This window comes from Anguilla rostrata, chromosome 15 (genome assembly GCF_018555375.3).
Source record: "Anguilla rostrata isolate EN2019 chromosome 15, ASM1855537v3, whole genome shotgun sequence".
Lineage (NCBI taxonomy): Eukaryota > Metazoa > Chordata > Actinopteri > Anguilliformes > Anguillidae > Anguilla > Anguilla rostrata.
The window spans coordinates 18,120,955-18,182,528 of record NC_057947.1 but is presented as its reverse complement, the minus strand read 5'-3'; the positions used below and the strand labels follow the sequence as shown (position 1 = coordinate 18,182,528).

Below are 61,574 nucleotides of genomic sequence, written 5' to 3'. Positions count from 1 at the left end.
GCAGTGGTTTCCACACTGGGTCAGGACCCACTGGTAGATTGTGTGGAGGGCGGTTGAGTGGCTTGCGAGATAACACACACACACCAGTCAAATGAGGTACTGCACCTGTTACATGTAGTTCAGTAGTTTGATACTCATAACTTTTTTTTTGCATTATTAACAGGTTGAACCATAAAAAAAGTTTTTTGCTCATTGGTTGGTGGTCTCAGAGCATGTGAGCTGTTTTTGTAGAGCAGATTGGGTGCTTGACTTTTAGGGGAAGACGGCTGTTTATAATTGAAGAATTATCTGGATTGTTCCAACTAAATGTTTTTTTTAATTTGTGGTGTGTGTGTTTAAAATCTTAGTACTGTCTGTAAAGCAAGTACTTTAGTGCTCAGCCTGTCTCTCTAACATATGTGGACATGGCTCATTCACATGACACAGCTATGAGAACAACTAGGGCAGAACACCCTGGATTTCCAAGAAAACAGAGGATAGAGAAGGGAGGTGGGAAGAAGGTGAAGTTTAGGATTGGCCACTAGGAGTTTCCTTCTCTGTTTACCCTCTATTTCTATCTGTAAATCCTGTCAGTTTTCATGGGCTATTTCCCTGAAATGGTGTTAGCATGAATCCTGCAGTCATGTCTGCCATGATGGAACCCTCGGGTGTGGTGTGGATCCTTAGAGACGGTATGCGAAACCTCTTTCACAGCTGTGCCTGAACGGCCCCTTGTAACTGGCTGTCAGGTCTGCCCATGCCTGACACTGATCGCAGTTGACATCAGACCCGATAGGTGGAGATCACAGCCATCTTAAAAGCCTCAAGTGGAGAGGCACCAAGTTATATTCTGAGAACTCCTACAAGCGGCTGTCACACTATGACCTCTCACCATGTCCGAAAAAAAACATTCTCTAACAATAGAGGAGATTATATTGGAAGATCAAAGTGAAGGAGGATAGACACAGATGACCATGTAATGAATGAATTCCTTAAGGTTTTTCCCGTCATTTCATTGCAATGTTACTAAAGAAGAATTTTATGAATCTACCATGTACTTCTGCATAATTTGCCATGGTAAATACAAATTGAAGTGTCTGGCATTAAATTAAGTTTAACTATGTATTGCAAAGTATGCATATTTACATTTATATTAAATGTCGCATTTGTTTTCACAGTGCAGATTTTAATTAGTTCCAGCCGGTGTACAAATTCCGTTTCACAACATACTAGTCCAAGCAAAAATACTGTTTACCATCGTCGATGCCACATTGCAAATGGCTAATGCATATTTTTCCATTAATCATTTTCTTGTTGAGAATAAGGCACAGTGCAATAGAGGACATTGAAGGCACTCCTTGAAATGAAATTTAATGTCCTCATTGCTGTGTTTCCAGTGCCCACAGTCAACACTACTAAAAAGTAGCCAAAAGGTATCTGCCAGTATTGTTGTTGCCAATGCACTTAATGATTGGTTGAGCTTTTGTCGGTTTTATAAAAAAACAAGGTGACACTGCTGCCATCTTATCCCTATAATTTTATTTCTGGTAATATTATGTTCAAGAAATAGACTAGACTCTGCCAAATTCATGAGGAAATAATCACTACCCTTGTTGCAAAACCACACAGATAACATGTGGCCAGAGAATCTAACACAGGGGCAAAGTGCAGATAGGAGTGAGTGATTTGGGAAGGTTTGTTTCCCATATCCAGAAATAAGCCCTTTTCACCTCCTCCAAAATATCCCCTGCCTGGCGCACTATTAACACATTAATTACACAATATTTAAAGAAAATCAACTCCCTGAAATAAGTTTGGGCCCATCAAAGGGAAATGTATGTCTGCCTTTTAAAATTAGTCCTGGCCACCTTGATCAGCTTGTCCCCTAAGTTATTTATCTGTGACATGGAAATTTAGGATATGTTCAAGCTGAATTCCCTCTTACACCCCCCAACGAGCAGTGTCTGGGACTCTGGGGTCTGATTTCCTTTTAATTCTCAGACACGTGTTCTGTTTTGAGCATTGTAGTGGGTCACAGATCACAAACTTGCTTATTAAGCAGATTGCCATCCAAGCAGATTCAAGTTCAATTTAACCTTTAAACCTCTTTCATGTTAACATGAATTCATGTCCACAGAGTATTTAGGATCATAAAAAAATGTGAATGTATGATCCTTGAATATTTACGTACTCCATCTGCTACCTGTGCTTACACATTCATACACTATGTCAATTATTTATTTATTTTTAAATAAAGGCGTACATACACATATTTAGTATATGCAAGACAAATATACGTTTTTAGAAGCTGTTGAATTTGAAAAAGAAAATGCTGGGAAAATTAAATTCCGGTAAGAGCAGCATGGCTGCCCTTACTGTTGAGGTAAGAGGACAGGGTGATGTAGTGGGACAGTTGGTGTGTAAACAGAGTGCACGGTTGGGGTGGTGGTGGGTCGAGAGGGCAGTTTCTGTGGGCCTGTGCCTACAACAGTTTCGATCCAGAGCCACTCTGTCCAACGAAGCATCAACCCTGCACAGCCCTTTAATTCCAGCCCGTGACCCCTCTGAAACAGACTCATTATCAGAGACAGAGAGCACCGCTTGCAGAGGAGCACGACCGCACTTCAAGCCCAGCTTACCTGAGACGCGGCTCCACCGGTTCACCCGGAGGCGGGGGAGGGGGGGGGCAGGCAGTTGTTATCTGGAACACTTAACTCCCCATCGATCTCTTCGCCCAAATGCGTGACCTGCAGTGGAACATTGTTGCTTCACACAGAGGTGGCCAGTCAGTCACATTGTGCTTTTTCACCTCGACTTCTTTCTCCAGTTGCTGGTGTTTGATGCTGAATCAGCGCTGTGGATTACTTCCTGATCTCAGAATTAAGGACCGAATTCAAGATCGACTTCACTGTACTAACAATAAAAAAGATGAACTTCTGGGCAACGTGCCCAGGTAAAGCACTGGTTCTTGGTGCACCAATGTGCCCCATGGTCAGAAAATGTGTCCCTGGTCAGAAACGCAATCCTGACCATGCCAGTGCATTTCGGCCATTTCCCACACAGGGAGGGTATCAGCAGGCAGGGCTTCCTCTGCCTCAGCATGTACAGATGTTAGCCTGAACTCTCCACAACTGACCGGGAAAGGCCTATGAATATGACTGGACATTATATGGTGTTACATAAACCAACAACCCCCAACAAAAACTGTGATGTATATAACTGGCCAGTACAATGGATTTATGAAAACCAGCAGTGATCACTACAGTACTTTCTGTGGTGGGTTAAATCAAAAGTTTGTATAATCGCAACACCCATTAGTAAAATCTTGAAGACAGGCTGTAGCACTACGCACAAAGCAAGAAGTCAAAACTGAGAAATAGCTTGGGATCTGAGCAAGCGCGTTGTTTTCTTGAGCGTCACCTGGCTCGATTGCTCTGCAGTTGGATCTCGTTAGCGATTTGTAGCCTTCCTGCTGTGTCTCTTTAGCGGTCTCGCCTCCTCTGCCACAGCAGTAATTGCCTTGATATTTTTGGTTGCATGCGCTCGGGTAATTAAAACAAATCGACTGAGCAATTGGAGATGCCAATCTCCCGCAGATTTCCCCGGAGTGAGCAAGGAAAGAAGTTTTCCGAAGTCGTATCCATCGCCTTGTTTTACATTCCCAGTCTCTCTTCCATTATGGAGCATGGAACTGGGGTCCCAAAGTCATGGCCCCCAGACCACAGAGAGAATGCCAGGCTGAACCCCACAGCAGATGTGTCCTGACTGCACATTGGATGTTTACTCAGACCCAATCCTCTGTGACAGGTCAGACTGCCAGTTTCGGTAGAAATCACTTTAAGGTTTTGTTAAATGCAAATGGCAGTCGCATCAGGACAACAGGCAAGCTGTTTCCCCCAATTACAGAGAGGGGAAGACAGAGTTTATACCGTTTCTGTAGTGTAGGCCCTTTCTATTCTCTGCTAGGGAAGAAGACCCACTAGTCCATTGGCTGTATTAAAATATATACATTTAAAACACTAAGGGTAAGACTCCAAGTTTTATTTTCTAACAAAGGTATTACAGAAAGGTATAACTGAAACCGTATTTCAGTTCAGACAGGTGTAAACAGTGGTTACAGCACTGCACAAGCTGTTGCAGTGTTGCCAAATATATATCTCATCTGTATCGCCACTAGCTTGTGACATTAGAAGTCCAACAAGTTTTTTTTTTTTTTTTTCCTTTTTTCAAGAATTCTGTTTGCTGGCAGCTTGAGTTAAAAAGTCAGTTAGATTAGCCCCTGGGCAGAAACGGGCAGGTTTGTGTTTCTGTAATGAGTTGTTTCACAGAAGTCGTCAGTTTGGATTAATCCATTAGTTTTTTCCTCAAAAATAAGCAGTGTTACAGGTATTCTCTTTTATTATTGTCTGCCAGTGCAGCATCATGGTTTTGGCTTATTCATGTGTACACCATGGTTACTCAGAGATCTACTGTTCATACTCATTTTCTGCCAGTCAGGAGTTCATAATCATCCACCCATGCAACAGTTTGAGCCAGTGCACAGCAACATTTATGCTGCATTAAATGATGCTTAGCAGTAAATAATTAAATGATGTTTAGCAGACCTCCTTAACCAAAGAAATTTGCACAGCTTTAAAAAAAATAGTGATACTAGCATCTATATCCCTTTATGCACCTGGCTATTCCACCTGAAGCATCATGGATTAGACACACTGCTTAAGGGCAAAACAGCAGTGACCCGCTCACAGTTTTGGTTTCATATATTGGCAATAAAATACATTATTATTAAAAATGATTGGCTACATTAGCAAGGCTGAATCGGAAACACTGTAATGTAGCAAGGAACTTCAGCTGTGTTACAATATTTACAGTACACAAATATAGATGAAAATATTCCGCTTGTTTAAAAAAAATTAAACCAATATATTACCATTTGTTTTACCCTTTTAACAAGACATCTAATAAAGAAGTAAGATATACAGCCACCTAATAAGCAAGTAGCACAAAAACGTTCCCTTGGAGATCAATGAAGTACAACTCACAAGGCTTATATAATGCTGTGATATAGAATTATCATGGGATGAGGGAGGTAAGGTTCTGTAATAAAAACCTCCTCCTAATCTGTTCCACTCGAGACACCAGGTCTTTAAAATGTTCTGAGGAAATGGAGTCCTCATCATTGCATAATGAGAACGCGTGCCATACGAACTGCAGGCGGTAAACACTCATATTAAATTCAGCATTTATTTATGCAGAGGGATGCGATTAGCGTGATGAGCGATTGTCATTCTTCAGGCTGCCGCCTGCTTTGAGAGGTAACACCTCCACTCTGTGGGGGGGGGGGGAGCATGGCCTTCTGACTCAGACCCGTCAGACCTTTCTATGAAATGGGATTATTAACTTCCCCTTTTCACATGCATTTGGGCTGCCAGAGTGTATGAACTGACAAGCAGCATAATGACTTTATGCTAGATGATCGCTACACTGCCAAATGCTTGTTCATTTTTGGACCCGTAATTATTACAGCAAAGTTATTTTGAAGGAAACAGTGATTGAGGGAGTATAAGAAAATTGGCAAATACATTTTCTTTTTCTTTAAAACGAAAGCTGTTGATTTATGGTATCCACTTACACTCAAAACTAAGCTTGTGACACAGATACACAATTCAGGCTCTCTTCCTCATAATGAAGCAAACTGCTGACAGAGCAATTACTCTGTGACTGTATTAATGCATAATTACCTAAATAAAATTATTGAAACAACACGTACATTGCTGTAGTTTCTGTACAACTCTACATGTAAAAATATTTTCCATTATAGGATATATTATGTATAGATTTGCTTAGAGTGCAATGCAGAATCATAAAATTAACATGAAGTACCTCGTCCCACTGTTATGATCAGGACTGGCCCAAGCACCAATTTCCACTAAACACATTTGTTTTACTTGAGAAAGCAAGTCCAGACATGATGTTAAAATTGGTGCTGTAAAAAAACAAAATTAAACCAAATGTGCATTTTTATTGTTTACACTTAAAAGAAATATGGTACATAATTACAATTCTCTAAATTACAATTAAGCACTAATTACCTTTACAATAAATAAGGGCATCATTAATTTCTTGATGACCACTATAAAATAAGATGTGTTATTGAGTTCTTGGAAAGTCCTGAGTGTCAGAAAACTCACGCTTGACCCTTCACATCAGGAAGGAGAGCCAATCTCGCTGTGGGACATCGGCCTCCTGCTGAATGATCATTGGCTACTCTCCAATGAGACGGTGTGCTTTGTCACAAGCTCTGCTCCAAGCAGAAACCAGAGGGGACCGGCTGCCCTCGTTTGGTCTCCGTGTCACGCACTGGGGTATCCTTGCTCGCTGGGGCTCCAACTGTTTAATGTTTAGGAAGCAGGTGGGGCTGGGCCAGGGGCGGAGTCAGGTGCGGGGCCCGGACCCGAAGGGCTGCCTCCAGTGTACACGAGGTAAAGGGTGCAGAAGCTGAACGCCATCAGGAAGGACACCAGGAGAGTCAGAACCTTCTGGATCCACAAGCACCGGTCCAGCCGCTGCTCCAGCCGGGAAGTGCTGGCCATCACCCGCAGGAGCTGAAGAGGAGAAAGACTCTGAGGCTGCCGCTCTTCCCAAGACCAGCGTCTCTAACGCAGCAACACTCACAGTGTTTACGTCACTGACTTTCAAAACAGTCTGGGTTTACTTTGTGAAGCACACGCATAGCTACAGAAAAAGGAGGGTTTCATAAAATGCATAATGCATAAGAAAACTGATGACCTTCAAGCACTCTGTAAAATCCAAGCACTTTCAAACATAAAGGAACCCGAGGGAAATGGAAAGGCAAATTATTTCCTCAAGTTGCAAAAACTTGTGGCATTGTGAACTCTCTAGGTCACTTTAAGCAAGCAGCTGAGGAACAGGAAACGTACCCCCTGTTGGGTGTGTGGGCAGTACTCACCATAGTCTGCAGGTCCTGGTGTTTGCTGGTCCCAGAAGCAAGGGGGCTGTCCGTCATAGGGCTAGGGATGGGACTGCTCTCCAGAACGTGACACCGTAGCCTAAGGGCAGAAGATACACACAGATGTCATCAAAGTGGGAGGAGCAAACAGAAGGAGGGGAAAACTGCTTTTTTCTGTAGGATGTTATATTTTACCTGTGCTCCATCACTTTTGATTTTGGGACATCCTTCCAGAACTGTGCAAGTTCTGGAGAACTCGTCCCAGCGTTGTTCTCCATCTCTGCAGCCATGACCAGGAACCGATCCTGAGGAGAGGACTGGAAACCTGAGGAATCCAGTGAAACAGGCCGGGTCAGAACCAACCAGAGCAGAAGCAGAGCAAGAGCTCTATTACTGGAGAACAAATCAAAATGCAGTCCTACAGAGACATGCCTAATAGATACCAAACAGTACCAGTACCAGAATAGTAGAATTATGATTACAATCCAGAATCAGTTTATGTGGTTATGTGAGCATGAGGTTTATATGATCAAAAGAATCTCTCAACAAAAAAAAAAATTCAGGTCCCAAGGCTTTAGTGAATTTAGAAAAAGGGAAGTAGAAAAAACTCTCAAACAAAGTCCTCCAAATCACATTTGGCATTTCTGAAGAAACAACTGACATTTCAGATTTCTTATCACCTTATCATATAAAGAGTCAGCAACATCCAAGGCACATTCTCAAATGATTAGAGCTAAGACTAGATAATGCTGAGTGTTTTGGAGATTGAGACGAATAGATGATGGGCTACTGAAATACCCGCAAGGGACTTGTCTACTCCTGTTCTATCAGCCCTGAATGGCCGGGATTTAAGTGATGGTGTGATTTAGGCACTGCAAGCACTTTCATAAGTTGACAGACTAGGCAGAATCGCAGTGCAAGTGGAGAAGAGTGCTGCTCGGCTGTTCAACATACCTCCGTGCAGGGATACTATGATGTCCACGAAGGCTCCTGGCTCACAGCTGGTGTTACTGGGCTTGACCCGGTACTTCTCTGGCGCTGTTGTACGGACCTGCCGAGACAAAGGCACTTTATATGCTGGACACCGTGTACAGTACCGCACTGACAGGAGGGAGAGCACCTAAGTGTGCACATCACAGCAGGCCAGCTGTAGCGTTTATAGAAGTGACCTGTGTTCATGTTACAGGGGTAGGTCTGCTCTGGGTTATAAATCACGGCCCATGCAGCCCGCTCTGCTCAACACAGGATAAGATCAGACGGTTCCTACACGTCCCAGAAAACCTGAAACTTTTTAATGCAGTTTTCCAGTCAAAGTAAAGTCATGGAAGATGAGAGAATTGCCTAAATGTCATGCAAAACAATTAACTGACCTGGAAAATATTTTTTGTGTAATGTTATAGGCCAAAACCAAAGGTGCCTTTTGCAATAGCAATCCCTCCCACCCATCCAACCCCCGTCTGTGATCACAATCAAAAGAGTGGGAACCCTGTTAGACCACCGAGCTGAAGTCCCAAACCTGTGTAAGTAAATCAGATTATTTACTGAAAACAATGTTTAAGTAATGGAATGTACTGCCACAGGCTCAAACGCACCTTGAAGGCCACTTGGTTTTTGGTCACGTTGTTGAGGATGATCAGACATTTCTTCTCAGTCTCTTTAGACCCAAAGCAAAGCTCCTCTGCTGGACTGTGGAGAGATCAATCAGATGTTGTTACCTTTCACTGCCGTATGACAGACGTGCATTCAACAACGTGGTGGTTAACTAATGTTAGCCCATGTTTTAGAACAACCTTTTTTCACTACATCACAAACATTGTTAAGCATTCACCAAGTCTGAAAAGCTAGCACGCACAAATGGCTGGTAGAATGAACAAGTAATTTGGTCTTTGGCCTTGAATGCTAAGATATATTTCAATAAATTTAACATTTGTTCTTCACTTTTAACAATCCACAGTGAAGATAGCAGTCCTACTCATAGTCACGTCCAGCCGAATTAAATCAACATCACCAGCGACCAAAACGGAACCTTATGTTCAACAGTAGCGGGATGGCCACACACAGAAGAAGCTCATTTTCTACGGGGCTCATAAATTGATGGATGATGGATCATCTGTAATTTTTCCACAGATTTGTACATAATATTAAACACACTTAATGTACGTATCAACGGATGAAAATCTGAAACATTGTTTATTATCACTGATCATGTATAACGTTCGTAGCATACTTAGCTAAATGGATTATTTTTCTGTAACATTACAGAACCAATGGGAAAGAATAAATCAAGGGATAAATCAGTTTATTTACCTAAATGTGTGTACGTCGCTGTCAAGATGCTAGCCTATAAACATCCTTAAGATAAATTATGAATATTCTTGACAGGGAACCAGTACTGCTATCCATCGCTGAACACAATGAGAACCGAGTCACGTTTCTGTAATCAGAATGGCTAAGTCGTAGGGCTGTCCATGAGGTTACTGGTGCCACAAAAATATTTAAATTCATTCGTTTCACATACAGAAAATATGACACATCCAGGGTTTTAGTGAAAGCTGCTACTGTTTTACATAAAATAAAATCTGTCAAAGCTGGAGACCCGGTCAAGCCTCTGAAGATTTGGTGGAGACTCTCAGACATCCCCCACCCCCCCACCCCCCAATTCCCTCCTGAAACAGTATGTACGACCCTGGTTTAGGGTATTACTTTAATGCGCTAATTTGGAATCAGTAAACGCTTCACATGATGTAACTTGTAGCTCTTTGAAATTCTCAGAACAGCCCTGGGATTAAGATTCTTCTCTGCTGGGTTTAATCCGTGAACCAGGCGCTCGAGCGCCCACTCATAAACCTTCCACAGATTAGGACTGTGAATTTACAGATTGATATAACAGTGCAGCTTTCAGAAATTAATCACTGTCTGGATAGCTGTTTCTTTCCACTGGAACATGTATTGGCTTATGTTTTAAGGTATTTATTCATAATGAGAAAACAAGGGACATGCATTGTACTGCACAGGACACCCATACCATGGTAATTCTGCTGGTATTCCCATCAGAAGGAAAGATTTGAATTACAGCTATTGACTCCATCCTGCTTTCTCGGGTGCACCCACACTCTTATGATTTTTATTGGACAAAGGGATTTAAGAAATGCCATAATCCACTCAAAATAAAATATTGTGAAATAACAGTGGCATATTTTCATAAGTACATTACAAGCAAAGTGACACGGCTGACACTGATTTGGCTGAATGCAGTATTTTCAGGTCATCTGCAGCAAAATCATCAGCTGACCTTAAAGTTTACAAAATAAGACGCAGAAAGAACTATGAACCCAACCACTAAGGCTCTGAGTAAGCAGATCGATTGGGTACACAATGCATAAAAACCTTCATCTACTCAGGAAATCAGCCGAGCTATGTGCCTCCAGCTTTTAAGTGTACGCCAGCAAACATAAGATAATGTAACAATGATTTATTTGGTAAAAACCGATCTGGTTGCTGAGGCAAACATGTTTGTTTATGCCTTCAGGAGATAACTCCACCCCCTGCATCTGCTCCATGTTCAATAAGAGCAATAAAAACCTTACAGGTACAGTCATAGCAGGTGAACTTTAGAGCTGGCCCCATCTCACCCCCAATTAGTGAAAACCATGCCAGCAGAAACTGATTGCCAAAGCTTGGGGTATTCAAAAAAGAGAGCAATAAATGCTACATCAATACATCAAGGAATCATACATCAATACTGAGCCCCAGGTAAAATTGTACCTTAATCCATATAGACTGGAATACTTTGAAATGAGCTGTTCAAATTCAAACTAAATCATAGTTATTTCAAGTCCCAAAATTAATCCATTGAACCGATGAAAACCACTCACTTGGTATTCAACTCAAGGGGTCTTAGGAATAACTCAGTGATTTAGTTACTCACATAAACAAGCTCAAACTAAAAGTCCTGGATAAAGCTGAATATTTATGCCTCTCTCTACCTTAGGTGACAACCACCTTTTGTTAATTCATGTGGGCTGAACCAAGAAACACCATGGGTACTGTTTCTTAACCCAATTACAAAAGCCCTCTTGAGAACACCTTCCTTATAATTGACTCTACCTGCAACATTTAGTCTGTAATTTTAAATAATATTCCACATGACTAGCACTGTTGCTTCTACAATGCATCAAATTATTTAAAGAAGGTGGGAGAGAGTGGTTTGAGTGTTTTTTCGTCTAATGGATTAGAATGAATAATTTTCTCATATTATTGATTTCTGAGGAGGAAAAATCATTAAACCATTAACCGAAAGAATAATGCATCAAAGTATACAGAGGATTCTCTTCAGAATCACTTTTCTAAGCCATCTGAACTTGCCATTGTGAAAATATAACTTTTTCTCAAAAGGTGTATATCTGCTACAAGATTCCCCTCTAAAAACTGTTCTGTACATTTTCTACTTGAGAAAAATAAATGAGAAGATTCTCACTTGCGCAAGTACTCAGCCCCTTAGCAATGGCAAGGTTACATGAAGTTCAAGTATTGTCTGGAAGATGACAAAATAAGTGTTCTGACCTCGCCTATGTGTCATAAACATGATTTATTGTAGATTCATTACTCGGTTTACTTAGTCATCTTGTGGCACTGTGCGACAATATTATTCAAATGATCAATTTTTTCCATGCCCTGCTCACTTTTGGACATTCCAGGAGAAAATTCCCCGATTATGGATTAAAGATTCACTCGTATTAATGTACGAGTTTCTGAGTATGTGTGCGAGTACCTGATGTTCAGTAAGGACCCCTTAAAGGTTGTCAGCGGTTTCCGGGCGGCCTTGGTCCTGCTGGCAGTGTCCATCCTGTCACCCTCCTCTGGCCTCAAACCGTCCTCTGTGAAGTTCACCTGCCAACACCAACACAGCGGTGAGGAGACCAGCACAGCATGCAACTCCCAACGAGGGAAAGCATAGATAACAACTATGGCACTAAGGGTTAAACCATGACTTAAGAGTTGGTTGGGTTAACCACCCCAAAGTATCACTAATACTGAAAAACACACTGAAGCTACCTCACTCCATACAGTAAAGAACACACACTGGAGCAAAGCACACTGGGATCAACACACACAAGTCTACCCCAAAACAGGGCCTTCATAGTCTGTACTGTGACAATGACTCAACACCAGAACATAAGAATACCATACAGTGCTCCAAAAGAAGCAAGTAGTAACCTCCCCCCCCCCTGGACGCACGCCACTTCCTCCGCCTTTCCCCTTTGCCCCTGGCGCTACGGTCACGTGACTCTGGGATTCCGGAAAAAAAGCACACCCTGATGCCAAAATCTGATTGGTTAATATCGCAGACCTGTACAGGCGGGGTAACCACGTGACTGGGGGGTTGGGGGTCGGGTTGACTCATCGGCCACCAAGTTCCACACTGGTGTTATTCTCATGTGGCTCATACAGAATTGTTGCAGCAAACAATGGAATTAAAAACAGGATGCAAGATGTGGGGGAAAGGGGACTGTAAGTTGCTTATGAACTTTGTAAGACTGAAACTGAGTCATGGTGGGAGGTGGTGTTCTGCTAAAATAAGCAGAATTGACCCAGCACTTCCCCCTTCAGGCTGATAGCCCAATAAAGGTCCAATACAAGCAATAAAGATAATCACAACCAGCTGCATTTCCAAGCATGCTTTTAATTCAGTGTTCAAATCAAGTAAATACAGTTTTTAAAAATATTGCATTGATTGTGCATTAGGAAGGCACATTAGTACACATCAGTAGCAAAGCTTTCAGCGAAATTTTTAATACAGTACATATGGCACTCATAACAATTACTTAATGATACCAACTTTTTCATATTAACTCTGATAAAAAATTAGTCATCAATCAGTCAAACTCCACTTCTGCCAATTATGATACAAGCTAGGGTTAACATAAATTTTTAAAAATTGCATTGAAGCCACTTGAGATGGCTGCATCCTTCTAACCTTAGAGCAACAGGTTCTCTACATCAGAACACTTACATTGGACCACAAGCTACAAAACTGGAAGTGCTTTGATCAGACAGGAAGTGTGAAATTGTCATATGAAATAAAGGACCACTAAGACTGGAAAATGTGTACCATTTTTTGTTTAAAATGGGCACTCTCCTAACTTAGATTTAGTTCACATATTTTAACCATAACATTCAAAACAAACTTCTTTAAAATGGAGGGGACCTCAAAAAGTACAAACACCACCATGCCAACATGCTATGCTCAGCGACCCATCTGCTTAAAGTGGTGTTTAGATGGTTTTAGCTGGTTTCTCAGATTGGCACATGTCAGAGCCACATTACTTGGCAGCCAGTAAATGAAAAGAAAAATACTATAAATTTAATATGACCTTGAAAGTAGGACCCATCTTAACCATGACAATGTCTTAAACTGACTAAAGCCCTGGTCAAATTGGGCTACATTCAGCATAGATTACTGAGCAGGCATGCTGGTTCAAGTTATCAAGAAATTACACAAGTTAAATGGAGCAGTCGAATGAAGGACAACTCTTTCTGAACGTCTTTTGTTCAAGAAAAGTGCTCCTTTCAATCACAACTATACACTTAGCCCTACCATCTCATCTTTGAAATTAGGAGACCCTCGCACTGATTGAATTATATCAATGTTGCGTAATTCTGGAATATGGCAAACAATAGAAGGCTAAAACTTAACTTTAGCTAAAAAAGTTCGGGAACCACTGGAATAATGTATGGTAGGCCTACATGATGCCAAGAAAGGAACCATTTTCTTTCTGTGATGCCAGCATGTTGAATTCCATGTTGAATTGTGTAAAAAAAAAAAAAAAAAGATATGGACATATTTCCATGGTAATGATGTACACAGGCTGACAGTGTTCAGTGCTTACAATAATATTTCTGTCACTACAACATAAATTATGCAATAGGGCTAAATGTTACTGTGCTTAAACAGCACCCCTATTCAATTCAAGGGTTCAGAGGTCATTCTAATGACACAATAGTAAGCTGTTAAACAGTACTACTATGTTAAGGTGAGGCATTTTATGGCGAGGGGGAGGATCTACTATCATAATCTGGCAACTCCCAACAACACCACAATAAATGTACGTCATTGTACTGCATGATTGTAAAAGTGAAATGAAATCACTTGACTAGCAGGATGAAATAAGCTACAAATAAGGTTTAGATTTTTTGAAAACGATTAGTGTTTTAACTTCAGCTACCAACAGCGGAGTAAATATTATGATCAATCAACACAAATGTCAGACACCGAAAGACATAAAAATAAAAACAGAAGTAATTACTTTGCTGTGGTTCAAGTCTGGGTCATCGCCCATTGAAATCTTTGGGAAAAAAAAAAGGATTTTTTTCTGTGTAAAAACACAGAATCTTGCATTAACATGACCACTGCTCACGCAAAAGTCAAATTGGGCAATTTGATCCCTGTCCTACTGCAAGGATTGCGGTATTGATCATGTGACCTGACCACCCACAGCCCCTCAGCTCAGTCCTAATCACAGGTATATTTTACAGGCTCCAAGTAGCATGTTTTCTCACAGAGGCTAGCAGCACATCCTGCTGTTATTACAGTCAGAGAAAACACCAGCTGCTACTGGAAGATGATGATACATCACGCGTGTAATTGAGGAGTGGAACATGAAAGCTTTTTAAATGTTTCTGTGAGACGCAATAAATCTGATGGGATTAGGAACAGGCTGTTATTGCATCATGAAAACTTAGATTCACTGTTCATATATGTTGCCCAGATTAGCACCTGGTACAAATCTGAATGGCAAACTGGGACTATGGAGTGTTGCATTTATTGGACAATTATAACTGTGTTGTGATTTCCGAATGGTTCATTTATGGTGATTTCAGACAAGGAGTGTAAAAAAGGAGGGGGAGAGGCTTCAGGACCTGTGGTGCCTTACTAGTCTTTGTTTCAAACAGAGAGGCACAATTAGTATGGCTGCACAAGCACAGAAACATTCAAAGTCTTGCTCAGCTCAACCACACTGCAAACCTCCTCTGCAGAATAAAGGGGGGAAAAAAAATTACCAGGGATATTGCGATTGTAGCTGCCTTTTTAAACTGACCAGGAGCACAGAAGTGGACCTTAATCCTCCTCCTTCTACCTTAATCCTCCTCTTTCCACAACCGCACCAACAAGCCCTTCTATAACGACGGATAACTGAAAGTAGGCGTAAACGAAGCAGGCACTTGTCTCATTCTGGGTGGTTCCACCCGACTGCCCATGCAAGTACATCACAGACAGCCTGCTACCTGTGGCTTCACTGTGACCCCACCCACCCCTTCCATCCACTCCACTGTAATGTTCAGTTCAATTTACCCTGTAAACCTACCGCATGCTTTCTGTTCTATTTTATTCCCACTTTTAGCAGGGCCGTCCAAACACTGTACATACTGACAACACTGCCTTTTGCGGCACAATCATAATGTATTTAAAGGCTCCAGATAGTTTATGAAAGGCTGTGAGTGAGTTCTGACCTGTGGGGGTCAGGCAGCCTCAGTCACTGTGTGCTGGGAAGAGATGACGCAGCTGCACCACAATGGCCCCGCGAGCGGCTTTGTGACGTGCGTGTGGCTGAGCCACTGGGTCGTCGAGGGCCTGTGTGTATGTGTGTGTCCGTGCTTGAAGTGCCGGGAGAGGTCTCCACTGACAGAGATCAGATGCAGCGGAACAGCTTAAAGGCTCAGCACGGCTCGCCCACACCAGTGCAACTGTGACTTCCAGTATGTGATGCGTGTATGTGTGAGGGTGCGTGTGTTCTCATGTGTGGATGTGCCAGCGCATATATGTAAGAATGTGTGTATGCGTGGGTCTGTGCACTTGGCAGGAAGCAATCTTGTAAAAATCTGTTCAACGGTATAAAACACAGAATTTTCCTCCATTTTACATTCTCAGAGTGTGGGACAGGCAAATGCAGCCATTTTCCACACACAAAACGTCACATCTGCCCGAGTGGAATAACGGTGCAGGCTTCAGTAACGATTCAAGAGCTTAGTGGTACTCATATGCACATCTTACTTCAGCTGCAGTGGGATTCAACTGCCGGGCAAGTGCTATGACTATAAAGGAAGAGCTTACGGAATTCAGTGACATCTGCAAGAAATGCAAGTCAGTGCTTTGAGTGCATGTGAAGTATGAAATTCACATCATAAATAAGAATGATGACATTATGACACTCATGATGATTATTATAATTTTCACTACCATAATCATCATCATTAAAAAAAAATTTGAGGCTTTGGACAGAAAAAGCCCTTCACCCTCTGAAGTGCTTAGATCATTTTGGGCTCATGTGATGCTTGTGCAGGGACCTTGTGATAGCTGCTGTGAAAGGCAGTTTGGCCGGACAATGCAGAAGTGAAAGATTTTAGACACATTTAAATAAAAAGTTAAAAATAAAACAGTGGCCAAATGATAGCATTACCGACTTCTAAATCTCTTTGAAGGGCCTGATTACAAAGGTGCACTCTTTCATAGTGTTCAAAGAAAGGGCCACACTCAAAAACTAAAGCAAAATATGCCACACTAGATTCAAGGGTTCAAGTACAATAAGGTGTCTGAGGTTGTACAAGGACAAGTTTCTGACGATGTCCAAGGTAAGTCATGCAAGAAGGTGTCAGGTGCTGTACAAGTACAGGGATGTGATGTACCAGTAAAAGGCATCATACAAAAAACAAGCCATACAGCCATACATTGCAGCCATACAAAGGCACTTGGTGTTGCACAGGTGCAGGAAGTTGGGTTTTAAGTCAACCCCAGATATCACAAAAATCTAAAGTGGTGTAGGTGCTGTGAAATGTGCATTAATCTTTAAAACATTACATTGAAGTGAATTTTAATACTATCATTAGGCTGCAGTCAGATTCCCCGTTAAAAACAAGCAGAATAGGAAAGACTGTAGATAAAAACAAAATCTTAATTTGTTACACATACTGTATGCCTTTACTTTGCGGAAAACTAAGCCTGTTAAAACGGATTATAAAGGAATAAAAGGTTATTTGTTTAAAACATTAAAACATGGGCTACTGCATGTTTTTCCACCACCTTCATGTGACTAGGCATGCCTGGGCTCCTCATACCTTTCTGGGACGGAGGGCCTGAGGCTCTGAGCTGAAGCTGGAGTCCAGGATTTCTTTGGATTCCATTTCACCATCCTTGCTCTCAGTCTCATCTTCACTGGCAATAGGTCCATTTTCAGACATGGGGGTTTGGAAGTCATCATCGGTAAGTGGAGGGTAACTGTATTTAAAGGCATCCTAAAAACATACATATACATATGCACGCGCACGCGCACACACACACACACACACACACACAATCCCAGTTTAAGACAGGTCTCTGGAACATGAACAGAACAAGTAAAAACAAGCCAGTCCTATACTCCATTAACAATACCTCAAGAACAGGCACATTTTTGTAACAGCTATATCAGTTTATAACCACATACAAATAAAACATGATCTTGCTAGGTTTATCAATAAAAAATTATTTTTAATAAATGATAATAAATGCACAAAACCCATCAAATAAACAGCAAGTAAAGTCTGAATCTCAAATGGCGCATTACGTAACCCCATAAAGTAATTCAGTGCTCTTCCTTTCACATCGTCCTATGCCGAATATTGTATTAAGCCCCAGGGCAGCGAAACATTTCCACATAACCTGTTGAACGGCACTTAAACTGTAAATGCAGGGGTACGTACGGTTCCTCCCATGTGGGGTGGAAGACACTCAGGCCCAATGAAGGTCTGGACATCACTCTTGGTCACAAACTTCAGCTTACTGATGGCTTCCGGACCAAGCCATGTCTTTACAATCTTCCAAGCCGCTGAGACGAGAGGGGAAAGGCATCGTTTATTGGGCCTGCGGCACAGGCCTAAATTGTAGGGCTACTTGACATGTTATCTGGAAACACCACCAGTTCTCTTAATCTCTTATGTCAATGGAAAACTAGAATATTAAGTTTTGTCAGCAAATTCTGTTCCGCCTGTGACGTTGAACCCTAAGTGTCTATGTCTTGGTTAGTTTTAAATAACAACGTCCCCACAGCTTAAAAATCCCACATCTGTGCACTATAAAGGCTTACTAAAGGAGATAGATTATTACTATACTATTAATGTAGCTTACTATGACAGGACAACTCACCGTTCATGATCCATGGCATCTCGTACATGATCATCTTGGCTGATAAAAGAAGAGAAGACAGTCAAATTCTGATTCTCAGGATCAGCTCTTTCAGACAGAACTCAAATCAAGATTCTAATCCAGGACCGACTTGGAATAGTAGAAAATACACTTTCAATAAAGCATATACCTTTTCAAACAGATCTTTGGTTTTAAAGACTTGCAAAAAGCATGGGAAGCTGGGTATAGAAAATAAATATTTGATTTGAAATTCTGCATGTAACCAGGTTTCCCCTGGAAAAGGGATTCTTAATGTCACTGAAATTACAAGGTAAAATGAAACCAATTTTATTTCAAGTGCAGTACCTCATACATTCTATATTTCACCGGTTAAATGGTGCATTATGTAGGGCATAGAAGGCTGCACTCTACTGATTCGAAGGACGACGTTTCAGCCTACAATTGAAGTTGGGCACTTTAAAGAAAAATGTTTTTAGATTGTCATGGGCATGAGCAAAAGAGATTGCACCTGAATACGTTCTGATTGCAATTTAAATCTATGGGTGTTCACTTATATAACCTGCTAACATGCACTCCATGTAACATACTGATGAAGAAAAACAGGTGAAATGCAGAAAAATAGTCCACTGTAGGATTAAGCAGTGTAGTTTTCCACCTGTGAGACCTATTTTGTTCAAAATTGCTGTTTGCTTCTCACTCAGTTTTGAAAAAAAGAAAATATGAACACCAGTAAGGAATGAGGGGAAAAAAGCAACACTTACACAGGAACTTTGGATAATATACTTTGAAGCAGTTAATGATGTACTTCACGAAGTCCATGTCCTGAATACGGAAAAATTAAAAGAGAATTAGACTTGATGTATCAGATACAAATCCCCACAGCAAGGTCTACAAGTAACAGAGAACTTCAAACCCTTGCATTTCAACACTTGTCTGCAGACTATGCATAGCCACCCTGCAGGTATGAAGTGGCCTAATTATGAGAATCTGAAACAGTCACATGCTTCTTTCAAACAAACAGCGCTTTAGTCGATGCAGACACTTATTATCTTAATATTATCTTATAGCTTCTTATCACATTACCACACAACACCAGAACATTTAATTCAAACACAATCAACATCAAGCAATATGATATTGTATAGGCACACCATGCAAAGTCAGAACCGCCACGTCTTATCGTTGAATTGGTAAATGATCTTGAGATCTCAGAACTGAAAGAAAGAGCTCAGAACTGAAAGCAAAACTCATGCCATCAACCTCTGATGGTTCCCGTGACTGTTTATCTTTCCATAGGACTATATTCAGCAACATTTGCCAAAAAAAGCACTGACTGTTTAATGTTGTGACAGGTCAGTGTATTGTGACAGGTGATATTCACACAAAAGAAACTGTCACCCAGCCCTTTTCATTTGTTCAGACTAGATCAAAGGTGCAATACACACACACACACACACACACACACAGGAAACCACTGTAATCAGCAGCAAAGTCACAAAGTACAAACAAAGTAATCAGCACACAGAGAGAACAGAGAACTGTCTGGCAGAATTACCTGCACATGCATCCTTCAAATGAATTAAACAGTAAAAAAAAAACACTGTCAGTCTATTACAGGGCTATATAAATGCAGTGAGAGGAAGCAAACATAGACATTAATAGAGACAACTTAAGCACTAAGCAACAAGATCTACTCTTGTTCCATATACCTCAAACTTCCCTCACCTGCAATTAGCAGACCATTGAACTATAAGGATGAGTAATTAGCTGAAGTTATTGATTGACATCCATAAATAAACCAAATTCCACTATGGCCAGGGAAACAATGCAATTATTCTTTTTTTTCAGACATTAGAGAAAAAAGAAGAACAAGAGAATAAAGTACATTCTACTCAACCTACATTTAAAAAAACTGAAGGCAGATCTGAATACATTTGCCAGATTTATCATTGGAATTTAGTTTTATTTTTTTGGTATTTCATCAGCCTGCTTTGTGAACCAAAGGGAAAACTGGGGTGTTTCTAATGGAAGAGCAGGGGCTTTGGTGTAAGAAACTGGCAAGCAGGCTGACAGGGGATTGCTGCTGGGAGGCAGCGACTGAGACAAAGTCAGCCTCAGGATTAAGCAGTTTGGGGGATTGACCCAGAAGATTTAAAGGTCTCTGATCAGTAAAACCAAGGTGCATACAACAACCCTGCCACAGCCTTCATGGTAAGAGTAGTACACTATGTTAGGGTGTATACTAAGGCTTTAGTTAACATGCTTTGTTTTTTTCAAAGCAGCCACATACCTACACTAACCAATGACCCAAATACACTGAGTTTTAAGATGGAGCTGCTTAGTAAAACACAGGATAATAGCATCACCTTATTATTATTATTATTATTATTATTACACAAATTTGTAGGAGAAATGATTGTAATTGTAATGAAATAAGATTGCAGCCTTACGATGTTGCTGAGGCCAGACTCAGTCATGTCGAAAACCACCGTGAGGGGCATGCCTGGCTCCCGTTTGGCGTAGCGCTCCAGCCAGAAAGCAACATACTTCTTCTTCTCCTGGATGGTCTTTGCATCCTTGATGTGCAGCTTCACCTTGAACCAGACTGAGAGCAGCAGCAGCAGCACAGGGTCAGGAAGGCACCCACTTGCAGTGAATGCGCTCGGGCTGATACTTTAGTACTAAATACAAGGAAACTAAAGCACATGAACATCTACATTATACCTGACTCTTTTAGTCTCATTGCTCAAACCTGCAATTTACAGTACTATTGATTTATTTAATTTCATCACACAAGTATTCAAAATGCTGTGAGTTAAATGACTTTGCACCAATCTGAGTAAATAAAACTGAGCTTAAACAGATAATTTGAACAAATGCAGCACTAAATGGATCGCCCTTAGAGTGAAAGTGATAAGAAAGTGATGAGTGTGGTGGATCCCTTGGTTGCCAGGCACGACGATAAAGCTGCTAGTTATAGAACTACCACACGCTACTTTTCTTTCACATGAATTACTACGTTGTATCCTTCAATTGATAGGAACAAGAAAAAATGGTTTGCTCCAAATACATGTGTATCAATGAGAGTTAATGATACCAATTACAAAAGTACTGAAAATTTGTACTTTCAGAACAGCCACACAAGCTGGAAATGACAATATGCTTACCAGTTAGTGCTAGTGGTTAAACCTGGCAAACCTGGTATTCATATCCAATCAGCAAGGGGTTTTATTAGGGGAATTAATTGCCCTATTACTGTTAACAGGGAAATTAGGGAAAGCTAAAAGGAAAACCCTGCCCAAATAGAAAAATAAAGCGGTGAGTAACCTACATAATTTGTTGCCCTCTTTATCGTAGCCATGGAGATAAACCGCTCCGGTCTCAAACATCCACTTGGGAACGGAGCTTTCTGTGAGGTCTGGAAAAACAACACAGCCATTTCTACAGGCGATGTCTAACAGCATATGACAACATCCAGTACAAACTACAACACACATGCACACGCATATAGATATATGCAAACACATACATTACCCTTAGAGGGGTTTCTACAAACAACTCCACACAGATAAGTAGAGGCCTTTGTGTGCTGTGAAGCACATGCTCTTATTGTGAGCAAAGAACATAGCAATAATGTTCAGCAATGAGCCATCATGCGCCTAGACTGGAAAAGCCCTGTATTAAACTAAATTTGAAGACCAACAAAATCATTTGAAGATAATGTGCAGTGTGTTTTTCCAAACAGGAAAGCTGCAGAAATAAATGTACAACCCCCACTGAATGGAATAGGAAGGGACATTGCACCAGCTGGCACAGGAAAATTGGGCTTATGATTAATGAAGCCCATTGGCTTACGTGGAAATGTACTTTGTGTGTGAATTCAATTTCTTCATGCTGATGACACAGTGTGCAACTCATAGTCTTGTCAATTTAAATGTCAAAATCACTGTAATCAAGCAGCACTGTATTCGGAAGACACTTAGCAAAAAGGGACACAAAAGACCGCAGTACCCAGGGCAGGATGAATGCTGGCTTTCATCATCTCAGCACAATGAGCCTTTATCTGTACGTATTTGCACATATACACAAGACCACGCCCTCAATCCAGCCACAAAGCAGCAGTAATGGCCAGAGTTGTAGATTTGTCACTCAACTGATTAAAAGAATTACATTATTTGCCGCTTTCAAGATGTCTGCCTGCATCACGTCCACAATGGCAAACAACTTCTGACAACAAATCATTTTGCTTGATCCATTACATTGATCAAGCAAAACTCCTGGAAAAGGAATGTCCTTTAACTGCTCTGGAATAAATACTCAACATGAAGCAGTTCTGTGCCCTTTCAGAAGCCTTTTATTAACATTACGTGCATATACCCTGACCGTGAGCATTACCTCTATGAGAAAATAGCTCCACATTTAACATGACTGCACATATAAAACATGCAACGATAAAGACCTATGGCCAATGTGATGTAAATTCTACACCTCAAAAGAGCCATTACCAATTTGCTTAGATTTGAACAGATTTGGGTTAATTTATGTGTTCAACTGAATACCTTGGTTTCAAGTCAAATCAAAACTGTTAAAGCCATCCCTGGAAACCAAGAATAGTCAATGATGTCCCATAGTACATTGCTGCATTGTGGTTATAAACAAAGGCCTCAAAAAGCAAATAACAAAAAAGCAAGTAATTTTTAAACATGGACCAAAGAAGAGATTTTTATTTAGCTAATTAATGCATTTTCAGCGTATGTTTTTTTTTCTTTTCTTGTGGCAGTTTCCTCTGTCCACTCCCCAGTGTGGAACCCTTGGGTATCATGGTAGTCGACCTACCGTTCAGCCCAAACTCTCTTCTCCATTGGAAACTCTCGTCAATCATCTTCAAGGCGTCCTCCACCACAAAAAGCCGCCATGCCAGGTAGCCTTCCACCAGCGCAACATCCTTCTGAAGCTTCTCCACGTCTCTGGAGTCATACTTGTCTGATGAATCTGTATGGAGAGTAAAACCAAATCAACCCAGGTGCAACTTCCTCCCCTGGTTTAAGGTCAAGTTGCTTTCGGTCATCAGTAACTCTTGTGGCTTTGAGGTTTGACCTTACTTTGACCAAGCAATTCAAACAGTTCTTCCCTTATCATGCAGACAGCAATATGGCACACTCTCCAGCTGACAGGGTTTTTCAGCATGCATGCTGAAAATGTTACAGATCAGCAAGAAAAATTATTCGGGCATTATGCCTAAAAAGGTTGTTGTTTAACAACAAAAAATAATTTTGTCTAAGTCTAAACAGAAGGCTCAAAATTTGGAGGCCGTGGAAGAAATCACTCATCTGAGTGAATATTTCTGAGGACAGTGAAAACAGCTTTGACTCCACCGCAGAGGGCATGTTCAATGAAGGACTTCATGTCTTGACCCCGTTTTATATTGGTGAGAACCTAAATATATTCTCTAAATACATTTACTATTATTATTCAGTACTCTAATAAATAAGGAGTATGCCTAATTTTGAATAATAAATGTGACATGTGAAAGACGGTTATTTTCTGCAAACGTCTTCAACTAGCATGTAGAATACAATTAAAAATATTTTACACCTCTAAACACCCATAACATCATGTGGTTACCAAGTGTCATTTTGGGGTCCCCAAGTTGCCTTTCTGGAAACCCACCTAGACATAGCTTACAAAAAACAAAGCAGAATGCTCATGTTAAGTGGCACTCTCATCAAATTACTGTCATCAAACCAGGATCTGTCCAGTGTTGTGGCCATGGTTCCATTATGTTTCTAAACCTACAAGGAAAAGCATCTGTATCCATTCAAAAAATAATTTCTACACACACTGATTAGAATAATTTCTAATCAGGTTCTACACACTCAATACAGGCCATCGAATCCCGAATTTGCAAAAGAATTTGGTAACATAAGAGTATGAACTAAGTAAAAGTAATTTGTAGTTGTTGCTAAAGTACCAACTGTGTGCTTAATGAAGACTCAAGACTGAAATATCACATCTACCCCTGTGAAGAACGCCAAAATGCAGTGCTTATAAATTCAGTGCATCAAGATATCCCACAGAGGGATATCTATAGGCGTTCAAACGTGTAGAGGGACTTACATCAGTGTAAAACAAAGATCTTTTCTCGAGGGAATTGTGTTTATGTATGCCAACGATTTAAATCAAAGCCAAGTGCTAAATTCCTTGGGGCAGAAAGGGCGTGTTTGTCAAACCTGTAATACCGAAACGTTATCTTAAATCTTGCAAAAAGCAAAAATCACTCGTTGCTTTCTCCAAACACACAGATAACATCAGCCACCTTCTTTTTACTACTAATAAGAGTGCAACTTAACTAATGCAGTGTTAATAAAATATTATACAACTTGTGGTAACTTACAATGTTACAATGGCAACAAAGCAAAATATATAGATAGATGGCTACATACACCGCTAGTAGTTAATACTGTCAACAAAATGAGGGCCACGGCATATTATTATAGCGAGCCCGCTATGCAGTGCATTAAATTTAACGACGTGTACCACTCTAAAAAGTTCAGCTACAGACAGTACGTTAACTGATAAAGCCAGCAAACCAGCGATGACATTGTGATTATCAAACTACATCGTCATTGCTACAGTGCAACAGGCATAAATAAAGTTACAGTTACAGTGTGATATTTTAAAGACATGGCTTCATTGCTAACAAAATATAGGCAACATTTTCTTTTTGTTCAAATAAATCAAGACTGCATTTTAGTGAGCAAGACCGTTTAAATGTGAACGTTGCATGAACATAATAAAGAAAAAGTATAGACAAGTTTAAGATATCTGATAGCAAGATTATGCGTTAAATTACACAGCTAGCTAGCGAAGTTAATCCAAAGACGAGTCACAATCTTAAATTCATAAGCAAGACCATAACAATTTATTTAAGTGTATGATAGTTGACTGACAATGAGCAAGCAGTTTTTCCAATAACGATACTAAAATCATAACGCATAACGTTGGCCAGCTAGCCTGCTAACTTAGTTTACCTTGTACGTACTCCTCCTTGAACCGTTGTCTAACTTCTTGTATTTTCCTTTCGATGTCCTGTTGAAACGGTGAAGTGAATTAATAATGATTCTGCAATTGAAAAAAAGTTTATATATTCGTCTTATATTCGCTTGCGACCGGTAGCTAGTTACCTGCTCCGATTCTGCCTGCCCACCATCCGCCATGGTCACACTGTCAAGTGGATTGAGCCATATGAGGAAGGACAAGTCATAAAACTACCGCCTCCATCGCCATTTTGGCTCCTAGATATGAATTATACCGAGCTGCTTTTCCACCATAGGAGAAACCACAGGAGTCAGTTTCTTAACTTCCTCAATTTTCCAACCTTGACTGAGCGACCTGTAGCTTAAAATCATTCAGTTGAACTGTCACTGAAAGCCATCGACAAAACATAAAATGACACCATGTAGCTATTCAGTTTGCTTGCTTGATATTTTCTTAATGAATCACTGCAGAGTTCATTTGGAAAAAGTCAAAACAAACCACATTTCCGGACCCTCCACTAATCTGTGACGCGTTTCTTTGACCCACGTGGTTCCCAAAATGCAATGCGATTAAGCGGGTGTTTTTGGTTTTTGAAGGCAAGACAGTGGGTACCCAATATGGAGAGGCGCTAGGCTTGTTAGCACACTGATATAATGTATCATAGTTCTGAAGGTAATATACTGCGATATATCTGATCTCATTGTGGTTATTATTGTAGTAGGCATTATTATAGACTTTAACTCTCGGTTCCGTTTTGGGGAATAAGAAAGGAGTGCCTTTTGAAGTAAATCTGAAGTGTCTGATGTTGAAGTAAATTACGGTATTTCAGCAGGGGCAATTCACCTTCAGGTGTGTTTTTACAGACGTGTGGGTTTTTTGTTAGATCTGTGTTGTAAACAAAACATGAAAAGCGTCGCCGATACAAAAACAAACACAAACAAAAAAACGAAGTAAATCTTAATTTGTTTTCGTGCTCAGGACAGTGGTCTCCAGTCAAGTTTTGCATATTACTTGCATAATTTGCGTTTAGTTGTGCCGGCTGTATTGTATTGTAACTATTTACATCCCATTTTAATCTTATTTCGCTTGATGCGTTTCCAAGTTTGTAATGGAAAAGGCTAACTCGATACTCTGTTTTAACTAGCAGCGGAAGAACGAACTGGAGATTATGTAAATTGCCGGCAGTTTGACCACGCATTAAGTGTGTGCTTATCGTGCTATTTCCCTCGCAACGTAACTATGCTATATACAATAAATATGCACTGACTTCCAAAATTATTTAGAACCTTGATAAAGATGAGCAAATAATAGCCTACAGTTGCTCCCTGAAAAATGATTTTGCTAAACAAGTTTGCGTGCGTATATATATATCAAACTTGGTTCTCTTGCAGTGGTGGGAAGTTGGTTGATATTACAAGGTGATTGTGTGGGTCAGCTCATCAGATGTATGGGATCCTTACACAGCCATGTTATAGGTTCTTTATCTGCCGTAATATCTTTAATTAACCTCTGTGAGTCAGTCGCTTTATTTGAAATTAATCAGGATTTCATTTGAAATAAACTCTATGCCAATATTGCTCAAGTACTGTCCTGTTTGGCCTTGAAGCATTACATTACATTACATTACAGGCATTTAGCAGACGCTCTTATCCAGAGCGACTTACACAACTTTTACATAGCATTTTACATTGCATCCATTTATACAGCTGGATATGTACTGAAGCAATTTCGGTTAAGTACCTTGCTCAAGGGTACAACGGCAGTGTCCTTACCGGGGAATCGAACCTGCGACCTTTCGGTTACAAGCCCAGTTCCTTACCCACTGTGCTACACTGCCGCCCAAGCAGCATTGTAACTTGTAGCTTTGCATTTTAGGGGCTGCGCATGACATCCACTGAACAATGGATGCCCCTCCTTCAGGTGCTATGTTCTCCCAAAGGGGACAGCCTTCAAAGCTGCTCAACCACAATGGAGATATCCTTTCCTTCCAGTTCATTCACAGTCTGGCGAGTGGGGGAGAGAGCCAGAGAGGATCAGAGCTGAGAGTGACCCGGATGTCATTCCATAGGGAAACCAAGGCTTTTCCCATCAAAATAGAAGGAATGACTGTCATTAACAAAAGCAGCTCCACCAGTGTCGACATTGTCGATTGTGCCTCCGTGGTAGATGTGAAAGTTGGACTAACTGTTCCTTGCCTCCTGCTCAAACAGCGCAAGAAGAAAGGGGCTCATTTCAAATACATTCTCCTTACAGTGAGCCATTCAAATTCTTTGTGTCCTCACCTGGAATTTAAGCTTTTGTATGAAATTAAAGACAACCTGACATTTCTACAGGGTCCCACTGTCTTATGGAGGAATGCAGGCATCATTTATTACATGTCATTACAAGTGGGAGAAGTTAAACCAGTGCCCCTTCGCCTATCTTCAGTAAGTTTCATAGGGGAGCTACCCCTGGACAAAAGGAAAATAATCATATTTGGTTCCCAAATATCCTCAAAGGAAAGGACCGTTGATGCGCAGGCAGATGTCTGGGGCCAGAGGAACCTTGGGTATTTTTTGGAGGAAGGAAAAGAGTTTGATGGAGCCTGGGTTTTGCCTCACGCTTACAGCTCCGTGGTGAAGTGCATGCTTCTCATCTCGGCAGAGGAAGACGAGGATGGGCTCAAGTCAACGGTGGTGGCAGCAACCTGCAGAAAGCAGCTTGTGTGGTTTGAGGGTGGAGCCCCCCGGGATATTTGCGTTCTTCCGTTTGAAGAGCCTCAGAACATCTTGATGGTTGACACCGGTAGGAACGGCTGTTTCTTCGCCATCTCCTTCAGCCATGGGAATGTGTGCACTGTTTGGAAAGACTCTTTCCAGGTATTCCAATAGTTTTATTAAGATGGTAAATTAACATGTTTTGTCAGTACTTTTGTGTGTTTTGACAGGACGGAGTTTCCTAATGCATTAATGGGTTATGAAATGGTGGGGGAGAAACCCATTTATTTTCCCAAAGCAGGGTAAAGGTAATTGCTGCACTGTCCTGTTAGTGATGTGTGGTAATGTGCCCTGTCTCTTTAATACTGACATTTTTACTAATGTAGCACAAACTAACATGATTAGATAATGAGATGCAAAAAACCTTGCGGAATGCTCACATCCATATTGTCTTACCAATACTTACCACTACCAGTATTTGCAACTGTCCATATTCATTATATAAACTAAACACCAGCTATTAGAAAGAATCGTGATTAAGTGCAAAACAAATCCCAAAACCTAAATGAACAGAGTGAGAAGAGAAATTTGCCAACTTGTTATACACAAATTCTATGTTGGACAAGCAGAGAAAAATAGGATTGTAAAAGATTTAGGCTAATACGACTGGGTCACAAACCTCAGAGATCCTCAGATGTCTTGTGCATCTGATATCTGTAAACTCATGACTTGATATTGAATGGCGAGTGTGTTCCAGTGCATCCTTTGCCAGTGGGCAAGTGTATGACCCGCACTCTTGTGGCTAGTGAAGTTTGGAGCCACAATTTCTACCTCCAACAAACACGGAGTGACAGTGCTGCCTGCTACTGCTGAATATTCATCAATGGCAATAATGATATAGGCTATGTCATAGACAACCAGATTAAATGCCTCTAGTCAGACACTTCCACAAATAAAATTTACCTTATGTGACCCAAGCGGCGAGCACGTACCTGAAAGATTAAGAATTCCTACTGGGGGTTAAGAGGGTTGCATTGTATTTGAAGGGACAGGAAGTTGCCTTCTTTTAAAACCACATGATATGCCAGTACAATTAAAAAATAAATTGTGGAATAATATCAGAATATTGATTTGGTCTGGATGGGAAGAATAAGTGAAGTTAAATTTGTCAAAGTTGGATATAAGCATGTGAAATTAAAACATTAAAAAAAATTTTTTTCTTTTGAATAATTTCTAACTCCAGGGGATAAACTACAGGTGCAGGTCTTGTAGGTGCATTTGAGAAGTACACATTCAGTAGATGTAGGCCTAAATGGATTAGATGGCACTAGCTCAGCCATCTGACTAGTATCAGGACATCATAATGTAGCAAAATGTAGACTGACTGCAACCTAACACCCATGGAGCGAGAAAAACAGCTATACCCTACAAACTCTTGACCATAGTCAGCTGATGACATAGTCAAGGTCGAAGCTTGACCCTGGAAATGTTTGACCCAGCCTGGCAGACGCAGAGACTCTTGAAATGTTCAGTTGGTTTATGCAGTGCTGGATGCTTTCTAGATGTTAGACAAAATGCTCAGCTTCCATGAGGTGAAGTGGCCAGTTTTCCTTCTGTGGATTTTGTGATCTAATGTAATTTAAGCAGGACCGCAGTCATCTGCCCCAGGATCCTGTCTGTCTATGTTCTCAGCTGAGATTGGTTGCTGGCTGATTTATTCTTGGCTGAGGTTGGTTCTCAGCTGTGATTGTTCTGTGTTTTTGACAGGTGGCGTCCTGCTGGCAGGGTGTGTTCTCTCTCCTAGTAGATGACTTTGTTGGCTGTGGTACTGACCAGGCACTGATACTGTTTGATGACCACTGCCATCCTGGGGCTGCACCAACCAACTTCATAATCACCGACCTCGGTGACATCACCTACACTGTGAGTGCCTTATTTTCTTCTCTCACTCTTTCTTTTCTCAGGAGTGGAACCTAGTCCCCACAATTATTTTTTGCTAAAATTTGAAAATATTTAAAAATAAAATTCAATAAGAGATTGCAAATTCTCTGGATTTTATTTGATTTCTTTTGATGTTATTACAGTATGTTTTGGTGCATGTCACATTTTTATTTTTTATTTTACTGTACTATTTCCCAGATATCTCAATACGTGTGGAGGTGATCAGTGTGGTAGTGTGGTGGCATAAAACCATCATGTGAATCAATATGAACCTTCCATGTCTTTCAGAGCAATCCAGAGAGCAGTGAGGGGCTTCATGGTGCTGACACTGTCCAGGAGAACCATCTCCTCACTGTGCAGGCATTAGAGTCCAGACTGCAGGTACACTGCTCTCTGTACAAGCCTTCCAGTCTAGACAGCAGGTACTCTGCAGATGGTCTAAAGCAAGAAAGTGCACTTCATATAATTTTAAAGCACCTTTCACAGTAACACCCCTCCAGTGGTGGGAAACGTTATTATTCCTCAAAAATCCAATTTCATTTTCTTTTTCGAACTATTTTCTGTGACACATGCCACCTGAGATGCTGCAATGAAGGAAATCGTACCTTCCTGATTCAGTCTTACTGCTTGAATCCTTGGGAATGAAGAGCTTGTACTGCTTGAGTACTATTGAGTAAAGAAGTCCTGGCATGATGTAAAAGCACTATAAAATTGAGCTACTTGAAAATGTATTTAAAAATTATGCTCAAATGCTCCCCTACCAGCCATTGCAAGGTTGCAGGGTGGTCAGAAACTTCCGTAAGTGTTAAAATTTTAACACTGTTGCACATAAAAACTGGCTGGGCCAATCACATCCACCGTATTCTACTCTATTGGTTTGCTTTATAAAAACATTTTGTATTTTACTGATGAATACATAAATTCAGATTTTATTCATTAAATCCCACCCAAGTTATTATTTAATCCCACCACCGCATCAAAATCACTTGTATCCTAGCTTCTGTTTCACTGTTGAGAAGGTGGCCCTGAATCTAGATGCGGTTGTTGTGAAGTCCATTCGGCTTAACTATTGGCACAGTCAGGATTGCAGACTGTACCAGGGTGGCCCACCCAGTAGTCCGCTAACAGCACTTGTTTTTAACAAGCTTGTTTGCTTTCCGCTTGACTCCTCAGAGCGGAATGGCCTCTATCCAAGACCTCCAGAGGGACCTGGAGGAGAAGGAGCGGGTGGTGCGGCAGTCGGCCCGAGCCCTGACAGATCTGGTCTCTGGAAGAGAGCACGCCCTGCCCAGCGCCCAGCAGGTAGGAGCGGCGATGGGAGAGCGTGGCTGAGTCTAACTGTAAATGGAAAATGGCTGAAAACAGATTTGAACCTGCCGTTGTTATGTAGTGGAGAGTGTGGGTGGAATGACTATTTGTTGACTGCAGGTGCCAGGGATGTACCAATGCAAATAAAGAAAATTAGACTCTGTTGACTGGTTGAATCATAATCAGTAAAGTTGCCAATTAGCAAGATACAGTGTCGCGGAATAAAATTTTCTTGTACGGTGAGCAAAATTTTTTGATTTGTGTGGTGCTTTTGTAGCTTTTGATGTTAGTGTTCTTACAGAGGAGGAAACCATTGTTCCCCCACCTGCTTGTTTTCTGAACTGATCACTTGTACAAATTAATTATTTATATTTAACTTCTATGACACCAGAAAAAAAAAATATAATAAAATAGATCTGCCATTCACAGATTTATGCGATTGTTTTTTGTTTTTTTCATCAAAAGGTTATGAAGAAAACTAACTGCACTGGTGCAACATTATAACAAGTTACAGTGTGTAGCGCAGTCCTGTGGGGGAGGTGTGTTTACAATGTGTAAGGGCACTGCCCTTCTCCCCTCCCACAGGAAGGCTTGGTGTCTCTCTGGGATGATGATGATGATGATGAAGATGAGGAAGGCTTGGGTGAGGAGCTCCTGGCCCCTCCCCCGGCCCTGCCCACTGTGGTAGAGAAGGTGTGGCACAGAGTCATGGAGGACCGCCTGGTTGTAGGCGTGCAGTTGACCGCAGACGCTGCTCCGTAAGTCGGGAACATCTCTGACACTCCATTAATACTGTTCACACGTGTTTCTCAGTATAGCTGAATCTGAGTAAGCACTAGAGTAAACTACAGACTAGGTTAAAAGCACACACTAGATTATGGCTTAAATTATAGCGAGGTAGGTGCAAATGTGGAAAACATCAATTCATTCAGTGAATAGTCTGCGTTAATTTCAGACCCAGTTTTGTTATTAATGTTGACGTTTTGCCTCGGACGAGCCAGATACGTGTTACGTGCCATGGAGATATGAGTGGGTCCTTATGGGTTTGATAGCTATCACAGAATGACCTGCTTGCTTTATGACCTGCTGTGAGATGAAATTTTACTGGCTGAACAATGCCTGCCTGGTCACCGTGGCAACAGGCACACTTGCGGCCCCCCCAAAGTCCTTTTGGGCCATATGTGCTGGCATGATCCAGGTAGTACCGGTACCCCTGGACCTTCCTGACCTGTTTCAAATTCTCTAAGAGCACTCCACAATGTCACCAAGCCTGTTGAAGAGCTCGCTCTGGTATCATTTACATAGATGTTCTGATAACCAGGCCGGCTGCTTCTGCCACAATGAGCATTATTCCTTTATTGTTTTACTGAATTTTATGTTATTTACCCAATGCCCTTAGTGTTCCCTGAAGCAGTCTGTTTTCCTCTGTGAGTCTGTCCTATGTGTGACTGTGAATGATGCGTCTGACTGTGAGTAACGTGTGTTTCAGATTGCTGGAGAGCGCAAGCTTGTCATTCCTGATTGAGGCGGGCCAAGGCCCCGCCCCTCCGGTAGTCCAGGCTAAGTGCAGGTCCTTCCGGTTGCCCCGGCCCGCTCCCCTCATTCCCACGGGCCTGTCCGGCCTCGAGCCGCCGGCCAAGAGGAAGAAGCCTGACCAGGCCGGCGCGGCGGGTTTAGGCACCGAGCCGCGTCTGACAGTGACAGCCGTCACCGAGCTGGCCCCGCTCCTGGCCTGCGCCAGTCTCCCGTGCCGTGTCCTGCTCCACTTAGCTGCTGCCCCCTGGAGGCCCGGAGGTCCACTGGCGATGCACTGCGGTTTCATCGGGCTGGACATCCAGGACACAGCCCAGGGGAAGCTAACTCCACCCTTGCTCAACGACCGCACGCTCACCACAGGTGAAAACGGGTCCCTTTTAGCCAGTCACAGTCCCCACCTTGCTTTCAGTGTGCGCACACCTCTCTTCACCCCGTCTTGCGCTTTTCACTTATTTCTAAGGCAGCTTTCTTGGTGTATTTTCCATTGTCTTTCTCTCTGCCCTAGGTTTTGTACTTCATAACCACTTCAGCTTAATAACTGAATAATCAGACATGAGAAGCACAGGTGAAACATGCCACGTAATTACAGGGGAATCATTCAGAAGTGCTTTCTTAGATTCTGCTTGGCAGACCTCAATATAAAATTTTATAACGAATATAAGGTCATACTTTGTATTATTCTTTCTAATTCAGGTAGGTAGTACAATCTTAAAATGGCATGCACTGACAGTGTTTTCTGCCTAACAAAAGCCACAATTTTGCACTTCGAAGTTCCTCAAATAAACCTTGCCAGATTTGTCACCCATGCCTTTCAGAAGGAAAGGATCTAACAAAGGTACAGATTTTGTCATAGTTAGCAACTAAAGATGAAAAGTCATGGTTGTCAAAAATGTGTCCTTTTAAATTTATGAATATTGTAAATTCTTTGAGAGGCTGCATGCCTGAGGGGAAATAATGCCATGCTTTTCACAATTAGGGCCGCTAAAATCTAGTGTCACTCTCTTTAATGTACATTATTTATGTATAATTATGAATGTCTGTGTTACGTATCCACCATACCCCATGTCTCCACAGCTGAGGCCAGTGAGGACCTTCTGAGCCTACTGGCTGCATCAGACTCCTGGTGCTTCCAGATCGGCTGCTCAGACCACACCCTGTTCGACATGCCCCAGTGGCTGCTGGGAGCCCTGAGGTGCGAGAGGTTGTTGGTGCAGCCAGACTTTATCCTGTCGGACCCGCAGCGCCTGCCCTCCCCCATGCTGTTTCAGTGGCAGGAGAGGACCCCCTTCACTGGGGAGTTGGTCGTCTACTGCAGGTAATTTACACGCAAAACTGCCAGGGACTGCTGGTAGATTATGCATATAAATGTTTGTTCTTGAGAAGATAGCTTGTTGAATTTGCTGCCACAAGTGAAGTACTTATATTAGACTACCTGAAAACCTAGACTCTGATTGGTTGTTTACCTCTAATCAACCTGCATGCCTGTGATGACTATAGACCTTATTCTATAAGACTGCCATCAGCACAAAACCCAGTTTCACACACATAAGGCATCATGTTGATGCATCTGAATCTTTTGGCTTCAGTTGAATCTCTTTACTAAATACATTGATTGCGTGTCTTTTCTTAATGTTGTTGGGAGAGGTCAACTTTTTCTAGATCCAGGGTTTCTGCAGTGGAGCTGCTGCTTTTACACAGCTCTCTATCACAAACTGGATTGAGCAGAAAGGACCAAGACACTGGGTCACTTAGTGGTGTTCAGAGTTAATTATGTCATTGATTAGTGATTAACTCTTCATTCTGTTCTTTGACTACTTTTTTTGTAATTACTGGTATTGCTTGCTGCTCAGTCACTCTGATTCTGATCTGCCAGTGATAAGTAGAAAAAGCAAACAGGCACAGCACATAGCATGGTAAAATATAGATTATTTGTATCACAAGACAGTTTTTTCTTTGTGGCAGCTACACAACAGAAATGAACCACATTACGGCTGCTATACTCTAACTGAAACAAACAAAAAATTTTGGACGTAACATTATGCCCAATCTGTTAAAAAGGCCTCCACCAATCTGCTCATCAAGACGTCAGCAGCCATTTTAATGAACTGTTACAAAAATGTGCACATTGTGTGACCTCAGTCCCAGACCGTGGCTGCTGCATTCCTGTTGCTGCCCATGCGTGTGGGGTGAATGTGTGGCGTGTTTGCATTCCTCCCAGGGGCCTGCACCGTTTGCTCCAGTTCCTGGACTCCCTGTGCCGCTGCCTGCCCCCGTCACACTGGATCCACCCCCGCGGGCAGAAGAGGGCGGAACAGGACCCTGTGCAGGCGCTGGCCTCTTCCCTGGAGAGGGAGGCGCTGGCCCTGCGGGAGGGCGTGGCTTCTCTGCTCCACAGAGTCACCAGCAGGGAGGAGGCAGAGGGACTGGGGTGGGTGGAGGGAACCGCAGACCCCGTCACCACAGGCTCCGCCCCCACAGACTGTGTTCCTAACAGCCCTGCAGATGAGCTCCACAGGCACAGGGCAGAGTGGGGGAGGGAGCGGGAGAGGAGCAGGAGGAGGCTGAGCCCCCTGGTGGACACTGAGCACTATCGCAGGCTCGTGGCTGCCCTGTCTCAGGTTCAGCTCGAGACAGACATTGCTGCCCTCGACTTGTGTGAGGCATGGCCTCTTCCTACTGCACCTTGCCCTGACTAAAATAATACTAATTAAACTAAGAAAACATTTTGTCAAAAATATTTCTTTTTATTATTTCCCTAAAACCACTGAATTCACATTATTAGCTATGCATGCTTTGTAGGCTCCCATTAGGGCAAATAGCACTGTGGTGAACTTCCACATTGAATGGTGTCACCTGTCTGTTAGGGTGCCCCCTGGTGGTGGAACGACTTCTAGATGCCTGTCAGGAAACCAGAAACTCTTATCACACACAGACAGAAGACATACCTCTTCAGACTCTAAAGGCTCCCTCTGCCCTTAATTTTATTCTGGACACGTTGACAGGATGGTTAGATATATTGCTTGAGACAACTGATTCTCCCATGATCTGAGTGATACATTTATCTTTCAATCTTAGGGAAAAGGCCTTGAGCATCTGCTCAAACAACAAAGAATTCACACAAGGTCATTATTACAAAGATAAACTAAAATGTAGTGCAGGGTACTGAAAATTATACTTTGAGGCAATGTATGTGGTGAAAGTACCAAGTCTGTCCATTGTAACCCAAATCTTGCATTTTAGAATTTTGGAATAACTTTGTCTCATCTGTACACACAAAATTTCAAAGCTATATATTAAGGGACGCATAAGCATCAGTTAAACAAAGGGAAAAGGTTTTGAGAGATTATGTTCAGTGTGTCCAGCACAGAAAAATTCCTTGTTTAAAGCATTTTTAAAAAGAGATAATGATGAGGTGCATTTTAAATTAAACTTAAGGACGTGCTCAAGGGATGATGGCTGTGAAGCAAAATGAAAGGGTGAAAAACAGCAGGCAGCCAATAAAGTCACAGGATTCATGGAATTATTAAACTGATCTTATGGCAAGGGCTTTGTTTCTCCTCTCAAGAAAATGAAACCGCTTAAATTACAGAGTAAGAGCCCGGGGTATTCAATATCACAAAAAGCAGAAATATTAACCTGAAAAAATCCTAAACCTAGAACAAAGAATAAAATAGAGAGAGATGGGGGCACTGGAATGTTGTAGAGGCAGAATAAAGAGGGAACACTAGTGAGGATTGTAAGAAAGTATGTTTCTGCTACACTAAGCTCACTCTTAACAAATCTAATGAGAAGGACTGCGTGTCACTTTTTGGCTTGTAAAAAAGACACTCAAGAACTTAAACTTCACCAAAATACTTTTTTATTCATGTAGGATTTATATTTCCACATAGTATTAAACATTTTCCACACAAAACTACTTCCTTCTAAATCCCTCCCTAGGCTATTCATTAACCAACACGATGTTTCTCATGTAAGTACAGTACAAAGGCAGTATATTATAAAATTTGGTCCACATACGTTAGCTCATCTCAACTCTAAAGAGTATGTACTCTTAATGTATAATTAAACAAAAAATCCAGCGATTAACCATAAATAATAAACATGCTCCGTTTTTCCAATATATGTTCACTATACTGAATATATGTACATTTTGTCGATGACTATGAAAGATCACCTTCTCTATTCCTTAAGAAAAACTAACACGCTCCTCATAGCCTCGCTATACAGTCTAGGCATATAGAGAACAAATAAAGAGATGTTTTGAAGATTGTTTATTTTCTCAGATGTCTGTGTGGCTCAGACGGACAGCGTGGCTACACCTTGATGACGTCCTCATGCCGAATGATTTTGTAGGTGATCCAGTAGAAGATGTTAAAGATGAGGAAAGCCAGCGGGAAGGCAGCTCTGGACACTGTGTCAATCCTCTTGGCTCTGTCCACAAATTTCTTCTTGGTGGTATCCAAGTCTTTTGGGGAAGGGGGTGCGGGGTTTGGCGCGGTAGTCTTAACTGCAGTTCCATCCCTCACCTGCAGGCAGTGGCCCATGCCGTATCCTGTGAAACTGAAACGGCTCTCCCTCATGTCGTCATCCTGGCAGTGCAGCGACGGGGAGGGACACGACATGAGCGTTAGTATCAGACCCAAACGATGCTAGCGGTATAAGCAGTATACCGGGTGATGTACCATGTATGTCTGTTGTGCCTAGGTGAATGAAAGGCTTTGCCAGTGGCTGCGTCTCAGGTGTGGGTGTGCTGGAGAGACGCAGTAGCTGCTCTCACTTCTGAGAGTGCCCGAGCGCCACGTCTCCAGCTGCTTGCTTAAAGGTAAGGTTGGACAGAGGCTTGACTCCCTCCCCATCCTACTGCCCAGCTGTCAGCAGGAAGAGCTTGATCAAACCAGACACACTTTCCCCATCTCTGAATTCAGTTAGCCAGCAGCAGCGAGACAGCTCTTCACTGTCTGACCACTGATTCTGCTGTGCCACTCAAATACCAACGTCCAGGTTGGGCTGGGTAATCTGAGTTAGTGTGACGTTGAGTGTTACGTTGTTGACATGCACACATGTCGCTGTTTCCTGAATGCATGTTTTACTCATATTAAATTTTAACAGTATATGTGATTGTATCTAGCCACAATTCACAACTTCACAAAAAATTGTTTGCCTCAAAATACCAAGTAACCACATTGCAGCTAACTGAATGTCCCCCAGCGGTTCCATTTTTGTTCTTCAACAGGAGCCCAGGTCCAAATGGCAGTTAAGCTGTGAGAACATTAATATGCAATGCATTCATTGCATTTCAATTTATTTCTTTGGTTATTTAATTTGTGTCATTATTTGGAGGTATTTTCAAGAATAGACATACTGATGCACAACAGAAATTCTTTAATATAAAAAAAATCTACCTGCAGGTTCTGTGGGGGAAGGAATAACTAGATTATAAAAGTAATGTATTTTTCAATAAGATTAAATATAGCCATGTAGCTTTGGTATAATATGTTTCGTAACATATTATGAAACCATATTTAATATTTACATTTTCTCTTCTTTATTAACAGTAAAACAATTAGCTTGCCAAATTGTGTAAAAATGATTAAATTTAACTAACTTTTATTTGCAATTAAAACTTGAACGCTGATTAAACTCAGGCCCATATACAATCACATCACTTTTACTTAAAAAAAACCTGCTGTTACCCTGCAGTGAGGATACTCTTCAGTACCACACATGTGGTAGGCTTTCTCACCTTGTGATGTTGTCTTTGTCTGCGTCTCAATCGGAGGAACTCTTTCTGTTGCCTGGAGACAAAGTTAACGCCCGCGTATTCCAGCAGGGCAGCGAACACAAACAAGAGGCACACGGCCATCCAGATGTCAATGGCCTTCACATAAGACACCTGTCAAGCACAAAAAAGGCCATCATTCATTTTTTTCTGTGATCCATTCTCTGCTATATGCATACATACATACACACACACACACTCTCGTATATATATATATATATGACCAAAAGTATCTGGACACCCCTTGGTCTGGGTCTGTTTTTCATGGTTCGGGTTAGGCCCCTTAGTTCCTGTGAAGGCAAATGCTACAGCATACAATAACATTCTAGATCAGGGGTCCTCAATCTTATCCAGAAAGGGCCGGTGTGGGTGCAGGCTTTTGTTCCAGCCAAGCAGTAACACACCTGATTCTACTAATCAACCCCTTGGAATCTTTGCTAAGCACCTTGATTAGTAGAATCAGGTGTGTAACTGCCCAGTTGGAACAAAAGCCTGCACCCACACTGGCCCTTTCTGGATCAGATTGAGGACCCCTGTTCTAGATGATTCTGTGCTCCCCCAACAGTTTGGGGAAGGCCCTTTCCTGTTTCAGCATGACAATGCCCCTGGGCACACTGCAAGGTCCATATAGAAATGATTTTGTCGAGATCAGTTTGTAAGAATTTGACTGGCCTGCACAGAGTCCTGACCTCAACCCCACCCTACACCTCTGGGATCAATTGGAAAGCCAACTGAGAGCCATGTCTAAAATCCCAATCAGTGCCAATCCTCACTAATGCTCTTCTGGCTGAATGGAAGCAAATCCCTGCAGCAGTGCCCCTACAGTGTACAGTAAAACCTTCCCAGAAGAGTGGAGGTTGCTATAGCAGCAAAGGAAAGGGCCAACACTATAGTAATGCCCATCATTTTGTATGACAAGTATGTCCACATACTTTTGGCCATGTATGAGTCCAAATACTTGTGCCTTCTTACTGAAGGTGAAGTGTGGCAAATCTAACATCTAATATCTCATCTGCCACATATTCACAGTTTTGCTTGGTAGGGATATCCTAATTTATGAAAATAAGAAAAATACTTTTCCACATTACTGTCTCCTGAAAGCGAGCACACAAAGAGAGAGCATGAGTGAAAGGACACTTTGCTGTGACTGAACACATTAAAGTGTGAAATGAAATGAAATGAAAACACCCCACTAGAGCACTGATTATCATCTAGTCTAAGTACTCTTTTAACACAGACACATAATGTCCAATGATATCACTGAGAACGCAATAATACCATAGCCTGTTACAACTTTCACTAATTTATGTTGGACACTAATTGTCATAAGAACTGTAATTGAACTGCAGAACCGTAGCTTTCATTTTATAAAAGAAAAAAATCCCTTGTATAGTTTCTGTATTCATTTCAAAAAGCTAGCTAAATGCTGTATCAGCAGAAATAGTAATTAGGTTGTATTTGCAAAGAAGTAATGATGGCTTTCTTTGATGGTGGCAACGTTAAGCTAATTAATGGGTACATGCAAGTTCAAGGGAATTTCAAATCCCCCTAATTTTCCCCAAGGATTCAACACATATTTTTATGAGGTTGTATATGATTTTCATCTGTATCTACCTCCAAAATTGAAGCAAATTATCTGTTTGTTTATCCATAGAAATTCAAAGTTGTCCCTCTATATATACTTTAAAGTTGTGGGTAATTTGCATTGCAAAAACAAATAAATAAATAAATAATGCTCAGTCTCATGCCACAAAGAATTCTTGTAAATACCTACAGCTCCGATTTTCAGTCTATGGAAATCATTTTTAGTTCATTATAGTAGAGCTCTATTGATCTTTTGCAGATATGTGTTGCTGGATGTTATTGTAATACTCAATATAAATTCATTATACACATGGATATCGAGTGATCTCTGTTATCAAAGCCATCGCGATGAGCTGTTTTGCACTATAGAAGGAAAAAATACAACATTTGAAAGCAGCCAAGTCTCAAGAATTTCAATAGTGATAGACATTGACTGCTCTGGATCATGGTGCTTTTTGAATGGTCTACAATAGCTGTTAAAAAAAACCAATTACTATGTCCTTGCTCAACCTTGTTTGACAGCTGGATATAATGATCATCATGCATCCAAATACTGAAACCTCATCTGCTGCTCTGGAAATCCCAAATTACAGAATATGAGCAATTTGAAAGGATAACCAAGAACAAAGAGGAGCAGGAAAATCATTTTAAATCATCCAGGGGTCATCAGGTTACCACTGTAATAGTACTTCCCAATGTGCAAGGTGTCACGGGAGAGATACACATCTACGCATGAATGTGTTGAAGTGCACTTGCTGGGTTCCTTGTGTGGGCGTGATACTGTGTGACATACCGGGTGACTTGAAAGGCATGTTTCTCATTTTCAAATAGTGGAGAACAAGAGGGAAAGGTCAATAATGTCTTCAAGAAATTTGGCAATGATAGAAGATTTCAGGTCAAATTATAATTGACTGTGGTGTACAATTCTTACGGGTATAGATCCCTGGGAATAATCATTATTAATGGCTAGAACTGATGAAGTTTTCCCTGGGGAGGTACCACAGACTCGGCTCGCATACTCGCCCAGTGGACTGGAACAGCACAGAGCTGTGGACTTAGACTGTCAGGCGGTGTCCATGGAGATGGTCTCCATGGAGAACAGCTTGTAATACCTTCCCTTGACCAAGTTGCTATGGAAGTGATCTTTTCTGTGGGGTTTTCTGTCACATGCTCACAGCATGCATTAATTAATGGTTTATTTTTAACCATGAAAACAAAGCAAGATTGATTGCATGATTTAAGCTTCCATGAAGACAAGCCTTCTGCAGCATTCAGTTAAATTCACAAAAAATATTTTCATTGTAAAGAAAATATAAATGACATGTTTATATAAATGACATGTACTAGATAAAATACATCTTGTCTTGTTTACACATCCACAGTAATAGTGTCATCTTTATGATTATTACATTTTACTAAATAGCTGCAGGCCGTATGTAGAACCATAAAACAACAACTTTAACCGGATTTAAACATGCAGCCATCTACTAGTGTGTTAAATAGCCACCACTCTTTAGCCCATATTAGGTGCTGGATAAAGATTTCAGTCGTTAACCATTTCACTAAAGTGCTCTGCTAGAGGGTGGTCATTTTGGGCTCCTCAGGATAAAAAGGTTTGGGAACCATTGGTTTATGAAATTACAATATCAATTGTGTGATTGGATTCACAGGTGTATGTGTCGGGTACACGTCTGAAGACTATCCAGGTGCAGATCTGACCTTCGGCAGGGAGGCCCGGGACCCTGAACTTTGCGTCGTCATGGTGAGTACTGTGGTGATTCCCAGGGCCACCCGGGCGGGTGCAGCATCCATGTTTATCCAGAAAGACACCCAGGACAGGATGACAATCAGCAGGCTGGGGATGTACATCTGGATAAGATAGTACCCCATCTGCCTCTCCAGGTGGAACTTCACCTCAATGCAGGTGAATTTGCCTGACACCAGAACAGAAAGCACTCAAAACCACATTTCTGTATCAGTCAGTGAATAAAAAACAAGATTTCATGTGAGGTTATGATCAGCGAAATACTAAAGATTAATTAATATTAATTCATATTTGACAGTAAAAACAGACAATCTGACTTTTCCCCTGACTTTAATGAACTTGCATCTTATATGTTAGCCTGACCAAATAAATTATATTTATGCACACAACCAACTAACACAGTGTTAGATTCAGCATATGTGCACAGGGCCAGACTGAAATAAGCCGGTCCATCTGTTGCACAGGTGCAACATCCTGGGCTTTAGCGCTGCAGCTGGTATGCTTCATAGTAACATGTTTTCATGTGTCTATAAGGTGATGCCATATATAGTACCTATAGTGCAGTGACTCCTGAAGTACATGTCCAGGTAGGTTATCCTGGAACATTGTATTTACAGAATGCACGCTACATTGTTTTTCGAATGGCTGTGTGCACTAAAGAAAAACTACCTCAAGGAAGAGCTCTGCCCCGTGAGTACAACAGAACCTCAACATAAGAGTTATGGCTGACATTCAGTAGGCAATGGAACAGGTATGAAAGTGGAAGTAATGGATGCAGCTAAGGCATAATTGTCCTATTATGCTTCTGGAATGATTATCCACTTTAGCATGTTAGTGAGTTATTAATGAAAACGGGAACATTTAAGAGATTATATCATTATGGATGGCTGCAACTGCACATACAGCCTCCAAATTATTAATTCTTGCAAAGGACAATTTGTTTTATCACTATTATTATTGTTATTATTATAATTATGATTATTATTATTGGTATTTCAAAGCAGAACCGTAGCTAGATCTTCCTCATCTGTAGACTTGCATTCATTTTGAAATTATGCATTGTGGAGCCTTTTTTATGTGCTAATGAAATTCATAAAACGACACTGCCGAAAGCTGTCATTTCTAGTCCAAAAAATATTTCTAGGTAAGAAAATTACATTGCTACTTCATTTTCTAGTGTGAAACGTCTCCTCAAGCATCAATATTGATAGCCAGTTATTGGTATCTCAGGAACCGACAAGGATAATGTGCACAATCACCAGCATGTTTTTGTGGACACAGCATGTAGTAATGGGACTGCAGGGCCCTTCCTCACCTGTGTTGTAGTGTTTGGTGCAGTATCCCAGCTCCTTCTCATCTCTCATGATGAACTGGGGCAGAGTCAGTCCTTCTGCCACCTGTACAGGCCCCTCGTTCAGCCACTCAAAGATCAGGTCATTCATGGTGTAGCCAACTGGGGGAAACAAAATCTATTTAAACTGGGTGCTGGGATATCTTTTCCAGTTATTATCATCCAGCAATGAGAATTGCACTCCATGGCTATCTGGGATATAAGCCATTATTACAGGTGAATCTTTTTTAAAAATTTTTTAAACATTTCAGAATAGGAGTGTATTGGAATTTGTGAAAAAGGACTACATTAAAAATAATATTTTATATGAATTTCTGTTAGTGATAAAATTCTGTGTTACTCCTATATGGAAGGTGAACATTTTTCTTACAGATTATGTATGCTATGACTGCTGTTGTCACATTGCGACACTCCACCCAATGGAGACTTCAACAAAATCTGAGTAACTGGTTTCACATAGTCCATTTTACTTGGTAGTTATGAATAAATTGATCTGATTACTAAGTGCCTTTAATTAATGAGAAAGACCTGTAGCCAGCCCACTGTTTTTATAAAATTCACTCTGTGAAATTTGTATCATAAATGTATATGCTAAGGATTATATATAGGTGTGCATCTTAGATTATATATGATAGGTGTTGTATGATAATGGCATATAGGAAATGTTATATAATTACATATGATGAATGCATGATAATTGTATGTGTTATACAGTACAATAATTGTATGTTACTTTATAATACATTTATATAGTAAGAGTTGTATAAGTGTAGGTCTGATGATTTGGTGCAAAAGGTTTGAAATCTTGTCCTTTTGTTCTGGATATACGTTAGGTCCATGGCACTGTCTATATCTTCATTTCCATTGTCAGCATCCTTCACAGGCATGTTGGTCACTGTTACCGTGGTTACCAGTCTTTATTTTGATATCCTTAGTAGTGAGCTGATAAGATGTGCCACATACATTATAAATAAATTAATCTTCCTCCACATTACATTACATTACATTATCGTCTTACTTTGCAAACCTTTCCTGCTTGGACTTTAAGTATGCATTCACAGTATCAGATAGAGCAGGCGTTAACAACAGACACTGCAGATATTACTAAGGTGGGCTTTGGTGAAATTTTCACAGCTTTAACCTTGTTCTTTGAGGCAGCAATGTCCCTTTTCAAGGCATGCCTCCCCATCCTTAATTTCAGATCTACTGTCTCCCTTTCCAACAAGCATTTTATCATCTAATGCAGCAGCACACACCATGAGACCTGCATGCTCAGCCTGAGCTTTAACTTGGCCGACGTGCTTTATGATTTACAGAGGCATAAGGTGGCTGCAGTACTCTTATTTCAGTTGGAGTCCTTTGCTCTCTTCTGCATCATATTAGAGATTTTGAAAATCATTCAGATTAGGCACGCTGATTGTGGAGTGGCTATTTTCAACATTTAGGGAGCAGACTTCCCGGATAATGAAACAGTTAACTCAAGTGCATAAAACATACAATATTATATTGAAATACATTCACATTTTCATAATCACTCATATGACTTGTGATTCATTTCTTTTGACTGTTAGTTGTGCCTGTTTTATTTCCCTTATAATATAGATCTTTCCAGACCCTTGGCTGTTGAATTGTTCCTCCAGGGTTTTATAAGTGGGCTTTAGAGTCCTTTTTCCCCTACAGTTGCCCTCTTCTTGGGGAAATGGCTGGGATAACTGGCTGGCATGACATTGTTTCCAGTTTCACCCCCCAAAGCAGACATCATCCATTCACATATGCCGCAGTGTTTCCAGTCCACAGGCTACAAAGCCATTTCCATCTCTGAAAAATCCATAACATTGAACCATTATCTTTGAGTTGCAACATGAAAGAAATCAGTAATATTTAGGCAAGAACACTCCAGCAGATTTTCAAAGCAGCCAGCGATCATTTCCATATATCCTCGCTTCAAGCAATCCACAATCCAATTTCCAAATTCCATTCAACGGGATAAATTCCTTCCATCAGAACCTCAACAATTTTCGTTCCACGGTCTTCTTTCCAAATGATACACAACAAAGCTGAGCCAAGTTTGCAACTTATTTTATGGGTTTGTTAAATTTCAAATCTCCACATATTTTTCTATAGCCAGACATACACCATAATTCATACACCTTCAGCCGTGTGTCTAATGATTAAGTCAATCAAACCCACTGTTCCTTTGTTTTTGAGAATATAGCCATCAACGGTGGGTCTTCCAGTTCCAAAGTTAAAGCATAATCAGCACAATTAAATTAATGTAGGGAAATCAAAAATAATGCAAAGTGAAATAAAATTAAGAAAAGGAAAAACTTTTGGCTACTAGTGTCTGCCAAACTATTATTTCTGAGCTAGGTACTCAGTAAGGCACATCTTTAAAAAAGCCATGCACCTAATCATACTTTCATAATAAAAGTTGATATAAAAATAAAAGTCTTCATCAAATATAAATGTGCTTTCATAATAATATATCCATTATCCATAAAAATGTGTATATATTAAGAGTTGCTTGATGAGTGTTATTATGGTAAGTGCTATATATTAAGTGTATATGATAAGTGTTGTAAAACAAAGTTTTTTTAAAAACCTGTAACTCACAGCTCTCCAGTTGCATTGCACAGGTCTGTACATCCATGGGGAAGTTTTTTAAGTCCATTGGGCAGGAGAGAATGAGCGTGAGCCTTAAAGATGGAAAACATCAACATACCATCATTAATATACATACATAATATTTTTCAACTTTCCATGATAACATACATTTCCAACATTAAATTGTTTCATTATTTAGTTCGAAGAATATATGGTATTTTTTTCTATTAAGACATTTTTTGGGGGTAAAAAAACAACTCTTTCGGTACTTTCTTTTTTGTAGATATATCAGGTCTCAAATTTGTAATTTTTTGGGCAAGGCTGATAGTACTACTTTTCAAGGACTGCTTATCTTTCACGATTAAGTTCTTGGTGCAGCAACACACTCTACAACTGAACCCAAACCATGCCAGCTGTGGCCCTTCGTATAGTGCATAATTGACCATTACATGACTATTAAGCACAAAGAAGCCAAAATGACAAGTCTAGAGGGGCTCATTGCTGAGTACTGACTCCTCTGATCAACTGGCTGCAATTAATATACAAAAACAACAGCTAAACATTCTAAATAGACTTTTTTCAGCACATTTAATGAGCAAGGTGATCTCGATTTAACAAATGTGGCTTGCTAATCCATTTAGGTGGTTAAGCCACATGTAGACTGTTGTAATTAACAAGCTAACAAGTATTTACAATCAGTATTTCCCCTAGAATACAGCTGGTTCAATTTTTTGTGTTTTTTATGTGACAATATGAAGCCATTTTTTCCTTTTCAGAGGTTCCACTGAAAAAAAATAGAATGGGGAAAAAGTAGAAATATTAATGAACTGCGTTATCCACGCACACTCTGCTTTGACCCATTAAAAGAGGTCGATTTTAAAGAGATTACTTATGTGCTCATTTGTTAAATTTTGCATGAATGAAAGGATTAACTTCAAGTAAGTAAAAAGGTATTAGTTGCCTGTGAGTGAGTAACAATCTTAATAAATAAGAGAAGCAAACTGCCACACTGCGTGAGGACAGCTGTACATGCAGTAAAGGAAATTTCTCATTCTTTCCCTCCCTCCAGTACTGCTGCTTCTAAAGGCTAGTGCATACCTGGAGTGTTCAACATGTGTGCACATTCGGACAGATTGCAAACTCTCCCTCATTAGCTTGACCCGCGTAAACAGCGTTTCATGATGCTGTAGCAGAAAACACCACATACTGGGGCCTGATGCAAGGTCTGCCTAATTAGGACAAGGAACATCTGCTCAAGAAGACAAATATGCTAAATAATGGCAAGTGCTGTTCTTCAATCATACATGTGTGTGTTTAAGAACTGCATGTAACAATTATAGCTATTGACTATTAGAAGAAGCGAGGAGGAGGGGGCCTCAATAACAATCCCGCCTCCCTCCTTTCTGTTTATCAATAATCTGTTTTCCCTAACCTCCCTCAGCTCCCCACCCCACCCCTGTGCTATATACTATATACTGTACTCGGTCTGTGTGCCCACATCATAACTCCAAATTGGTTGAACTTCATTATAAATAGAAGTCCCCATGTGAAAATATAACAATGAAGCTCATTAGCATGCAGGTAGCGTGATGGTTTAGGGGGGCGGACTTAATCCTTTCAAAGCTGTGCACTCCAGACAGGAAGTCTTTCATGTAGCAGACACATTTTTGAGGAATAATTACATGTAAAGAGCCTTTAGCAAAAGATGTTATGCAAAGTGGAGACAGAGCGGCACTCAAATAGACTTGTACCGCAATGTCTCAATTTGGGAAATGCTACTATGCTACAGTTTTTTTTACAGCACTTTCTGCTCGGGAAGGGATTAAACATTTATATCAATGAAAGAAAATTAGATATAATACATTTTATTCTGTGTCCAACATCCGTGAACAACAAAATGTTATTGGTTATTACTATTATTATTATCATTAGTAGTAGTAGTAGTAGTAGTAGTAGTAGTAGTACAGTTATAAGCAATATACAATCAAAATCAATCAAATCATGCTCTGGGCTGAATAAATGGGGCAAACTCAAAGACTAACCATAAAGGGTATACCAGCTGATCTGGCAGTTATTGAGCCAGAGGGCAGCCCAACGGATGCAGCTGGTGCAGGCAGATTGCAAACAGCCAGTTGATCAGAGGAGTCAGTACTCAGCAATGAGCCCCTCTAGACTTGTCATTTTGGCTTCTTTGTGCTTAATAGTCATGTAATGGTCAATTATGCACTATACGAAGGGCCACAGCTGGCATGGTTTGGGTTCAGTTGTAGAGTGTGTTGCTGCACCAAGAACTTAATCGTGAAAGATAAGCAGTCCTTGAAAAGTAGTACTATCAGCCTTGCCCAAAAAATTACAAATTTGAGACCTGATATATCTACAAAAAAGAAAGTACCGAAAGTCATACATAGTATGACTACTCATGCAGCACAAGTGGACCAATCAGAAACAGCCATTTATGAGAACTCACCGGATGCTGTAGAGCACATTGCCATCCTTGAAGATCCTCAGCAGCTTGTTCTCGGTGGTAACATCGTGGAAATTGGCGCCCTTCTCGTTAGCAAAGAACAGGTCAGGCTTCCAGATGGAGTCCAGCATGGAGGGGTCCAGGTCCAGGGAGTCGTCAGGGTACTCGCTGTAAGCCAGGCGGGGGTCATTCCACTGCTGCCGCAGGAAGATGTTCACTCTGTAGTCCTGCAAGGAGGGGCGGGGCGGTCAATTACAAACCTCTCTGGACAAACCTTCCAGTGAACAATTGCACAATTTTTTTCAATTAAAATTTTACTAAGATCCCAGTACCATAAATCATTGTTAGAACCGGGGTTCCCAAACCTTCAAACTCAAGGTCCCACTAAATGAATCACCCTGTGACTGCAATTCAAGGCTGTGGGCAATGTTATGGGAGTTATAACATTTTTATTGAGGTGGACTCAATACAAATTTGACATTAACATCCAACAGATCTGTACTGCATGCTAAAATCCTTTATTAAAGGATCTATATGACACATACGTAGCTATTAATTATTTCATGATTATAATGACTACAATTTTACGAAATGGGTAAACTAGACAGGACTTGATTCATCTGATTGTCTAAACTGTGACATTATGAAATATGAACAAAATGCTAAGAGGAAGAATAATTTTTGCACCTTCATCCCAATGTAAAAATATTTCCATTCAAAATTAAAAGCTGCAATTACTCTGCAACAGTGAATCAGTATTCATGAATTACTTAAAAACACAAGTATACACTGTGTATGCACAGAATCACTTTCCTCCATATTATCTGGGTCATCAGCCCCATTTCATCAAGCTATTTTAGACCAGGCAGTAAAATAGGCCCATTAGGGATTTCCCATTTTGATAGAGTAAATCATACCGAGGCAGCTTCCCTCCTAAAATGTTTCCCTATCCCCTCCTTACCTAACATTGAGTAAACTCTGTGTCTGTGTTTATCTACTGCCATGTTTGGTAATCATTGATATCTATTGTGTTTACAGCAGGTATGAATTTATTGCAAGTTCAAATACTTGTTATGAAATCAAATAGGAAGGTTCTATAAAAAGGGCTGAAATATTTTGCAATGAGCTGAATTGAAAGCCAAGAAGTCATGTATTTTCCACTCAATTTCCTCCAAAACAGCACTGAATGGTTGATAATTATTACAAATGCAAAAATGTTCTAAGCCATATTTGTAGAATTGTTGGAATAAACACACTGCAGCAGATTAATGAGCATCATGGAGTTTTCCGGTTTCCAGAAGCTTTTTGCAGACATTTCAGTTTTGAAAAGTCTTGCGGTTCTATGCATGTTGTTCCTCACTGTTACTAAATTAGGAGTGCACATCAAACAGCGCTTATTTCAAATTGATCCACCCCCCTCAGTCACCCTCAGTAAAAGTTTACACCAAAACATTGCAAACCAACTGCCCTTATTTATGACTGAGATTCCTCTACTTTCTTGTTCACTTTTTCCAGTCGTAATGCTTCTCTGTACTGGCCGCCTAGTAGAGGAATGCAACTTGCCATGGATGCCAGTAGAGCAGAATCAATGACTGAAAACCTCTTCAGACTGTATCATGGCTTACTTCCTGTTCCCACCCTCTAGCAAGTACTTTTATGCAATTGCATTAGGATTCTTATAGCCTGCTTTATGGTTTTAAATGGATGTTAGCTGTATGAATATATGATTTACATTATGGCTTTAGGCCAGCAGGAGTTAACTTACATGTAGTGATTTAATGATGTTGAACATACTCTCACTGATCTGGAAGTGCTGTTAGCAAGGTTGTTCATATTACTCACATGGATGCACTTATGTCTCTTACATTGTACTTTTTTTCTGTATAAGGGCATCTGCTAAATGAATGCAATGTAATGAATATAAGACTTAATGTAGATTCACTGACAGGTTTGCCTTCACTCTGACCCAAAATTAAATTCACAAGCTCATTGTTTCCTTGAAGAATGGAATTCAGAGTTCATCTGTCACAAAAACAACTAAAAAATTGTTGCAGCCGCCTTACAATTTTCCACTGATTTTTGAGTTGAAGTAATCCACCATCTCTACTACTGAATCTGAGGTCCTTTTTTTCCTCTTCATAGCTAGCTTGGACAGGTTCTATCTATACCTGTTCCTCCCTGTCAATGATTCCACTTCATCAGAAGTCATCTTTAAATCTAGGACCTCCACCAAATGCCCACCTCACTAGTAAAATCTTACCTTCCTGCCCATTTCCCTCTGTTGCTGGTTATTATCAGCCTCTCTCTCACCTTTGGCACTGTACCTAGCAGCCTGAAGGTGGCAACAATCACGCCTATTCTAAAAAACAGGTGCTAACCCCAAACACCTACGCAACTACTGCACAACTAGAGACCCATTTAAAATTTGCCCTGTTTAGTTGAACAGAATAGTTGCTGTTCAACTTCCGAACTACCTTTCCACTTATCAGTTACTTGAACCTTTACTTTTCAAGCAATATAGACTTACTTTCCAGAAACAATTAAACTGCTCTGCAGGTGGTACATTTCTAGAAAAAAATATTTAATCAAGTTAGCGAGTTCCTTGAGATGCATTTAAACCAGGGATGGCCAATTCCAGTCCTGCAGGGCTGGTGTGCATGCAGGTTTTTGTTGTCACTAATTACACTGGCTAAATTAACAAATTAGCTGAACACACCTACGCTGATTTAACCATAGATTAAAAACCACAAAAAGATGCTTCATAATGGAGCATGGGAGTCTTCAGCTGTCATTCATGAACCTATCAAGAAATGTAGCTAAAATACCGTTAACTAAATATAATAAAAAACAGAAGTTTGCATGAAATCGAGAAACAGCCCTCCTTGGACACCCCTGATTTAAACAATGTAAAAAAGACAGTATTTCACTCATTATTATTCATTATTTCATTGATCATTTTTATGCATACTATAAATCATCCATTCCTATCTTATTTCCTAAGGAAATAAGAGGGTTGGCTTCATGGCATGGTCTTGTGTTTACATGTGGTTGGCTTTGCAGATGCAGTTAGCGGTACTACCCCATGCAGGCTGATTAGGCGCGTGAGAGTGTTGCTGTGCTGCAGATGCTACAGGCCCATATTTTGACAGCAGTCTGTTGGCGGTCCCAACAGCTGCACTTTCCAAGGGAGCGTGATTTATCACAGCCAGCTACTAGCTGGCTTCAAATTTGACTACAATCAAAAGGCTTGAATCACCAGCTGTTTTAGTCTTGTTGTGTTTGAGATTAATTAATTGCTGGCAGTCCGTTTTTGGGATAATTCCACCCCATCCCCCACCCCCCTTCCCAGTTTTATTTATTTCCCAATTTAGACTGGGAAATCATAATGACATACCCACACACCATCTTCTGTCAGTCCAGGAAGGCACACACTTGCTACAGCCAGTTATGTGTCGCACTTGCAGGACTCCAGGTCACAGTCATCATTGGAATGATCTGGACTTGATACCAGACCACGTGTCCCACTATTGCACTTAAAAATATGTTAGCTTACCAGCCAGGAGTCAAGCTTTTTGTCAATATCAAATAAAATGCAACACATGCATAAGGAGTGTAGTGGGAATAATATTCCAAGACTGTCTAATTAACAAACCTTCCACTCTGTCCCGCCAATAGACATAGTCAATGCAGTTAAGTTTGAACGTGTTATTTCAGATGGGTGGAGGGGTGAGAGGGCAAAGAACAAGGCCCAAAGGAATGTTCTGAGGACCTTCTTGACTCACCATTGTAGTCTCTGCTATTGAACCAAAGCTGTTGATAAATATGTTGCAGGTAACATTGACGGGTGGACCTGCAGGTTGGGCGATAAACAAGACATTTGCATGTTTTTCTGGCACAGAACACAAATTCAAAGCCTATCTCCACTTACCATGGTCGTCTCTGTCACATAGCCGAAACTATTAATAAAAATATTGCAAGTAACGTTTACAGGGGGACCTGTGGAATGCAATGAGAGTTAGGTGATATGTACTGAAGGAAAGCGGGGACATTTCAGCCCAGAATGCACAGCAGCTTCTTTAGTCATCAGTCACTAGCAACCTGTCATCTTGAAAGTTTGAAGCTATTTTATTTTCTGAAGTTACATTCAGGTACTTTAGTGCCATGCAACCTTAGGCAATTTTCATATCTGAATCTGACTTCCAATGTTATTACCTTAATTTAACATCCAGTGATATTGTTGCTTGACATACATCAGGTGACTAATACCTATGAGAGCACATCTGCCTGATTACCGTAGATGTACCTGTTTTTCTGCAGTGTTATTGAATGTTAATCTGCAATCTTGGTCTTAATGAAATATTAAGGCCACTGCTTTATCACAAACATTTCCAACAGCAAAGTACTTCCTGTATAAGTAATATTGACATCACATGCAGTTATATTAAAAAGACAATAGTAAAAATGGCAACAAGAACAACAAAAAGAATGGGCATTTTACAATGCTTTCATTCTTATGCCGTTTTCAGGTGTTCAGAATTATTTTTGGCACAGACAAACTGAGCTTTCCGTGATCAATTCCTTTACACCATATCCTGTCAACAGCAATGAGGTACTTTGAGTCCAGTTTTTCACAGACCATTCACCCCATCTTGGCTCATCAGTTTGCAGCAGTCTAGGGAGTAGCCACCACTGTGTCAAGGATAGTCTTCAACACCAAAATAGTCTCTACGTTAATTAAATGACCCGGAAAGCATTTGCATGCAATGATGACTCTGTAAGAACTGTATCAGCACAAAATTGACTTTTTTTGTGAAAAATTGAAATATTTAATTGAATCCAATTTGATAATCCCTCTAGAAAAAAACCCATCTATGTCAGTCTTTTTTTAATGTAAGTGCCTTAAATCTTTCTTTGTAACATCCATTTTTAATAGCTGGGACCAATTTAGTTGCTGTATTTGGTAGTCTGCCAGAGCATCTTTATCTTGTATAGTAGAAGCACACTTTGCATGAGTTGCTAAGGGGTAAAACAAAACTAAAAAAAGAGAAATGGGGGCAATTTCACTGCAACTGTGGCAAAACATTTCACTTCTTGCTTTATGATTTCTTCTTTATAACAATTTAAATTATCTTTATAATGCATTCTATAATGTCAACCCTGTTTATTACTGTACTCTCTAAGGGTGACTGATGTGTGTAAACCATCCATGCAATGACCTGTAAAATGTGACTGGAACGGTAAATGAATGAAAGCAGATTCTTCCCAGTTACTCTAAAACTAGAAGCAAAAATCCCAAACAATGGTTGTGGATCTTCGATTAATAAACTTTGAACAAAATCCAAGACTTCATTTCATCAGCCAGTCATTGATAACATTATAGTTTTAATAATATTTCATAAGCACTGTCAACAAAGTAATATTTAAATGGGTTTCATGCGCAAGCTGAAGTGTTTTCTTCAAGCAAAAGTATGTGTGAAAATTCATAATGAGCATTAATAGTGTTTAATTGGGTGCTTTATTTAAAGACTAAATTCAATCAGCATTTGACCTTAACTTCTCATAAAAAAGTGGATGAACATGAAGGCAGTTAGAAAGCCTGATAAAGCAAACTCCCCTCCAAACCCTCACGTGCTCATCCATGGTGCGTATGTGCTAATTCACTATGTGGAAGTGTGACTGTGGTTACCACCAAATCAAGAGGGAGAATTTCAGCAATGGAATATTTCAACAACAAAATAAAATAAAATCCAAGCCTAGAATCAACCAACATTTTTCTTTAACTTATACTCACAAATAAATGCAATCTACTTTTTTTTCAGCAATAACCTGAATTAAGTAGACAAACTATGTAATAAAAATAATTAACACTTGCATTCATTTGTGAGTGAATGTTAAGAACATGATGAAACTATTATTTTATATTTAATTCACTGCACCTTGTATTCTCTTATTCAAATAAACTATCAGATAAAATAATAAGCAGAATAGATAACTATCATGAGATAAACTTACGCATTTAAATGCTATTTGTGTTAATCATCACACCGAGCTATTTAACTTTATGACTGACAAACAATAACAAAACAGTGCTCTAATGTAGGGCTGCCTGGACTATTTTTAAAATGTGTTCCCAATTTTGGCAGTTATTTGGCAGCATTATAATTCATGAAAGCAGAAATCACAATATGACTCATCATAGTAACTTTGACAAGTGCTAGACACTCATTGCTGCCCAGTTTAGCGAACAGTTTGGCTGCTGTTTAGCTTATGTGGTGCGCAGTGAAACAGTTTTGTCAACATTACAGACCTGCGGCTTTAAAATGTGCATCATGTGGGCCCTATTTATGCCCCGCAAAGTGCAGAGCAAGGAAAAGCGAGGTTCTTTTTCACTATCTTGATCTCGGCGGCCGTCATGAAAGATGACAGCGTCTCTCCCGACTGTGCTGGCGTTTTGCTCAGGGTTGGCGGGGGAAGGGAGGTTGTCATGGTTTTAGGGCATGTGTAGTGGTGAATATCAAGGGCACATAGCTATTTATAAGATCAGGTTGGCATTTTATGGGCCTAGCAAATATGAAAGGAAAAGGGTGATCAACCCCAGTCCAAAGCAGTGCTGGTAATGAGGGAGTGCTGCCACATGGTGCTGAATGGTTAGTCTGTCTATCAGGACAAACTAAAAATCCTGTACCTAAAATCATCAAACTCATGGCCTAGAAACCAATTATTCTCTCTACCATTCAATCACTGCAGTACAAGGATGGACTGTAATTACTTGGTGCATTTCAAAGCAAGGCTAATTGCAATCCATTGTGAGAATACAGGAGCACCCAGAGAGGAAAAAAATATATTGGGCAAGGGAGTGTAGTGCATGTTATGTATGTGGACTGAGCAGAAAGAGTCAAATGAAGAACACTGAGCTAAGTGCGCTCTGTGTGAGACAGGATGAGAAGCAGGATCCACACAGGTTTCACTGGCAATCACTCAATCGTTTCAGCTGGAGTCAGCGAATGGCAGGGCTGTGCACCATGGTGGTCAAGTGCGTTTACAGCATAAATGCTGTACCGCACGTAATATAAAGGACCCCTGCTTCTCTTTAATCCTCACAGAAGAAAAGGCAACATTCACATGCTAAATGAAATAAAACATGCGTGTTGAATGTATTGAATGAAATACTTCATTCAGCTGGGTAAATTGGAAAGCTGTACTGCAAATTTCTGGTTGCTTGCACCTGTCCTGCGGTTTATTCTCCTATCCTTCGGGGGCACCATGCCGCTCATAAGCCCAACAGCGGCAACTGTTGCACACTTCTGCTGATTTACAGGAATGACATGAATCATTAGGGCATCGGCAACCAGCCATCCACCCATGTGCGTGCATTGGCGCACACAAGCAAGACTGTATTATTCCCCTGAAATCACTTGGGACAGCGAAGTGTTAGATCGTTTCTACAGAGGCAGCAAGGAAAGGGAGACTGATCGGCACTCCTGCGATTCCACACACTGAGCCGCCAAGCTCCGCTGCACAAAGAAAAAAGAAAAGAAAAAAACACAATCCCTAAAAATAAGTTTGTGGCTAATATTGGGTCACTGTAATGTTTGCATCATTTGAATCCTATTTTTCACATCATATACCCCATTTCCTCTAAAGTGCAGGGATAATTCTAAGGGCCCTGACTGACAGGGGCCCTCAAAAAATTGTGCTGTGTTTTTGCAGGGATGGGGGTGGCCTGTGGTGGTGGGGCTCAATATGATATCTTTTCATGGTCCTGAAAATCCTTGACATCACCCCTGTGTGTATCCTATTAATAGTGTCTGCCTTTGTAAGAGCACACCAGTCTGCCTGTGCTCCTGCCTACTGTACCTGTAAGCCTAGTGTATCTGTCTATCAGTAAGCCTACTGTACATGTGCACAGATCTGTAGTCCAGCTGTGCCTGTCAATTTGTACAGTGCTGGCTGGCACAAATGATGGAAACACTGCTTTAAAAAGAAGTTTAGTACTATTCAGTCTTTTATCTGTGCCCTTTCTTCTGTTGCTGTTTCTCTGAGCCAATTTGCCTATAAAAATGTATTCTAAACAGTTCTTGACCATGAATGCTAATGACATCACTGTATGTGACCTAACCATCAGTAATTTGAAATAAAGCAAAAAAAAGTTTTCTTTTCATGAAAATGATAATTTTATGTAGAAAAATACTGGACAAAGAAGTACATTTCAAGCTGATTATAGATTTTCCAAGTGTAAGATACAATAGACTGCTCAATGATGTAGGTATGAATTCATACATATAGGAAGGTATAATAATTATTAGTTGATGAAAATATTACATCTATTATGCCAAAAAGAGAATTTAAAAATATTGCATTAATTGTAAAAATCTGTTTATAAATGTTTCCATAATTTGTGGCAGTGCTGTATGTATTCTATACGCCAAGAAAGCCTACTATACCTGTCAACCTGTCAGCTGACTGTACGTGCCCATATATCTACCTGTAAGCCAACTGTACCAGCGTACCTTTAAGCCAGCCACGTCTACATGTAAGCCTATAGTATGTGCACATAGATCAATCTGTATGCCTGTTGTTGAACATTCATCCAATTTGGCAACAACAAATGGCTGCTTCTCCAGATAAATTCATTCTTTCTGCTCAGGCCTTTTCTGTCATCAAATACTCCACGTTCCACGTCACCACCACTACGTTTCCCCCTCAGCTAAAAATAGACGCCCACCCCCCTCCCTGTAGAAATGCTTGGGTTTAGAAAGAGGAGATGTCTGCTGAGCTGGAGTTAGGAGTGGAGAGGAAACTGAGCGCCTCTGCTCCTTCCCTGCTCTGCCCCCCCCCCCCAATCTGATCGCATGATTGTGTCTCTGACCACTTCATTGCTCCAGTCGAACCCCCCCTTCACTCACTTTCTCTCTCTCTCTCTCCTCCTCTCTCTCTTTTCTCTAGCTATTTCTCTCTTTTCTGCCTGTGGTTAGTTTGTTAATTGTTTCTCTCTTTATGTTGCTTGTATATTATTTCTATTTTTGAAGTACAGTAATTTTCTGTGGTTGAACAATGTCCCAATAAAAGGGTTTTTAAATCTCTCTCTCTCTCATATCAGTATACATAACAACACAACAGATGGATTCAGGTGTCTCTCACAGCCAGAGGGAATCTTGGTCTTAATACTACTGGGTAGATTCAATGTCTCATCACAGCTGGTGAGTGGAGTGTATTTATGAAAGGTGTTGTTCATAGTTTAATATTTCGCTTACAAAGCCACCTGTCCTAGCATCACGGAGCTGTAAGGGTTATTTCACATTGTCATTCCACTCCTGTCCTTTAAAAAACTGTGATATAGAGAATCCTGTCAGACTGATGCCTAAAATACAAGGACAAAAATGCCAATTTTGCATGTTTCCTCCAATTTATAGAACAACCTTTTGTTCTATTTAGTGTGGGATTTGTAAATCCACTAACACCACAGATCAGATGTGGAAGACTACAGATATTACCTCAGAGAAGTCTACATGGATTCGGTGAGAATGTGGAACTCCCAGATTAATTCAGATTCAAAACAGAATCAGAGCATTTGTGAACCCTCATAGAGGTTTATAGTGTAAATGGAACATATGAAAAATCTGAATAGTTCTCAGTCTAAGAGAATTTAAATGTGGCTGTCCATCCTATAGTCGATACATGGGGAAAAACCTATTAAGAAACAGTACTATCCTAAGATTTTCTAGATATACTGAAAAGCCCATTTAAAAGGGCTGAGCCCAACCCATGCTTGTGAACCTTGAGTGTACAACATGGAAAAAGAAGTAAAAACACTTTGCTGGTGGAATCTACACAGCCAGCCCCTCAGGGAAGACATAAGATGACCTCCATTAGAAGCAGTCTCTGTTTTACTCAAACAGGTTTACATCCGACAAGTGCCAAAAATAAAAGGTTAGAAGTTAAAGGATGCACTTTGAAGGAATGGGTACCTCAGAGTGCACATTTCACTCTGGTGTCAAAGGAAGGAACTAAAAGGAAGATTAAATCACATGGAGAATAAGAGCAGGCTGTTTTTTTCCCCAGCTCTCATGTGCAGTACCTGTAGCAGTCCTGAGCGGGTTGAGATTGGGCCTCTGATAATGGAATCCTGTTCCATTATCAGAGGCTAAGCACCTATTGACATTTGCAGTGCTCTTCTTTTGCTGGCATTTTGAATGCCAACACATGCCCACAAGCAAGAAATATTGCATATAAGTCTTGGTTTTGCAAGGAAACCGAAAGATATGATTTGCTCAAAATGAAAAGAAAAACCCCTTCATTATTCCTAGAGAACCTAGAGGACCTATCAGACCAGTGCACACAGAAATCATCCTCAATTCAGCAACTGAACGAGATGGGGAGACTTGAACCTTTTTGAACAAAATAATACTGCTTGATTTTCTAATTTTTTGGGTTTACACAGTGCCCATGATAACATAAAAATCTACTATATATTTATGTTGTACATTTTCAATGCAGGCAATGCAATTCAAATGAGGACAAAAACTAATTTTTGTCACAAATGTACCTTTGAAATTTGGCCTTATTCGAGCATCATAGCCTGACGTTCTACCCATGAGTTTGTCCAGAAAATCAGAGGGAGACATGGTCAGTGCAGAGCTTCGACCTGCTGCCCTGGTGTCATACTCCTTAGCACTGATCGCCCTGAGAAAAAAAAGAGGGGAGGAGGGAGAGAGAGAGCTGCATTGTAGTCCATTCACAACCAACCGTGGTATACACAAGCTACCTTCACTAGTATCATATGCACCAGCTATGTTACCTAAAGTCCATATGTACAGTGTTATCTATTAGTACTAAAAGTAATTTAATGGTAGTACAGGTGTGATAATAATAATAATAATAATAATAATAGTAGTAGTAAAATAGTAATCAGTCTTACTGGATGTACGTCTAATAATAACATTGTTGTCATTGTCACCTTCTGAATTCTGAGACTGGACATCAAACACATATGCAAAAGCATTATGGACAAGGGAACAAGACATTCAGTACTTGTGAAATTTTTATATTGTCAAGGGAAAAGGCTTTAGTTATTATTCTGCCAAGTACCAGAATAAGGCACAATGGATCAATCGACATTTGGAGAAGCAGCATATCTTGTCTTTTCATTCATTGTTTTATAATAACGTTTATAATCAATTTTTTGACTGACACTGTCCATTTTATGGGTAGACAGGATGATGACTTCCTGGAAAAGGTGTGTCCAAAATAACATGCATGTGCTTCTGATAGCTCATGTACAACACATTTCAGCATTCTTTGTATTTGTATGGGAAATGTTGTCAATCCAAATAAAAGCGGTGATACACACTGTGTATCATTCATCATTGTTTTGTATCCCTTATTCAATATAATCCATTCGTTTTCAACAAGCAATTTTCTTCCACCTCTATTACCAATTCATAAATTCCTGTCCAAAATGCTGTTATGGTATATGCTCCATAGGAAACAACACTTCCTGTCACTCTGTTATGATAACATGCCTCAGTGTTTTCCTCAGAAAAGTTCAACAACTGTTGTCAGCAATGCATTTCCAACGTGATGAGCACAGTTGAGTTGAGCAAATTAAGGACAATATACTGCGTTTCCTGTCACAGCATCATCTCAGTTTGTGAGCTAATTGAAACTGATCCATAATTAAATTATGCCTCCATTAAAATGACGACGTTTGTTTACATGTATTGTTAATGTATGGCATCATAAGGGAATTTGAGCGAAATGAGTCTAACGCGCGAACTTGTTTATATGTGATCTTGTTTATGCTAAATTGATAAATTAATTATCTAAATGATACAGTAATATATCACTAATAAAAATATATTGATACTCATTATTATCCTTTGTCCAAAACCAACTATTTGCCCGGTACTATTTAAAATATCGATATTTCCCGTTGGGTCTGATTTAAACAATAGAAAATTATACAATAATCTTTTTGCGTACAATAGTGATACAGTTAGTGGAAGTGTTGTACACTGAGAGAAGTCGCAACCAAAATACGAAGACGCGTGCATTTAACCAGGAGGACACTCCCATTGCATATCTTAGTCTGTTTCCAGGTAGAATTCTCGAACGCGTTGCACCTTTCAAACTTTGGTATAAAGCGCACGCAATCCAATTTTCAACCACATGCATATCATGTGAAAGATATTCATATTTTGTTAACCTCTCGATGTGATATAGTCAATTGTAGATTGTATGTCGGTAACTCTAAATGCGCGCGCGCACACAAACAAAATGTAGCCAGGACGGAGTTCCACATACCTGAAGTTGGTAGCCTCGAAGACACAAGCAAATAGAGCAGTAAGAATTTTAACAAAGGGACGAATCATTCCTCTTGGTTTTTTGGTCAATGTTCCACTTCCTTGTTCTCTTCCATGGACAAATGTCAGTCAAATTAAAAATCCACGAGGCAATATCGCTTTCTTTCTTACCAAAGCGCAGTTGGATATTTTCGGTGGTGCCAAAAAATACGCTGGAGGTAATCCACTCCTCGGGATCATAGTGAAATTTAGTGGAGCACTGATATCCAAATACAGTACAACAGGAGGAAAATGTGCGCGCAAACCTTAATATTGGGACACCGAATCATTACTTATTACACTTATTACAATTACATATAATTAATTAATTGTAATGTGATCTGATCAGCCAATAGATGTGTTACATGAAATATATTCACTATAAAAAGGACATTTGGGTTTGTCGACACAGTCTTGGGTTGGGAAGATTGGTATGTACTATTGGAATGAGACGTGCGCTCTGCTCCACTGAATCATTTCAGAATTTGGATAGCTCCTGGTTGAGCTGCGCGCAAGCGCACGGAGACTGTTAAAGGACGTGAGTAGATTCTCAATAAGACTTGATGTTAATATAACTGACGAGGACGTTCACTCAGAAAACATAGGCAGTTCTTGCATTAAATCATCCGTTCCGTACAAACCAGGTTGCAAACCACCTGTAGAATTTATATCGTAGTGGCCGTGTGCTATTTAAAACTGAATATGACTGAAATTATGTGAATTTGAAACACATACTTCTACTTTTAGCATGTGCAACAAAGCGAGCGTCTCTCAAGTTAATAGTATACACGTACTGTAGCATTCGAAATGTAAAGTAATTAAACGCTTGTATTTAATTCTGTAAAGACCTTCACACATGTATGCCTAAGGTGGAGGAAATATGGAACAAATATTTAGTTGTGGTATGGCAGAAAATTCCCAGTCACCCATTACTGTCATATTAATTTATTTAGTTTGTTACACGTTAAGTTTAAAGCTTCTCTCCCACGAACTATGTTGATTTACATGATTATTACATCCACATCGACCAAATCTCGAA

The 61,574-nt window shown here is 40.5% G+C and overlaps 3 protein-coding genes across 4 annotated transcripts; 1 reads left to right on the top strand and 2 right to left on the bottom strand.

The window, feature by feature from the left end:
* Nucleotides 1-5,981: 5,981 nt before the first annotated feature.
* mospd2 (motile sperm domain containing 2) lies at nucleotides 5,982-25,627 on the bottom strand. The gene is made up of 15 exons (XM_064310768.1): nucleotides 25,313-25,627; nucleotides 25,160-25,217; nucleotides 22,965-23,120; nucleotides 21,460-21,546; nucleotides 20,579-20,733; nucleotides 18,890-18,950; nucleotides 18,129-18,167; nucleotides 17,687-17,811; nucleotides 17,063-17,239; nucleotides 11,721-11,839; nucleotides 8,542-8,635; nucleotides 7,904-8,000; nucleotides 7,145-7,274; nucleotides 6,950-7,049; nucleotides 5,982-6,584 (listed from the first exon to the last, which is right to left on the bottom strand). The coding sequence occupies exons 1-15, from the start codon at nucleotides 25,343-25,345 to the stop codon at nucleotides 6,381-6,383; spliced, it is 1,635 nt and encodes a 544-aa protein (XP_064166838.1). The 5' UTR covers nucleotides 25,346-25,627; the 3' UTR covers nucleotides 5,982-6,380.
* Nucleotides 25,628-25,701: 74 nt separating this feature from the next.
* On the top strand, nucleotides 25,702-35,382 carry fancb (FA complementation group B). 2 transcript variants are annotated; one of them, XM_064310766.1, is made up of 9 exons: nucleotides 25,702-25,838; nucleotides 27,042-28,024; nucleotides 29,630-29,785; nucleotides 30,092-30,184; nucleotides 30,977-31,105; nucleotides 31,697-31,869; nucleotides 32,601-33,007; nucleotides 33,722-33,962; nucleotides 34,866-35,382. In XM_064310766.1, the coding sequence occupies exons 2-9, from the start codon at nucleotides 27,068-27,070 to the stop codon at nucleotides 35,341-35,343; spliced, it is 2,634 nt and encodes an 877-aa protein (XP_064166836.1). In that variant the 5' UTR covers nucleotides 25,702-25,838; nucleotides 27,042-27,067; the 3' UTR covers nucleotides 35,344-35,382. The 2 variants fall into 2 exon arrangements, with proteins under 2 accessions (XP_064166836.1, XP_064166837.1); XM_064310767.1 differs by lacking the exon at nucleotides 25,702-25,838 and adding an exon at nucleotides 25,916-26,015.
* A 1,107-nt stretch (nucleotides 35,383-36,489) lies between these two features.
* LOC135240815 (glycine receptor subunit alpha-2) lies at nucleotides 36,490-61,003 on the bottom strand. Its single transcript, XM_064310771.1, has 9 exons — nucleotides 60,498-61,003; nucleotides 58,741-58,877; nucleotides 51,977-52,044; nucleotides 48,198-48,421; nucleotides 45,740-45,822; nucleotides 43,091-43,228; nucleotides 41,730-41,944; nucleotides 38,391-38,540; nucleotides 36,490-37,236 (listed from the first exon to the last, which is right to left on the bottom strand). The coding sequence occupies exons 1-9, from the start codon at nucleotides 60,563-60,565 to the stop codon at nucleotides 36,961-36,963; spliced, it is 1,359 nt and encodes a 452-aa protein (XP_064166841.1). The 5' UTR covers nucleotides 60,566-61,003; the 3' UTR covers nucleotides 36,490-36,960.
* Nucleotides 61,004-61,574: the final 571 nt, after the last annotated feature.

Bases quoted from the DNA above. Each gene is read 5' to 3' on its own strand.
- LOC135240815 (XM_064310771.1), bottom strand. From the start codon at position 60,565: ATGATTCGTCCCTTTGTTAAAATTCTTACTGCTCTATTTGCTTGTGTC. The intron at 52,045-58,740 runs GTACATTTGTGA...CCCAACCTGCAG, and splicing joins AATAAGGCCAAATTTCAAAG to GTCCACCCGTCAATGTTACC. The intron at 37,237-38,390 runs GTGAGAAAGCCT...CTGCACTGCCAG, and splicing joins GACAAAGACAACATCACAAG to GATGACGACATGAGGGAGAG.
- mospd2 (XM_064310768.1), bottom strand. From the start codon at position 25,345: ATGGCGGATGGTGGGCAGGCAGAATCGGAGCAG. The intron at 7,275-7,903 runs GTATGTTGAACA...TGGATTCCTCAG, and splicing joins CATAGTATCCCTGCACGGAG to GTTTCCAGTCCTCTCCTCAG. The intron at 7,050-7,144 runs GTAAAATATAAC...TTCTGCCCTTAG, and splicing joins TCAAAAGTGATGGAGCACAG to GCTACGGTGTCACGTTCTGG.
- fancb (XM_064310766.1), top strand. From the start codon at position 27,068: ATGGATGCCCCTCCTTCAGGTGCTATGTTCTCCCAAAGGGGACAGCCT. The intron at 28,025-29,629 runs GTATTCCAATAG...TGTTTTTGACAG, and splicing joins TTTGGAAAGACTCTTTCCAG to GTGGCGTCCTGCTGGCAGGG. The intron at 31,870-32,600 runs GTAAGTCGGGAA...CGTGTGTTTCAG, and splicing joins TTGACCGCAGACGCTGCTCC to ATTGCTGGAGAGCGCAAGCT.